The sequence below is a fragment of the Podarcis tiliguerta genome (assembly GCF_965153285.1).
Source record: "Podarcis tiliguerta genome assembly, chromosome: 11".
Taxonomy (NCBI): Eukaryota; Metazoa; Chordata; class Lepidosauria; order Squamata; family Lacertidae; genus Podarcis; species Podarcis tiliguerta.
In genome coordinates this window covers 17,262,996-17,335,084 of record NC_139544.1, presented here as the reverse complement: position 1 = coordinate 17,335,084, position 72,089 = coordinate 17,262,996, and the positions used below count along the sequence as shown (strand labels likewise).

Below are 72,089 nucleotides of genomic sequence, written 5' to 3'. Positions count from 1 at the left end.
TAGGGCATATTGTGTCTCCAGGTTGACGGTTTAGGATACATAGCAGAACATCTCAACATTTCCAAAGAAATTTCAATTCCAACTCTGAGTTTGGAAATGTCAGGGGGATTCCATACAGGAAGCAAGTTCCATTAGTGGGAACCTTTAGGGGTGGGGAAAAACATTTCAGAATCTCTGAAGATGAACAGATAAAGATCTGTCAGCATTGTTAGGACTATTCTATTGCCCACACTGCAGTCTTCCCCAATATGGTTTCCTCTGGACTACCATTCCCATCCACCCCAGCCAACATGGCCAATGGTCAAGGATTATGGGAGTTGTAGTCCAAAAGATCCAGTTGTAGCCAAAAACATTTGGAGTTCAACTTTAAGAAAGTATTGATTTATCCCTCCAGGAAGTTTCAAGGGACAATTCTGCGCAGCCGTGATGATGGGCTAAAATGAAATAATCAAGACTGTGCCAGCAATCTGTTCAGCATGGCCAGAAATAGCCACATTCTTCCTTTGGATAGATCAGCTCAGGAAAGAAAGCTAAGATACAACCTCTTATGAGAGCTCCATAAGATTGGTTTTCCTGTTTTACTTTATAAACTCTGCTGCTGCTTATCCTGCCTCCGTCTTGGTTGCCAACATCGCTGCTCAAATTAGTAACCAATTCCATGAAGCCCAGTTTTAGTTTTTATACAGGCAGCTAGAAGTCTGCGGTTGTTCCTTGGAAGGGACAATGGCATGAAACTTACAGGCTGTTCCTGCAACAAAGAACATATTTTGTAGCTGTGGGATTAGTTGGGGTCTAGAATTGCACGCTATTAAGACCCAAATGATGTGATCAGAATAAGTTATGCAAATCAAGCCATCTTGCTGAATTTATTTAACATGCGTAATTCGATGTGCTGGGTTTAAAAGGTTTTTGGCTGGAAGTGGGGCAGTGAATAGAAAGGAGAGGTGTCTGGAATAGTGGAAAGATAATTGGTGATAAGAAGCCAGAGGGAGGAACAAAATATAATGTGGACTAAACTAGGTACCTCTAGCCAGCCCATCCCCATCTGGATTGACTTTAGCATCCTATTTAGCCATATGTATTACCTGACCCAAACAGAGTTGAACAGGACACTGATATATAATAGTACAATCAGGGCATTTTTTCAGACAGAACTCAGTTCCGGCTCCTCTCAGGTGGGCGTCATTGCTATTATAAGAAAACAAGGGAGGCATTCATGGTAAGTTCCGGTGCCTCTTTTTTCTAGAAAAATAGCACTGAGCACTATATATTTTTTAAAAAAGGACGGGGGCTTTAGCTTCAAAAATAGCGCACAGGAGATAGGAGTGAGATAAGAGTGAAGAACCCCTTTTCACCCTCATCACATCTCCCTATGCTTCAAAACTTTAAGGTGTTTACTCCCAGCCTGGTTACATGTGGTCTACACCAATTAAAATGCAATAATGCAACACAAAAAATTAAACAGATTTCCTTTTTTTAAAAAAGCATGCTGTTTTTTATATATACTTTTCAAATTTATACATTTCATTAGTTTTACAATCCACTTGACTTCCTTCGCTCTCTTTCTGCGGTTCCTTAAATTTATTTCTTAGTATCTTCTGCATATCCAAGTTCATTTAACTTACTCATTTAATTATCCACTGTAAATATACTCTCTTATAAAACAGCAGGTTACTACACTAATACTGCTAATGTTTTTATCTGTTTGCAATTTATCTGTAATTTTCAATAAACCATTTCCATTCTTTTACAAAAAGTTTGTTATCTTGATTTCTTATTCTTCCAGTAACTTCAAAAATTTAAATGGATTTCCAGCTGACTGGTATGGAAAATGTTCGTTGTCTGCATAATCCCGGCGATGACAAATGCTTCTTCAGGAAGCATTTGATAGTTAATATGATGGAAGGCACCTGCTGAATCTCCATTGGAAGAGCATCCCATAGGAGAGGAGTCTTCCTACTATCTGCTGTATAGACAAACTAATGCACATGAGTTTAATAAACGGATACACAACGCCCAATTGGGGATTGACAAAGCCCTCTTCAGGTGTCATAATCCACTGTAAGGAAAGCATGTGCCAGGAGATGCAGCCTCTCCATCATTATTCCATCACCCTCAATTAGAGAAGATGTAGGGACAATCTATCCGGAAGACAATTGTATTTCAAGGAGTTTAGTGATCTGACATGGTCATTTCTTCCTGCCTCTGTTTACTTCCCCTCTATCTCTTGTTCTGCTCTTGGGTGGCTGAGATCAGCCTTTAATGTATAATATGGTGGAAGGAAGAAGCTGTTGGGTACCTTCCAGTGGCAGAAGGAGGGGTGTCTGGTGGGGGCGGCCTGCTCCAGGTGTCATCCATGGGGGGGGATGACAAAATCTTCCCTAGGTGGATTGCTGCCATGCCCCCTGGGCGCCAATCACCCCCAATGGGCATTGATTGCCGTGCTGATCTCCCCACTGGGCAGCTCGCCTTGCCCCCTAGGCGCCTCGCCCCCCTCGGGTGCAAGGCATGTGGGTGCCCAAGCGGCTATCTCTGCCGCTGGTACCTTCTGACCTTCTTTGACATAGAAGCATTGGGAAGAGGGTGACTAATGAATGACCTGCACACAGGCAATTGGGCAAGCCGTACAGGCTAGCTAGCAATAATCTATGAACCAGATGGTTTTGAGGCATATCTCAGAAGCTCACGTACAAACTCATGGCTGGAGGGTTGTGCAACCTGAGGCTACCTGTGGGTCACTTCGCCACTTCTTGAGGGCTTCCCAGTGGCAGATCGAAGTGCTTGCTTGGTAATGTATATAATGCTTGCTGTTTAAGAATGAAATATTTAATCTTCTCACTCACTTGTCTTTGTATTGCTTCTGAATCTCATTAAATGAACCACTTGCATTTGGCAAGACAGAAGGGCAACTGTCTGAAGCAAAGAGCTTATTGAACCTGGGGTGGGGAAGAGTTATTCACATATTTCAGGCCCCTGATTTTCCAGGGGTCCCAAACAGGCAGGGAGCCTCAACAGATACAAGATACAGAGTTGCCCTTCCATGTGTTGAGGACAATGGAGATGATGATGGAAGGAAGGGGGAAGAGCTGGTGTTCCTGTCTCTACTGACCCCATCACAGTGGATCATAATGCCTGAAGATGGCATAAGGAACTTTGAGGACCAGCCAAGGCCAGTAACATGCAACACACGCCTTTGCACGTCTACTCAGAAATAAGTCCCCCTGTGTTCAATGAAACATTGAATACAGACATTTTGACCTTGACAACAACTGCATAAATATTGTATCTAAAGCTACGATCAAGAAAGGTATTTCATACTCAATAAGAAACACTGTTTTTTCATACTGTTGCTGTGGGTTGTGAGTGCAGCTAAATACTGTTATTTTACTGAATGTAATGAATTAGAGTCATCCAAGTATATAGGTATGAATCTGTGTGGTCCTGTTCTGAAATAAATCCCCATTTGTTCACACAGTCCTCCTCCCAGACACAGCTTGTTTACTGACTGCCTTTTCCTAATATATTGCACACACTATATTTTCTTTGCTATGCATTCATTATTTGGACACCCTCTTGGTGTAAAACAAATGTATGTCTATATATATTGGGGGGGGGGGTGATTAGTTTAGTCCAAATTATGAGCCATCAATGATTGTTCCTAGAAAATGCAAGACCTAAAGACCTTTCAACTGTGAATGTAACTCCTTGTTCAGTCTGTATTCAGGTACAACTCCTCTTGAAGCCCCAATGGGCACTTAGCCTGAGTAAAGACTAAAAGCTATAGGACATGATCCATGGGCTATATAATAAGTGGAGGTGAACAAAATGAATTTAGATGAAATCAGAAGGGGGAAAAACCCAAACATAACACTCAAAAACCTAACTAAACAAATTGCAACGAGTTTAGGCAATCAGTGTGTGGTGCTGATTTAATATTGTTGGCAGTCCTTATGGCTTCAGCACCAGAAAAGGCTACGAGCAGCCCAGAACAGTCCTTCATACATAGGTAAATATTATGTTTTTACCTGTTGGATCTGCAGCAAAATGTTGCAGACTCCAGCTCCCACCAACCACATCCAGCACTACCAAAGATCAAGGATGATGGGTGTTACACCATGTTTGCTACCCCTGTCTTAAAGGATCTGGGAAGCAAGTCGTGCCCTCCTCCTGGTTGCTATAAGCAAGGGAGGGGGGAACACCTGCTTCAGCTGATGGGCGGGCCATATGTGTTTCTGCAGGGACCAACTACACCTGGATAAAACCACAGCGAGAAAGTTATGTTCACTGCAGGAAATGTATACTTGATAAGAAAGAAGAAGAAGAAGAAGAAGAAGAGGAAGAAGAGTTTGGATTTGATATCCCGCCTTTCACTCCCTTTAAGGAATCTCAAAACGGCTAACAATCTCCTTTCCCTTCCTCCCCCACAACAAACACTCTGAGAGGTGAGTGGGGCTGAGAGACTTCAAAGAAGTGTGACTGGCCCAAGGTCACCCAGCAGCTGCATGTGGAGGAGCGGAGACGCTAACCCGGTACCCCAGATTACGAGTCTATCGCTCTTAACCACTACGCCACACTGGCTCAGAGCAAGCTGACCTGCATCCCAACACTTCCAACACCTTTCCAGGTGAAAGATCCTAGTTCTAAGTTAACCGAGGAAGATGCTTGCTCTTATATCTCAGATGTCTCCTCTCACAAGGGAGGCATGGAAAAGAAATAGGAAGAGAAGTCAGCAACCTTAAGAGTGGGGACTACAACTCCCATCATCCCTGACCACTGGTCCTGTTAACCAGGGGTGATGGGAGTTGTAGTCCCAAAACATCTGGAGGGCCGAGTTTGCCTATGTCTGTACAAGTGGGACCTACAACGAAAGGTTGCAGTTTGAAATGTTCCTGTTCTATGCATTTCTATGCCCGCCAGCCAGCCAACTATGTCCTCTTGTAGGATCCTTGTAGGATACCTTCTCCCTGTTTTTTGTTTTTATTTATTTGCCCAACGAACACTTAGTATTCTATGCTCACTGGAGATGCTCAGTCCTCATTGGGCTGTTTCATCCCCACCTGTTTCATCCCCCCCAAAAATATTTTTTGTACTGTGGGCCTCTTCACCATGCTGAGAACTTTCTCTTGTTCATCACAGGAACTATTTGGACTACAGTCCTGTTAGCACTCACCACCTGATTTTGCTATTAGGAATGATAGTGACAATTGGGAATATTGTTCTCACAGCATGGAGAACTGAGCTCAAGGCATGTAAACAGTTCTGCCCAAGCTTGAGAATGTTGCATTACATTACTTGAAATATGGCAGAAACGGACTATTTAAGGTTCACAGTGATTGCCTGAGACATGCTTACTTAACCAGGCATTTCCAGAATCATGGTATTGGCTGCAGACACCTGCTCATCTTTGTGCATTGGATCTGGTGCCCAACTGATTTTTGTGGTGAATAAGGCTGAAATTCAATTTTAATGCAGACATACATTATTTGTGGTTCCCAAGCCAAAATACTGATATCGCCCCCAAATTTGCACTTCTTGGAATTTTGTGATTCAGGTCTCCAACCTAACAAATTGTCCCCAAATGTGTACATTTAGTGGAAATGTTCATAAGAATGCTTATGTTGATGTCAATAACATAAAATGCCTCGTATTAGGCAAACTGCAGGTATAGGGCAATTTAATAAATAACAACAACAAAAACTTATTTGCAAAGAAATGTATATTAGGCAAAATTACATCCATAAATCTGTATATTAAGAGGAATGCACACTATGAGACTGACAATTTTCATGAGCCTTTTAAATAAAACACAAACTGATGTGGAGAACTGAACTTACAACTGGAAGAATGAGAAACCGAGAGAAACCAAAATGGTCAGATCCCAACCTACGTATATATGTAGCAGAAAATAGAGTCTGTCTCAGGTAAATAGGGACAATTGAGTGTACAAGGATGGAATTGGTCCTTGAAGCCGATCTCAGAAGGGCTCTCTTTATTATGTGGTATAGAACTAATTTCCAGAAAATGGAACAAGTTGCGGACAAAGCGACATACACCTGGATATTCAGATGAAGCATGTATTTGAGGTTTTGGATGTCATTTAAAATTGCCAAGGGGGAATATCTGTCTTAGATAGAAGACATTTGTGGGCCCAGATGCAGTGAGCCCACCACTGGGGAGAGATACAATAAGCACAGGACACCCGCCTTGGGATTAAACAGGCCACAATCTTATTGATTACATGTGTCAGTAAGTTTTGGCATAGGCATTGAGTGTGTATCTTAAATCATCCCGTCTGACAGCTGGTTGATAATTTGGCAGGACTAATCCTGGCTTAAATATCTCCCTATGATGTGACCCCTGCAGGATCACCATCTGAGGGCATGCTATGGCCCATTGGCCCACAAATGGGCATGCAGATAGTGGCACCCCCACTTTGACCCCTTTAGCAGGGCGCCCTGTTTTTCTTGAGGGGGGCTGGGCCTTCCCTGCCTTGACTAAGGATCCACCAGCAAGTTGTGACAATTGCTGTGAGGTAGACAAAACCTCCAGACACGCTCAATTTGTCTGGTGGGAAAATTCCTGCCTGGCTCCGAATATGGCAACCGAATATTTCCAAAACAAGATTACATGCCTGCTCACCTTTGGGAAGGGTTGTAATACACTGTAGAGGTTGGGAGTTTGGGAGAATCAACCCGAACGGAGCTGAATGGGCCAGGCATCGCCTCCTTAAATGTCTGGGGACTGGAGCACATGGACATAGAGGGAGGGGAATTCTCTCCTCTGGTCCCCTCCCCAAGTCCTGGCTACTGGCCCACCCATACTTGGGGGAAACCAGGGTGAGCCCCAGCAATGTCCCCTGGGATAGCTCAGTTGGTAGAGCACGAGGCTGTTCATCTCAGGGTTGTGGGTTCAAGCCCCAGGCTGGGCAAAAGATTCCTGCATTGCAGGGGGTTGGACTAGATGACCCTTGTGGTCCCTTCCAACTCTACAATTCTTTGAGTCTTTGAGTCCCCCACCAGGTGCGAAAAAGGCCTCCCCAAACAGCCACTCCTGGATTAAGGGTGAGTGGTACTCGCTGTTGGCTTTATGCACATTTGACATCCTTTTTAGCCTCTTGCAAACTTCACACATTACCCAGAAAATTGTTCAGGCAAGTTTCTATCTTCTGCTTTTTTTGAACAAAGAAGATTATTTATTTACATAACACAGTTAAGTTCTTAACCATTTTATTTACTGTAGGACTTATTGAAAAGTATTCAGTATTATTTTAGAATGTAATGAGTTTTATATTTGACTGCTGAGATTTCTTTTTTTTTTAAAAAAGAAGAATTAAAATAATACCCTCTCCTCCAGATTACTCAGGTTTCAAAGGAAAGTTGTACCTGCTATACATTAAAATTGTCAGCTGCCAAAGCCCTACAGTGAATTTTTAATGTGTTTCTTCAAAACACTTAAAGGCACTTTTTATAATATATGAACCACTAAATATAAAAACAGGGAACGTAATCTTCAAGGCACACTGATTAATGCAAAATTGACTCAAATAAATGCAGTTTATGGCCCTATTCCAGTGAGCTCTCGGTGCTAAAGACTTCCATACAATAGTTTTCCATTTTCAAAATCCCATCAATTTTTACTTACAACGTTTTTGAAAACAGGTACAGCAACTTCCAATCAGCCACTCAGCAATAATTTAAGGTTCCATTTCCATTACGGTATAAACGTTTCAGTCATGGACAGAGGACAATACTTTTGAGGGTTGATCATTGAGCTGTCACCGTTGCCTGAAATGTCAGCTGCTTAACCGTACATGGCTGGATGTACATAGGAAATGTACTGGCTGTTTTATTCATTGCAAATAAGTTATTAGATTAATTTGATTTTAAAAAAATATTTTACTCTTTTGCAGGCCCATTCAAAGTCCTCTAAATATATTCCTATTTAAACATATCCCATTAATAGATTATGCAGGCGCACCAGTTCAAATAGAGATAATTCTGAAAGGGAGCCCCGAGTTCTAAGCCTAAGTTTAAAATGAATGAGATAATCAACACTTGCTTCTTCACAGTACTCTGATGACAGTATTTAAATTCACCTGATGCTCAGCCCTAACCCAGAGCCCCAGGTATGTTCTACACATAGAAGTCACATTGATAGACTTCAGGTAGGTAGCTGTGTTGGTCTGACGGAGTCGAAATAAATAAATAAAATTGTCCAGTAGCACCTTAGAGGCCAACTAATTATGTTCTGGGTACAAGCTTTCATGGGACACGGGTGGCGCTGTGGGTTAAACCACTGAGCCTAGGACTTGCCAATCAGAAGGTCGGCGGTTCGAATCCCCACAACGGGGTGAGCTCCCATTGCTTGGTCCCTGCTCTTGCCAACCTAGCAGTTCGAAAGCACGTCAAAAGTGCAAGTAGATAAATAGGTACCTCTCTGGAGGGAAGGTAAACGGTGTTTCCGTGTGCTGCTCTGGTTTGCCAGAAGCGGCTTAGTCATGCTGGTCACATGACCCGGAAGCTGTACACAGGCTCCCTCCCAATAAAAGCAAGATGAGCGCCACAACCCCAGAGTTGGTCACAACTGGACCTTATGGTTGGGGTCCCTTTACCTTTACAAGCTTTCATGTGCATTATACCCAGAAAGCTTATGCCCAGAACATACTTAGTTGGTCTCTAAGGTGCTACTGAACAATTTTTTTATTGATAGATTTCTCACTGACCTCTTTCTGATGTTCGTTCATCCAATTGTGTCCTGCAAGCTCCATTGCTATAGGACAGGGGTCAGCAAACTTTTTCAGCAGGGGGCCGGCCCACTGACCCTCAGACCTTGTGGGGCGCCGGACTATATTTTGGGAAGAAAAAAAACCACAAATTCCTACGCCCCACAAATAACCCAGAGATGCATTTTAAATAAAAGCACACATTCTACTCATGTAAAAACACGCTGATTCCCGGACTGTCTGTGGGCCGGATTCAGAAGGTGATTGGGCCGGATCCTGCCCCTGGGCCTTAGTTTGCCTACCCATGCTATAGGAGCTCATCAGCAGAGCTTGTGTGCACTGACAAGCTCTTCTGTCTCCTTTTGAACTTTCCCCCTTTGTGCACAACCGGGAAAATGACAGTCAAAATCTGATTCATACAGTATTTGCTGCAAAAACCAGCCAGCTCCAATCCTGCATTCTAGATTGCTCAGCATTAAAAGTAACAGATTTCATTTGGGTGGGTGTACTATGCAAACACTCTTCAAGATATGCATTTGTAGAGTCATACAACTCAGAGCTGATTTCATTTCAGTAACTGGGGTGGGGGCGATTTTGACCCAGTTAAACACAAGTTATGTTTTCTTTCCTATTCTTTTCCATCCTGCCAAACTTTGCATTCTTTGGCCTTCTTCAAGTTTCCTACTGCTTTGTGTGAGAATTCAGGAGTATCATGCTCTGGGAACAATTGTTATGTCAGCTGATGTTAACACAGCAAATACTTTGAATATTTTTTCCAACATATACATCAAGTCAAAACATTCCTTCTTATTACTTTGCAATGCAATTTCTGATTTTTGTCAAAATCCTAGCACGGAGAGCCTCTGTGTGGGGTCACCTCACACATCTGTCAAAACCACAAAGCTTAGAAGAGTTGGCAATCACCAAGATCCAAATGCTCACAGGAGCCATGGCACACAGAACGCCACAAAGAAACAAATCTGCACCAGCAATCATTGCAGCGTGAGGAAATTGTTAGTTCAGCCTACACTCGAGTAGGACCCTGGCAGAGACACATGCCTGACTGGCATGTTCCCTCCCTCCTGGTCTTTTGTTCGGGAGTTCAAAAGCTATCTTCTGCCCGATCATCACAGCGACCAATGCCAACTGACACTGGCACACTTAGGGATCTGCAGAGTTTGCGCATCATGCGTAACAGACCCCAGCAACTCAGCATTTTGGCTAATCTACTTTATTTACATATAAACACACACAGAGCACGGCAACATGGCTCCCTGTATCTCCAGCATCAGACAGCAAAGAGAAAAAGAACAAAGGACAATAATCCCACTTCACGGAACACAGTAACACAAACATCCTGTTTCCGTCACTTCCCACTCTGTGGAGTCAAAACATATACCATCATGTGACAGACAACAATCCCATGACTGCAATCATGGAGCAGGACTTCTAACAATAATACGGGGCTGATACAGCTGCAGCTACATCAAATGGGTAAGCATGCACAAAACTCATGCAGCCTGGAGCGCAGGGCAAACAGCGTCAGGAGTGCAGCAAAGTGGCGGTCACCCCGTGAGTAGTCCCCCGTCCTCTCCCCCAAGGACAGGGAGAGAGGGAGGAAGGGAAAAGGCCACCGGCAACTCAGTGCAGCCCCCCCCCCCCCCAGTACGCAGCCAGGAGCAGCGAGGAATGGAGCGGCTTATATTCTCCCCCCCCCTCCAATTTTTAAGGTGCGGCTTATATTCAGATGCAGCTTATATTCGGGCCAATAAGGTAAAGGTAAAGGTACCCCTGCCCGTACGGGCCAGTCTTGACAGACTCTAGGGTTGTGCGCCCATCTCACTCAAGAGGCCAGGGGCCAGCGCTGTCCGAAGACACTTCCGGGTCACGTGGCCAGCGTGACATCGCTGCTCTGGCGAGCCAGAGCCGCACACGGAAACGCCGTTTACCTTCCCCGCCAGTAAGCGGTCCCTATTTATCTACTTGCACCCAGGAGTGCTTTCGAACTCCTAGGTTGGCAGGCGCTGGGACCGAACAACGGGAGCGCACCCCGCCGCGGGGATTCGAACCGCCAACCTTTTGATCGGCAAGCCCTAGGCACTGAGGCTTTTACCCACAGCACCACCCGCGTCCCTGCATTCGGGCCAATACAGTATGATTAATTGATTGATTGATTGATTGAATGAATGGATGTGTTCCAAAAATAAGCTACTTTAACTGAAGATGGTTTACAATGTTTATAAATGGGGCAACCCAGTTAGATGGGCGGGGTACAATTTTTACGAATTACTATTATTATGAAACTACATTATCTTGTTTGCAAAAGCTTCTGCAGAAAAGTAACAGCAGAGTGGCTCCGTTGTGAATCCAGGTAGATCTACTGAAGGGAATGGCATTTAAAAAATAAAATAAAACCAACAATGGCAGTTAACTCAAGCCATTAGCATTCACTATGTCTGGCTACATGCAAGTCCTTTTGCTATAATTATAACACAAGAGGTCATTGCAATGGAATTAGCCGCCTTCAAACGATATAAGACAATTCTTCTCAAGGGAGTCAAACAAATTTGTAAAACAAATACTGTTGAAATTTCAGGCATTAATCTCTTTTTTACATGCTATGGGAACAAGAGAGCTCTGAAATGAAATTTTACCCTAAGGCCCCCAAAATGACATTAATATTTTTAAACAAGTTTTTTACATGTAGAGAGTTAACGTAGCGCTTCGCGTCTATAAACAGAGCATTTGTGGCTGTTCGCACTGGGGCCGTGCTCAGAACAACTCTCTTTTTCCAGTAGAGAGCAAACGCTCAGTGGAGGCTGTTGCATTCATATCTAGGGATTGGCTGCAGAAGCCCAGCACACAGACCTGGGGTGGATTCCGACATGGGGTTTATTGCAATAGTTTTAATGATTATAAGGCTAGTGCTTTTGCCCCAGTCTCTAACATTCCAAAACAGTACCTTGCTTTGTTATGGAATTATGGCTTTCCCCCTCAACTAGCCAGGTTCAAATGGGCCAATCAGGGTCCAGGGCTTGGAGAATTGCTTTGCTGACCAGCCAGCCATTGGCTACAGCCATGACCGGTAGGGTTGCTATACATCCGAAATTTTCCTGACATAGCTGGTATTCACCCCCCTTAAGGAGCATCCCGGCAAAAATCGTGGAAATGTCCGGGAAAATCTGGGTGTATGGCAGCCCAGGTCAGTAGTGTAGATTTGGGTGTTTTTCATTTAAAAATAGCACATAAACTCGCTTTTTTTGGTTGAAATTTCATAAAGCTCAAAATCTTTTCTGGGAAAAGTTCAACATTTGTGTTGGGATTTTCACTTCTTGAAATACGGCAACCCTAACAACCAGCTAGGCAGCAGCACATAGCAGCGGCCTTAGGATGGCCACCTCAGTAGATGAACATTTTGGGGAGGCCATAATCCTGGATCAACCTTGCAGCAGTTTCAGCAGGAGGCTGAAATGGATACACACCCAATGCCTGAGCCAAAGATCCACCTAAACCTGTAATCAATAAAGCTGTGGCTATTTTCCACCCAATTGGCTGCCTGCCTGTGTCTGTTCTGCCACAGGTTATCTCGTTGCTAGCAGGGAAGAGGATGGCTCTGCAACTGGGCCTGCAATGGCATTATATTCCAAACTTAAAAACTGAAAGTGTAATGCTGGTGGTCAACAAAATAGGTTTAAAGACTCTCTCAAGGCAAATCTAAAAAATGTAGTATAAACACTGACAACTGGGAAACACTGGTCTGCGAGCGCTCCAGTTGGAGAACAGCCTTTACCAAAGGTGTCATGAGCTTTGAAGACATTCAAACTCAGGATGAAAGGGAGACACGTGCTAAGAGGAAGGCATGCTTGGCAAACCCTCACCGTGATCAACTCCTGCCCAGAAACTTATGTCCCCACTGTGGAAGGACACCTGGATCCAGAATTGGCCTCCACAATCACTTATGGGCTCACTGTTAAAACAGTGTTCGTGGAAGACAATCTTACTCGGCTATGAGTGATCGCCAAAGAAGAAGAAGATGTTAGTGTGGTAATCTGGGTTGCTAAGGCACCCACCAATTCAGATGTAACCTGAGGACAGTACTTGGAGATACACCACCATATGATCAGGAGCTCTAAGCATAGTTTGTAGAAGTGGTGGCATCACACTCTGCTTGTGTGCTAGTAGTTTCCATGGAGATAGGGCTGCAAAGGGTTAGATGGCATGTGCTCGTATAACTCCGTATAAATCTTCTTTAGCTTCCGCTTCTACTCCTGTCACCCATGACACTTACTGTCAACAGCTGACTAAATAGTCTCATTAGATACAGTCTGCGAAAATATTTTGGTTTACCTTCTGACTTTCACTGATTAAACAAGAATGTCTCTAAAATAGAAGCTGACAAATTAATGAGAAATGCAAACACACCACCCCGTGTATAAATTGCTGAACAACAGCGTAATGGCTGCCTGTCTGAGAGATGAAGATGATCGACTGACAATGACCACACACTGAACTCCCTGGGCACTAGCGGCGATAACAGTGGCTGAAATGCCAGTTACCCTTTTCGGCTTCCCAATCTCCAATGTTTTTTATGGCGCAGAGTTTTCCCCCAGAGAATTGCTCTGTCCTTAAACTGACACACATTGGTATGCGCGGGTCAGGAGAAAGGTAGACCGGGACGAGGAATTTAAACTGTTTTTGGTACCCATTCTCCACCCCCTTTTACAAAACATAAATAAACGGAGCGTTCCTTTATTATTACATTCTTGGCCCTGTATGTTCTATAGACTTTTTAATTTTTATATGTAAGGCCTGATAACTGACCCATAAAGTGTGATAAAATTAAACAAACAAACACAAATGCAAGCTTCCCAGCGGATTGCTCGTTCGCCTACCAGGTGAAGGAGACCTATGCACGTTCTACTGATCTTTATCGATGCAGGGGTTTTTTGGGGGGAAATTAATAGCACTGTTTTCAAATCCAGGACCCATTTAATGATTTCTTGTACTAACGTTAACTCCAAAGCAATGACGATGGAAGGAGTAACATCCAACTGGATATGCTGAAAAGTGTGTTTCCTTGAACAATGTTTTATTGAACTGATAATAGTTGACATTAACATCCATTGTTACATTTCTTATCCTGTCTCTCTGCCCATCTATACAGGTGCCTGTTATATTATTTTTAAGGAAGTAAAGCTTAGTGGTAGTCGCTCTATAAATACGTAAGAAAAATCCATTTTTAAAGGAAGAATCATTCTCTCTGGGCTTCTTGGAATTTTAGTCTCATATATTGTACAAAAACTATGCCACTTTCACTGTTGCAAAATGCTAAGGAAAACTTTAGCCTGCTCAGTTCATCACACCTTTTTATTGTTTCATGGCAAGATTTTTGTCCCTTTAGTTTTCTTCCATGATATACCATCCATCTGATGAGTGACAGGTATCTGCTATATAAGACTCATTGTTTACAGCTGGAGTGGATGAGAATTACAGCCCCCCAATTAAAATCTTTAGGTCTTTCCCTTCCTCAATTTGCTAGTTTTGCATGTGCACATTCAGAGATGCACTCACAATCCTTTCTGATGTAGGAGATTCCTTTCAGGACTCTATCTGATGCCTTTCTAAAAGCCCCTTTGGATTTGCATTTGAAAACCTGAAAGCTTGCACAAGTTTTTGCTTGGATATCAGTTCCTGACACCAGTTACTACAGGTTACAGAGGCCTTGATTAAGGGTAAACTTAAAATAAAAATTACTTTTAAAAGGGACTTGCCCAGAAGACGCATTGTGAAATAAAAATTGGGTTAATGGAAAACCATGTTACTTTTAAGCAAAACACTTGCAGGTGGCCTTGAAAGGCCCTTGAGATTGCCCATGCTTCACAACAGTTGCATCTCTCCCCTGTGTACATTTGACAAGTAAATTGCAAGATTTAAATCTATAAAGGCAATTAACAAACAGCTGATGTGTCATATTTATACCTGGCCCACATTTAGGGGGTTAAGTTGCTTCAAATGTTAAGGGAATCACTGGCACTTACTTCCTCTCAATGTTGAGCTGCAAAAGGGCCCCAAAGCAGCATATTAATCTAATTTATTTTAGATGTTGCCTTCCTGCCTGGCGTTGCATATTATGAATATATTAGTCTGATGTCATCTTGACTTGACTTGCATGAATTGCTGGCGGTCCCTTTAGACTTTCCTGAAAGTGAGCTACATATTGTAAGGTGAGCAAATGGAAGAAAACCACCATAGGCAGAGAAAGCTTAATTTTCCATATCATCTGTTAATGGGTGGTATTTGACAAGGCCATATTCAGACTAACTTCATGGATGCTGTTAAGTTGTGGGTGAACATATCAGACAACACAGCGTTTGACACAGCGTTTGAAGAGCTTCAAACAGCTCTTGTTTATTCACAGGCCAGAACAGAACTGAACTGAAGGGTTCAGCCAGCCTGCTTATATAGAGCTCCACTAGAACGCAACAATAACCATTTTCTGTAACTATCCAATCACGGAACGTCACTTTCAATCCCTTATTTGCATATGTGGACCTGAACTATCTACAGTATCCCCCTGCTAGCCCAGGGTGAGAACTTCAGTACATAACAGATGCCAAATGGATTTATCTGGAGCACAACTTAATCAGTTACTACTCGTGACCCGGAAGTGTCTGTGGACAGCGCTGCCTCCCGGCCTATGGAGTGAGATGAGCGCACAACCCTAGAGTCTGGCAAGACTGGCCCGAACGGGCAGGGGTACCTTTACCTTACCTTACTCTTTAATTTTGTTGCCTAACAACCTGTAGATCCAAAAGCCAAAACAGGATATTTTCCCTGCAGAGAAAAAGACTCATGCCAAGCCGACCAGAGACAGGGCAAATCTGGAGGGTCGAGATGCAGTGCGCACACACCATTTGAATGGCACCATTTGAACTTAGGGGGAATTGCTCCCTCAAATATTTTATTGGGAGGGCTGAAGACCCCCCCCCCCCCGGTCCCTAGGAGTTGGCACCTATGGTGAGATGGGTAACATCCAGACATCAGTCAGGACAACCAGGGTTGCACTGCAAGTTTGGAAGGCTGATAGACAGGACTGTAATATAAACACAACCATGCTTTGATTTCGCTGATCAGATCATGATGATTTTTCTATTAAAAAAAATTAGGATCACAGAGATGGAAGGTGTAGAAGCCCCGTTACACTATCACAAAAAAATCACATGTTTTGTAGCAGAAGCAATCTATCATTGTATCCTTGAACTAACACAATGCTAAACTCCTGTTTCATTTTATCCACAAAGCCAATCAGCTGTCTTCTACCTTACAGAGAAAATTCAGTATATTTACCTGTGTCCTCTAGTTTTTAATTGATTCCCCCCCCTCTTAAAGGGTATTTTTCATCCTCCTGCTTTTTCTTTCACTCTGATTAACAATCATAGCATGATCTCATCAGGCTTAGACAGGTATTGATGGGTTACAGTATCATGAGGCTAATAAAGAGTGTTATCCAGTATTTCCAAGTGACACATAAAAACTCCCTTAAGAAAGATACAGGAGACGGAGGATAATATAAATGCCATTCCAGTAGCTTTGGCATTACTGGATACACACAGGCAAACATTAGGACATTCATTAATGCGTTTAAGGAAGGCTAACCGTTTTCGGTGGGGAGGATGAGAAGAGGAGGAAAAGTAGCAGACTCTTGGCAGAGTCTTCTGTGGTGCACTTATTTATTTTTTTACTTTGCAAATAAATGGCTACTGGTGCATTTAACAAGGAAATAAAGCAAAATGTAATAAAGTTCTTGCTCACACCTGTAAAGTTTATTTTGCCTCCTTATGCATATTTCAGAAACTGTGAAAGAGGGAATCTGAGAGGAACTCCACACTAATACACATTTAGTCTTCTTAATGTTAGGTCACTGAAATAATGATCTCCCAAGTTGAAGTGGTGTTATCTGCACAATATCATCATGGGCGATATCCAACCGTAGGTCTATGCCATGGGTAGGCAAAGTAAGGCCCAGGGACCAGATCCGGCCCAATCACCTTCTCAATCTGGCCGGTGGATGGTCCGGGAATTAGCGTGTTTTTACATGAGCAGAATGTGTCCTTTTATTTTAAATGCATCTCTGGGTTATTTGTGGGACATAGGAATTCATTCATTATCCCCCCCCCCAAAAGAAAATATAGTCCGGCCCCCCACAAGGTCTGAAGGAACAGTGGACCGACCCTTGCTGGAAAAGTTTGCTGACCCCTGGTCTATGCCGAGTATAACTTAGCTGAAGCAGTGTGTGTGTGTGTGTGTGTGTGTGTGTGTGATGCAATGTTCGTGATATCTGGCCACAAATCAGCACCATCTCACCTGGAATCACCACCAACAATGGCGGCTCTTCCTGTTTCACCTGAAGCAGCAAAAAGGGACGCCCTGCCCCAGGCCCATTCTGCTCTCTCATTATCGTTGTTGATATTGAGATATTGCAATCCACCCAGATAATTTTGTTATTGGGCGGCAACATATAAATCCTGTTAATAAATGAACAAATGGTTCAGGCTGCCATCATTCAAGGAAGAAAGCAATCAACTTGGAAAGGATCTACAGTGGTGCCCCACAAGACGAAATTAATTCGTTCTGCGAGTTTTTTCATTGTACGAGTTTTTTCGTCTTGCGAAGCACCAATGTGTATTGATGGTTTCCCATAGGAATGCATTGGCGATTTTTTTAAAAAAGGCGCAAGACGTTTCATCTTGTGAAGCAAGCCCATAGGGAAATCCATCTTGCGAAGCAACTCAGAAAACGGAAAACTCTTTCGTCTTGCGAGTTTTTCGTCTTCCGAGGCATTCGTCTTGTGAGGTACCACTGTACAGACCAGAGCTATGAAGAGGATAAAGATTCTAGCACACTAATAGTAAGAGAAAATGCTACAGGAACTGGGTTTACTTCACCTAGAAATTAATGAAGCATGGATGGCTTTCAAATATTGAAAAAAGTCAGAGATGAGAGGTACACAGCTTAGTCTACGCAACAAAAGAAAGCATGACAATTAATAGTTTTTCAGGAACCATGTTTATTTAGAATAGAATGCTGAAAAACATTTCCTAATTTAGTTCCTCAGTGCAAACACTGCCTAAAATTTTGGAACCTCTTTTTCTTGATTATTTTCAAGGGAAGATTAGATCAATATCCACAGAATGCAGGAAATGAATTAATTAATGTATATTTGGAGCTGGAGGTGGCATAGCTAATTGCAGTGGTTCTCTTCAGATTGATTCCCATTGTGGATAGCCACGTAAAAGACCCCTAGATGGTTAAGTCCAGTCAAAGGCAACTATGGGGTTGCAGTGCTCAGCTCGTTTTCAGGCCAAGGGAGCTTATGTTTGTCCACAGACACCTTTCCGGGTCATGTGGCCAGCAGGACTAAACCACTTCTGGAGCAACGGGACACCGTGACGGAAACCAGAGCACATGGAAACGCTGTTTACCTTCCAGCCACAGCAGAACCTTTTTATTTACGTGCACTGGCAGTTTTTTTGAACTGCTAGGTTGGCAGGAGCTGGGACAGAGCAACGGGTGCTCATTCCATTGCAGGGATTCAAACTGCCGACCTTCTGATCGGCAAGCCCAAGAGGCCCAGTGGTTTAGACCACAGTGCATGCAACAGCAAGCATGGTTGAAATTTGATCAACTGTATGGGAAGCCAGTTCACACAGAGAGCCACACAAGAGGTGCACCACACATGTAGTTACCAGGCTAATGGCCCACTGGTCACTGCTTCTGGGAACTGGGCCCTGTTCTGTTTATTTCAGGCAATGTGGCACTTCACCCAATTACACTGCTTTCTTATACATGCCTACTTAGAAGTACCATAGGGTTCAGGTAAGCGGGCACAAGATTCCATCCTATGCCATAACTAACTTCAGGTAGGCACATGCCCTCTAAATGCATAGACACCACAGCATGCTAATGGCACATATTGTGAGATATTACTAGCTGTGAAGAAGAGAGCTGAGGTAAAATTAATAACACAGTGGATGCCCTGTTCTTGTAAAACCTGCGAAAACTCCCAGCTATGGAGAATAAAAGCCACCTGGTCTTTGGGCCAACTGCTTTTGCATAACCCAACAAATCTAGGGATACCGTTGGAATATAAACGTTGTGCTTCACTCAGACACTTATCTTTTCAGATCATAAAATTTAAAGCCTCCTGAGAGTGCTTTTATGAGGGATCTAAGGTGTGATGAAGCTATCCAAACTCTGGGGCAAATAATACATTCGCTTAAGAATTGATCTCTCTCTGTGTGTGTGACACACACACACAGGAAGACATTCCAGCCCTTGTATACATTAGTAACAAAGCTGTCTGTGATGAGCTGTCCTCTCTGTAGCTAAACATTTCAATGCCTATCACAAATAACTTCTTAAGTGATTAACATGAGTTGGTGCATACTGTTTTTCCCTGGGACTGCCCTGGGTACCGTGTGGGAAGCCTCAACAGAATACTATTTGTGGTCCTGGTTGCACACAAGAAACATTATAAAGAATAAATAGATCAGCAAACAGCCTTTTTGACTGGTCGATTCTGATATTTATGTTAATCTGTGGATAGTGGTACATCCTGCCAGAGTCCTCAAGCTTTAGCTAAGGGATGTCACATACTTTGCAGTGATGGACACTGAGATTTTATGAAAGGGCCTTACAGCTTACACAACTGCTTTCTCTTCTGACAACATCCTTATAAGCATAAGTTTTCACAAATAACTTTGTAAACAAATTAGATGCACCCCTAATGAGGATTACAAGTTGTGCTCATGCTGCCATTTTCATTCTGATTTAACACAGGAATTGTTCTTAAACAGAAAGATTGGGTGAAGGGACAAACACCAACTAAATAAATTTGAAAATTGGTCTTCATGGGGCTTTAATCCATACACAGGGAGCATGATTCATAGACAGCTGTTTGCTTGCAGGTTTGATGATGGGCAGAAACAATGGCAGGAAACTCCTGTGTGCAGCAGAGAGGATGTAAAGGCTCTCTGGGGTGCTAAATCACCCCTGAAAATCACTTTTGGGGTACAGCAAAGAGTGCTTACTGCAAAATAACAAAATGGGTATTAGAAGCAACTCCAGAACTGGTCCTATTAAATATCTTCCAAGAGAACAACACACACTCACATTGCAAAGATCTCACAAGCCATTTACTCTCAGCAGCTAGGAGTATCATAACTAAATACTGGGGGGACCTGTCAGGAGTAAATTCGGACCACTGGTACCAAACTGTATGGCAAACAGCCTTACTAGAAAAGAGGATGCCTTCATCCCAGTATGGCTCTCCTTTATTACATATACATCCCAATGAGACAACAGCCTTCCTGTCCTCAACAGCATATGAATTGATATGGCTAATTTGATGCAAACCATTCCCCCCCCCCCCCAATAATACATGGAAACAAAACTTGCTGCAATTCACCGAATGCAACTAACCAAGCTCTGGGCTCTCCAACCTCTCGTACCGCCAATAAAAGCAAACAAACAAATAAAAGCTTCACACATACACCATGCAAAAGAATGAAAGGTGATTATTCACTCTTCTTTTTCCCTCCTCTCTCTCGCAACCTCACATTGCCTATGACAGCAGCGTCTCACACTGAACACAACTGACCTGTAGAAAGGACTCTTATGAATTGAAAACAAAGGCGTTATATGCGCCTTTGTTATCTATGAAAATCTCTCAATAACAACAACAAAGCTTTGGTACCTTACCAAAGTCTTGACTTTGAAACCTTGCCTAGGAAATGATTCAAACTACAGTATGCAGACGTTTAAGTGGGTTAGGACTATGTTATCTTGTCTTTGCTCATGTGAACCTGCCAAAGCCTTAGATGGTCATCATTGTTGTTGTTTTCCGACGGACAATGCCAGGGACCGGGCCTTTTTGCTAGTGGCACCACAGCTGTGTTCCAAGACGCTCTCTCATCATTTTCAAGTGGATGCAAAAAACATTTTTTATTATTCTAAGACGCATATCATGATCAATATCTGCTTTTTTATAAATACATTTGTGTGTGTGTTGTGTGCATTTATGTTTACAACATTTTATTTTCCTGAAAGCTGGTTTGAAAGTTGCTTGTAAAGCAGGATATAAATGCATTAAGCCCATAAATAAATTCAGGAGAGTCAGTTGCGGTCTGAAGGCTTTCCCTTGCAGATTTCGTATCACAGCTTTGTCCCTAATTTGCAATATTTTTTCCCCCAAAGCTGGCTAAATAAAATTATGCTTATAGAAGGCTTTCCTTGCTTTGAAAAGGAAAGAAAACAGACCACCCTCAACACTATCAAAGACTACAAATAAAACCTCTTCGTTCTAAATTCCTGGCTGGGCAATAAATTCTTTGTAGGCTGACCAAAACAGAAACCGTTCTACATCTGACCCAAACAGGCACCTTGCTCCTGTACGTAATGCAACCCCACCCCCCATGTGTTTCAGTGGTGTTACATAGCAGGGAGTTTAAATAGAAGGACCATTAGGCTGTGTTGTGAGCAAAATGGATCAAAATAGTTCTCGTATCTCTGCAACCTCCTTAAATGTTGTTCCTTAGAAGAAAAACCCGAACAGTAATGAGATTAGCATTCTCTGAAGCTTGCCAGACACTATTGTTAACTCCACTGATAGCAGTGTGTCTGCTCTCCCTGGCTCCGCCAGCACACGCCACTATCGATACTGTTATTTCCCATTCCTAGCTGAAAATGTGATTCTTGGAGCAAGTCCTAAACCAGGAAGCCTTTAAAGCTAGGGCTAAAATGAAACGAACATTCTCGGTGAGACTGAATTGAAGGTCAGGTGCTCAGATCCGATATAGAGGACCAGATTTCCATATCGAAATATAAATACCAGTTGCACCAGGAGGAACTGAATTCTACCTTCTTATTTTGATCTTATCTGCGCTTGAATTTTGGCTCTAAATCATCTACATCACTCGGTGCAAGACAAACCCTGACCTCAGTGGACTCTGGGTATCGGAAGTCATAATGCAGTTAGAATGAGCATATATTCTACCATACATTTCAAACCCATACCATCTAATGAGCAGTGCCCTGACTTTATACAGCTAATTTCCCATTTGGTTGGTCTTCACTTTTAGTACACCTGTAGGGGCAAAATATAACAAGTTTGGGGTAATTACAGCAAAGAAAAGGGTTTACTACACCGGGAAATGATAGTAAGTCTAATTTCATTTCAGCTTTTAAAATTTAATCTATGTTATTAATCAGGCAAGACACTTAATTTATGTTAGGAATTAAATAAGACTACAAGAGATACTATAAATATAATTTTAAGTTCGGTAAATATGTGGAATATTATTTGCATATGGATTTTGTTTATACAGTTGATCTTTTTGTATACTCAGTAAGATGTATAGTATACATGTCATATATGTTATATGAGATCTTCAATAAAGCAAAAAAAGTAAGACTATTAGAAGCACAATAAAATGCCAAACATTAAAAACTTCCCTAAAAAAACAGAAAAAAAAAGAAAAGGGTCTTACTAATGTTCCTACAGAACCGAGATGCAAGAAAAAAGAGTAATTAGGGGTGCGGCCTGATGAATAAAATAGTTGAACTTGGGTTGGTTGAACATAACTGCATTACACAACATTGAACAAGCCCATCTTCCAGTCAGACTTTTCATTTCAGCAATTCATCTGCAAAGTGGGAATACAACAGAACTACTTGGCAAGAATTTTGAGAGACAATCACAAAGGCTGGTTTATTTAATTTAAGGTTTCTGTCCAACACTAATAGAGGCCCAAGGCAGTTGACAAATCAATAATAAAAAGCAGTAAAATAAAATTACCCCCAAAATATAACACTAAAAACTAAACAGGAATTGTTAACGGTGCTCCACAGGAAGGAGAGTCAGGGCAGTGTAGCAGTTATGGGGTTGAATGAGACCTCATAGGGTTGTTGTCAAGATAAAAATGGGGGCACTACCTCAAGCTTCCAGGAGAAAAGCTAGGATATAAATTAATATAGGGGGTAAATTAATATATAGGGGATAAATCAATAAATATATAAAATGATAAATAATAGTGGTACATTTAACTTAAAAAAGAAAAAGTCTCCACCCAAGACTGCCAATTAAAACATTATTTTCAAAAAAGCAAAACAAAAAACACAAAACCCCCCTCAACTTTGGAAAGCAGAAATTATCATACTATAGCCTATATTGCTGCCTCTTAGAAAAATGTTGTAATAGTAGGTCCTTATAATATAACTGCAGTATTTTGAAGAGAAACAGGAAGGAGGTTTTACAGACAGGTTATTGCTCCATTATTTCACTGTTTGATTCAAGGGCTACAGCTACGCAATGCTCTTTTACTTTTCCTCATGACCAAATTTTGCTGGAAGACCATCGTTCTCAGTTGTGTCTCAATCATTACTTGCCCCATTGCCTCATAACAGCAGTCCTTTTTTTTTTTTTTTAAACTGAGCTATAGCCCAGATAAATGACTGTATAAAGTTTTAAATAAACATACATTTATGTTATGTTGTTTCGTCAGAATGATTTATAGTCATTTTCGTCTTCCAGTTCTGAGCTCTGGACATAAAAGACATTGGGCTCTCTGCTGTTTATCCAAGCTAAATCCTCTGTTTGTTCTACATAAGCATTTTTGATTCTATAATATATTGCAGGCTTTAGTTTCAGGTTTATTCCCTCCGGGAATGGTGGAATTAGATACATTAACTGACAAAGATAAGGTACGAACATTGTAGCTTATGAGCCATTAAATAGATAGGATAACAAAAATGAAACTAAAAGAAGCCAGCTTTTTAAAACGGATGAATGGATGGACGGATGGACGGATAGATAGATAGATAGATGATAGATAGATAGATGATAGATAAATAAATATGGGGTATTAAATCCACTGCAGTCTGCCCTCCCAATACCCTTCACAAATTTTTGAAAAGGGGGAGAATTTTAATTCACAAATGCTTCAGATATTCCCCAGGAAACTTGTTAAATTGGGCAAGCCATTTTATTGAAAATTTAAGTTGATCTGTTGTATAGTGAAACACTGTTAACTTGATGAAAAAAGGAAGGGCTATAGGTTTTACTAGCAAAGAGGAATCTTCAGAAAGAGATGGAGAAAGTCTGCCTGAAATATAGAACGACCACCATAGCCAACAATACCGAGTTAGATGGACCAATGGTAAGTCAGGTTTCCTATGTGCCTAAAACACCACAATTTGAATGGACAGCCCATACCCCTCTCTTTTGTCCATCTTCCACATTACACAGTTCAGTTCAACACTGAAATAAATCTCATTGGGATTCACCATCAGATTCCCCCCCCCCCATTGCTTTACAATGGACTGGTTCATCCGAAGATGCTCTAAGAATGATATAATGGCCAACAATATTTCACCAGCAGCAGCTACAGTGGTACCTCGGGTTACAGACGCTTCAGGTTACAGACTCTGCTAACCCAGAAATAGTACCTTGGGTTAAGAACTTTGCTTCAGACTGAGAACAGAAATCGCACAGCGACGGCACAGCGGCTGCGGGAGGCCCCATTAGCTAAAGTGATACCTCCGGAACAAATTAAGTACTTAACCGAGTGGTACCTCGTTCCGGAGGTCCATACTTAACCTGAAACTGTTCTTAACCTGAAGCACCACTTTAGCTAATGGGGCCTCCTGCTGCCGCCACACCGCCGGAGCCCGATTTCTGTTCTAATCCTGAAGCAAAGTTCTTAACCTGAAGCACTATTTCTAGGTTAGCGGAGTGTGTAACCTGAAGCCTATGTAACCCGAGGTACCACTGTACTTTTTTAGCAGAGAGCTATATATAATAATGAAGGCCCTGGTACCTCAGAGCCCCTCAGAGAAAACAAACCAAACACATTCAGCATCCTACAAACAAACAAGTCATCCTTCGGTTATTTGGAGGCAGCAAATATAATTTTTTTCATTTCACAAAAATCAATTACATAGTAGGAAAAGTTCAGGTTTCCGTGACCAGCACAGGGTACCGACTTACATTCTTTGCAGCATAACTGTAGGGGACCCCCCTGCCATGCTTCTTTCTCTGTGGTCCAGCAGATCTTTTCTGTGTTTATGCTAACTTCCAGGCACATTTAAGATAATTCTGACTGGAAGAGGCTGCAAATTATCTTGTTAAACTATCTTGGGTGGGGAAAAGAGGAAGGCAAAGGAGCACAAGTCAGCCTTCATACAATGGTGAGTAAACTATTATAAAGTAAAGTTAGATTCCCACGCCCAACTCCTCTTAATTTTCTGTATTTTCTTCTTCTTCTAGCAGGAAGCATAGATTGGGCCGGGGGGGGGGGGAGGCAGGAGTCCTTGCACCGGCTGCCACAAACAGAACCAAGTAGCTCAGGCATGGCCAAACTTGGCCCTCCAGTAGTTTTGGGACTACAACTCCCATCATCCATAGCTAACAGGACCAGTGGTCAGGGATGATGGGAATTGTAGTCCCAAAACAGCTGGAGGGCCAAGTTTGGCCTTGCCTGATGTAGTTGATTAACGGCGCCTATCCAGATTTGGTGACAAAGGAAGAGACACAACAGTACCACACAGCCAAGTTTTTACTGGTTGATGTTTTATCGTGTTTTAAATATTTTGTTGGGAACTGCCGAGAGTGGCTGGGGCAACCCAGTCAGATCGGTAGCATATAAATAAAACTATATGACATAACAGCAACTTCCCCCTCTACACACACACACCCAGCACATAATATACAAGTTATAGGCATGTTCATAGCCATAAACTATGTACAATCAGGATTCAATTCTGGACAATGGAAATATTTGAATCATGAGAATTCAGACCACAGTCCAGGGCTGCATGGATTTTGCACTTAGGCGAGAAAACATGTTTATATCCCCCCCTCCCCACTTTATAGCCCCGAGGGACTCGCAAAGGGGCTTACAAAAATTAATAATCACACAATGAAAGTGATAATCCAGGTCATTTTGCGACACAGAATTTCACAAACACAAAAACGGTCAGGCAACTGTTAGAATTTTCTCAAATGTAAGGATAAAACAGAAATGCTAGGAAAATATAAACAGAAAAGGTTTTGTTATTCTATGAATACTGATGATCTTACACGCTGTCTAGTAGAAATAATTCCGAAAAGCCACTCAAATGGCCATTCTCATAGCTTTCTTTCAAAATCAAGCCATTTTTCTCATTAGGCTGAAGCTGAACAAGTCCATCTTTCACATTTCAAGGCAGAAATGTCTCCTTGATTTCAACGGGGCTCACTCTCTAGGCAAGTGCGCATAGGATTGCAGGACTTCTATGGTACTTAAAAACAGTATATAAGGAATTTGTGGTCCTCCAGATGTTGCTGCACTGCAATTCCTATCATCTCTGATGACTGTCTGGCTGGAGCTGATGGGAGGTAGGAATCTAGCAACATTTTTGAGAGCCACAGGTTCCCCATCCCCAAGTTAAGACACGGTTTCCCCCAATTTGTTATGAGTGAATTATAACAGTATTACTTCCAAAGGACGTGTGAACCATCTCCCAAAGGACATGTGAGCCATCTCTTGTATCAGTTAGGAAAAGTAGAAGTGCAATTTGAATAACAATTACCTAAAGTTAAAGGTAAAGGGACCCCTGACCATTAAGTCCAGTCACAGATGAGTCTGGGGTTGCGGCGCTCATCTCACTTTATTGGCCGAGGGAGCCAGCGTACAGCTTCCGGGTCATGTGGCCAGCATGACTAAGCCGCTTCTGGCGAACCAGAGCAGCACACGGAAACGCTGTTTACCTTCCCACCGGAGCAGTATCTATTTATCTACTTGCACTTTGACATGCTTTTGAACTGCTAGGTTGGCAGGAGCAGGGATTGAGCAACGGGAGCTCAGCAAGTCCTAGGCTCTGTGGTTTAAACCACAGCACCACCCACGTCCCTAACAATTACCTACCATAGTTCAAAAGCACAAAAGAGCAAACTGTAAGACACAAAGGAATTCAAAATTATGGCGCTTTTAAAAATGCTGTCTTATTGTTGTTCATCCATATTTTTAACTTATTTTAGAGCAGTCTTGAATGGCATTATAAACTTACAAAGAAAACTAAGTTTGAGAGATTTTTCTGCACTTTGATTATTCATTAAGATCATTTTTTTAAAAAAAACCAAACCACCAGAGTCAAAGCAATCCCTATATATATTTAAAATAAAAGTACTGCTGGGCTCAAATGCTTTAAACTCTTGTACGTCATCACCTTGGTGGGGCATGGGTTCAAAACATTGCGTACTATTAGAAATATGGACACATTAATATAGGTATTTCAAATGAAAAAGAAAATATTTATATATAAATTAGTGGGTACAACTTTTCTAAACGTGTTATTTATGGGTGCTTTTTTAGTCCTTTATCATGATGAATGACATATTTCTTCCAAAAAGACGAATAGCAAACATCACTATATTATTAGCTGGAATTCAATTACTCTATCTTAAAGCCTCTGTAGAGTTACTATACATTTATACATCATAAAGACAGTAAATTATTTTTCTATACATTAGGCTTTCAGAGCAGATTTCTTTTTTTGTTCTGGATGCCAAACTCCTGACCGCCTCTCCACCACAGAGAGTTCGTATCTGGAGAGCCAACATCTGTAAAAACATTTCTAATGAAAACACTAATACAACCCGCCAGAGAAGCAAATGAAATGAGATCTAAGTTTATGGCTGCCGTCATTCTCCAGTATTCTCTCTTTAACAATAGCAAGTTTGGGGACTTCTCATTCAAGAGCAGAGACAGGTCATGATCACAGAGGAATAGTGGTAGCTAAATAAAATAAAGGACAGTGTGATCATGCATACAAACAGGTCACTGTAAGTTTAACCTCATTAGATGCGGATCTGATCCTTGATTATCATATCATCATACAACAGCTTATGGTTCTTTGATGCCAGCAGAGTAAGAATAATTTTGAAACAAGTATTATGAAAACAGCACACCTAAATACAACGCCAACATTGCTTAGAACATTGTTAGATACTATTATAACAACAACCAGTTTTCATTAAAGAAAATCACGATTTAATTAAGTTTTGGTACATAATTTCAAGTAGTACCAATGGTTTCTATGGTGCCGTGATTGTCTGAAAGGGAAATCTCTCTAACCAACCACAGGTCTGGAAACAAACCTTATTGCCACCGACTTTTAGACATGGAAACTATTGCAGTACTATTAAAACTCTCATTTGTTCGTTCTTGGTTCCCCCACTACCAAAAGCAGGGTTTTTTTTAAAAAAAATCTCCCCATCTTTCTACATCTCTCTACCAATCTATCTCTGCTTTCCTGGCCTTAGGGAGAGATGAATGCCTAAACTGTGTATCAGATATTCAGAGCAAAAGTCCCAGAGCTCCTGTGATGGCCACTCAACTCTCTCATGTGATGAAGTCAGTAGGACTTGGGCAGGAGAAAAATGGAAGACCGAAAGCATGAGCCAATGTGAGGCCCTAGTCTGACCGCAATTTCTCCCTACCGGCAATTCTGGCAGCAGGATCGGGAGCAACGTACTAAGAGAAGCTGACCTAAAGGTTCACAATCAAACAATGGAAAATGAGAAACAAAGGAAAGGAAACATTAATGTAAAACAGCCTGCCTCTCTCTTAAGGGATCTCACAAATTTCACATCCACCCAAATTATCCTTCTCATTTTCCTCTGAAACTACCCCTTCATCTCAGCATTCCCAACCCATAGTTTTTTCCTATCTTAGCAAAATAATAAGCATATAATAAACCCCAGGATAATGGTAGAAATTGTTTTAAGAAGAAGTACAGTACAGATGTTACTAAAACAAATAAAAATTAAACCCAAGGCAGAAACTACTCAGATCTCTCCCCAGAGCCATCACAAATATATATGCTGTAAGATAGTCTTGTTTACCAGAGCAACATTTTTTCCTGCAACTATTCCCAGTTCCAATGTCTTGAAATACAATTTATTTGCTAAAATAGATATTGTTGCTCCTGTTTATACAACAAGGATTTTTCTTGGCCTGCTTCGCATCTTCATGCACGTATGAGTTTGGTCGCTTGCAATGGAGATAAAAATCGAAATGTGCATATGTGTGTATTTGTGTGTTTGTGTCTCATGACAAAATCGTTTCCTCCATTTCAATGCTGTTCGGTTGCCCAGAATGTAACAGGTATCGCCAACATATTTTCAACAATGTAGAAGTCATAACAATAATATCTACTTTTGGGATAACACAAACACAAAGGAAGAAAACAACCATAATTACGAATGCTAGCAGTCACTACTGCTACTGTGCCGTGTCAAAACTCTCCACCATTAGCAAAAGCATGCCAGCAATTGCCAAACATTTTCACCCAAAATACATAGCGATTCCCCCTTCCCTGGATAAGACCAGTTCACATCCCCTAAGAGGATCAGTTTTTAAAATTATTATTTAAATACTTTCTATTAAAGATTTTCTTTATGCCTCACCTGTTGCAGGGAGGAGGCAGAGAAGACAGGCTGGTCCCAGCTTCCGTTCCTTCTCTGTAGGAGATTCAAGGTAGAGAGGTCAAAGTTTGGAACTGGGTGGTAGATGTGTTTGGAAGATACACAGGTGGATATATTTAGAAGTAGGAGAATGGACACAGCTGTGGATGATTATTTGTAGTTTAGGAGCTTTGCATTTTGTCTTAAAAGCACAGAAGAGAAGTTGGTCATAACTGACTTTTGTAAACAAAGGGGATTATATATATATATTTAAAAAATATACACTACATATCTTACCTTTGAATATGAATTTAATTAAAACACCTTCAGACTTTTAAAAAAACTGCCATTATTTAATGTTAAGGCCCCCTCTAGTGTTTGAAAGGCAACAGCAAACCGAGTTTACGACCAGCTATTTTGGCTTGGCAGAATTTAACACTCTTGTAAAAGAATATTCCAGATTTATCTGGCATTTCCTCTGGTCACATGTTAGTGAAGCACTAAAGCAGCCATAATTAATATTTGCAAGTTATTTTTTTGCTTTAGCAGACATTAATTATTCCCAGTGCTAGAATGTCATTATTTAATTTTTTAAAAGGCACACATAAGACTTGCTGTAATAAAAATCTGTGTTACTTTTTTAATTATTTTTTTTGGGGGGGGATCAGTTTGGACCAACTTCTCTTCTGTGCCTTTAAGACAAAATGCAATGCTCCTGAACTACAACTCAGAATCCACAGCTGTGTCCATTCTCCGACTTCTAAATATCTTCACCTGTGCATCTTCCAAAATTGCCTCTGTTTTATGGATGTTGCTGCAGCCAGAAGATGTAGCTTGGCTGCAGGTGTAAAAGGCACACTGTGGCTCTCAGCAGCTGGGGCTGGCTTGCCTGATGGTGAGAGCCATAGCTGTCAACTTTTCCCTTTTCTTGCGAGGAATCCTCTTTGGAATAAGGGAATTTCCCTTTAAAAAAGGGAAAAGTTGACAGCTATGGTGAGAGCCTCAGAAGATACGAGTAGCTGGCAGGAGGGAGGCGGTAGCTGTAAATAGTGAGGGGACTGAAGTCTCTCCGGTTTGCTTTCCTGCCACAAACAACAGTCTCTTGGTTCCTAGTATGCATTTTAATAAACATACAATTAATATTGTATAATGTTTAGGCAAGTTTTTCATTACAGTGGTACCTCGGGTTACAGACACTTCAGGTTACAGACGCTTCAGGGTTACAGACTCTGCTAACCCGGAAATAGTACCTCAGGTTAAGAAGTTTACCTCAGGAAACTTCTGAAGTTTACCTCAGAAATTGCACAGCGGCGGCAGCAGGAGGCCCCATTAGCTAAAGTGGTGCTTCAGGTTAAGAGCAGTTTCAGGTTAAGAACAAACCTCCAGAACGAATTAAGTTCTTAACCTGAGGTACCACTGTACTGATGTTTTAATGTATTTCCACATTACTTTATTTAATGTATTTCCACATTCCACTCTACTGATGTTTTAATGTATTTTTAATCTTTTGTTGGAAGCCTCCCAGAGTGGCTGGGGAAACCCAGCCAGATGGGTGGGGTATATATTTTATTATTATTATTATTATTATTATTATTATTATTATTATTATTATTTTCAAATCAACAAACTTCCCGCCCACTCATCTTGGTCTTTTGAAAGATTAAGATAGTAAGGAAATTTACTTCACATTAATTACTTTGCACTTGTTGCACAGCTACAAACCTTATACAGTCCTGCATTAGAGACAAGTCAATATATAGTCTCTAATACAAACAACTGAGAAGTGGAGAGAATTTTCCCAATAGAAGAATTGTGTTGCTGGTTTTTGTTTGTTTGTTGTCAGATATGGGCACTTCAACAAGCAAAATCTGAACAGCTTATTACATGCACTAATCTTGAATCAATGTCAAAGCTGCTTTCCACGAGTCATTTCTCATATGCTGAATTGGAGCAATTAAATATGTTTCCCAGAATATACTTTTTTGAGCTTAACTCGATTTATTGTCATCACAACATAAAAAAAATTAATAACAAATTATTAACCCTTAATAATTGCTCTATTTTGATGTATCATTTATTTTCAGATTTAGAGCTGACAGAAAGCTATCTACTTCTTGAAGAAATATAAATGTTTATGTATATACTCGAGTATAAATCGACTTTTTCAGCACATTTTTAATGCTGAAAAAGCCCCCCATAGCTTTTACTCGAGTGAGGCAGGCAGGCAGCGCCGGTGGAGGAAAGAGCAGCCCGAAAGCAGCCCTTTCGGGCTGCTTATTCTTCCTTCGCCGCTGCCGCCACCACTAGGTTTGTTGTGTGGTGAACCGGCTTATACTCAAGTCAATAAGTTTTCCCAGTTTTTTGTGCTAAGATTAGGTGCCTTGGCTTATATTCGGGTCGGCTTATACTCGAGTATATACGGTACATCACTTTTAAGCTGCTTTTTTAAAAAAAGGGGGGAGTATCTTAAATGATTCATCAATATATTTACGGATTGATGCATACACTGTTCTTTCTCGAATCAAGTAGAATCTCCATATAGATAGATGTCCAATTCTTCAATAGCTTGGTTGGTTAAGAGCGTGGTGCTGATAACGCCAAGGTTGCAAGTTCGATTCCCATACGGAACAATTGCATATATTCCTGCATTGTAGGAGGCTGGACTAGATGACCCCAGGGTCCCTTCCAACTCTACAATTCTATGATTCTATGTGTGGATAATAACCTAATCGCAGGGTGTTTCTTTCCTACTGGAGGTACATGGATGAGAAAACCCATACATGCAGCAGCAGTAGCAGCTTTCCAATCACAAATCGCCCACACAACCCTTTGTGCAATTAAAAATGTACAAATTTTCCTGCATCGATATAATATTGATGTAGAGAAATATTACATTATCAAAGGGCTAACATGTCTGTTAACTGTGTCTACTGTTATTTAACAGTAGACTTTGCTTTGACAGATGTGCATTGGAACAGACACAGATGCTTAAGATCTTGGGCACAGACCTACCAAACATCTCTGCGGTGCTCTTCCACCCATTAACTTCAGAGCTGTACAAAGTAAGCTGGTGAGATACGCACCAGTGCATGACGGACCACACTCCTGTGTCATTAATAAGCATCATGCATTTCAACTGAAAATATGTACTCAGAAAGTTTCATCATACATGGTTAAATATTTGACCAAATGAACGGCAATTTTAGTGGTTTATTTAAAATGATCTATACTTTGTTGAACATAGTCTCCAAGGTGACACAGCACAATGAAAGCTAGATTTAAAAAATGATAATTGCAGGCCCTTTTTCCTTGTGCAATTTTATTGAAATTGTGCTTTGATATAATTTTATTAAAAAGCAAGCAGGCAAGATACCTATCAAACACATAATCAAAAATGCTATACAGAAATGTAGAACTGGAGTTAAAAATGATTCTATAAATAAAACAAGTTAGACAACTGGGGCAGGGAGAGAGACGTAGAATGTTCAATCGCCTATAAAAAAGTGAAATATTTAAATATATACAAACACATATAAATGGTCAAAAATTCAACTGATACTCTTCTCTCAAAGACCTCAGATAGTAGAATAGGGTCGCGGTTAAGTCTTGGAAGACAAAGCAGAGCATACACACAAGTCCTTCGGGATCAGGGTCTCTGCAGAGACCCGAGCCATGCTTTACTTTACTGAAAAACAAAAATCAGTTCTGCAAGTTTGGGTACTTGCTTCTGCTTCTTTTGGTGAGCACCTCGCTGATCTGGCGATCGAGCTCATTCACAATGTGGTCTTCGTGGCTATACACTCCTGTCCTCAGCAAGGTATCCCTCTCCTCTATCAGGCGTGCAAGGTAGTCATCTAAACTCTCATCTACTTGCCGCATGTGAGAATTTTGCATCTGCAACCCCAAAACCTCTTGGGGATCTGGCGACTGCTTTTTGTCTTCTTCTTCCTGTTTTAATCTAAGGAGGAAAATCAAAGTGAATTCAGCAGATGCGTTTTGCATCCTGATCACCTGTATTTTGAGAACCAAATGGCCCACTAAAATTAATGGAAATGAAAAGCAAACTGAACAGAAAAGAAACAAATCTGATTATCCAACGAGAAGAGCCATCGTGCTTACTTTGTTGCATAAGCCTACTGCTGGAAGACAAGAATATTTTTTGACCCAGTGCCTATGTTTTTGAGTGATTTTTAACAAGAATTAAACTGTTTGAAAACACGTAGAAGACACAAGGTCAAAAGGTACAGGAAGTACTGAGCCATTTAAAATATAAAGTGTTATGCTCGCTAGGGAGCTGACAGCAGGCACCATTAATGTGTCTTTTTATGCAGCAAACAGGTTTGCTTAGAACAAGAGGTAAAAAAGAAAAGCTTGCTGTAATAGCTACAGTCAAGATAAAAAACTGGGTCTGGTGGCCTTTGGCATAGATTTCCTATAATACAAGACTGTTATATTTTATAAATGGGCAAATATTACCTAAGGGACAGAAAGCTGTGTTCCTTTACTGGACTGACAGCCAATTAAATTTGACTTAGCTGAACCTTCACCTATTCAGCAGCAGAAGTAAAAATCCAACAAATGGTACAATACCTGTTCAGTTCATTTCTGATATCCTCTAGCTCTTGCCGTTGCGCCTTCCCCAATTCGTTGTTTTCTGCTGCCAGATACCGAAGTCTCATGTGCTCAAGCTCCTGCTGCTGTTTTTTAAGGCGGGCCATGGCACTCTCTTGCTCACGCTAAGGAAAAGCCAAGCCATCTACATTTAATCTCCCACAGATGTACACATTTATTTTATTTTTTTACAGTTTACCTAGTTTGTGTGGATTGAGATCTCTTTGTCTTTCTCTCAAACGCAGGGAAAATATTGCTGCGGGGTAACTTTCCTATAGAGGTAGTTTACAGGCATTAGACAAAGATCAAATTGAGTAAATGCACTGCAACTCGATATATGACATTTCCAGTTTGGAAGCAGCATAGAAATAATATGCATCAAGGAAGCATCAGCAAATCTTGCTCAATAAGTAGGAAAAGGCAGTAGGTCATTACGAATGACTGAAGCACCAGAGCAGTTTTACTGAAGGGTCAACTAAGTTGTATCCACTAAGACTGACAACGGTGAGGAATAAAATAAATACCAAATTTAAGCAATAATATGCGAACCTCCACACTAGATTAGCTGTGCATGATGCAGCTCTGCTGATAGCCCACAAATGAAACTTTAAAGCAATCACATTAAACTAGGACAGATATACATAAGATAATAGTCAGTGCTTTGTTTTAAAAAAGGAGACAGAAAATATTGAAAGCAAGCTGGATCATCTTGACTGTAAACAGAGGCTTATATCATATTTTCAAATGGTCTCTCGTTGCTATCAAAACTGGAAAGTGATTACAAGTGCCTTCTGGACTTTCCAACAATGACACAGTCTGATATAGTTGGAGAGAAATTTAAGATTACGGTAACACACATTAATAGCGGGGGTGGGGGATATCCAGTAGACTACGCTGTACTCATAAGACCCCATCACTGCCTCTCCATAGAAGGAGCACACTCAACACAGTTTCAGTTGTACTAAGTGTGTATATTAAACACCATTAAGTTAGAAAAAAGCTTTGACTTATATCCTGTCCCCTACCAACCTAAGTCCTAAATGAGAAAGGGGGAAAAATCTTTTAGTCTGTGCATGCATCTCCCCATCCGTATGCAAAGAGAGAGACATTTGGATGTCTCATGTTGAGGTCACAGAAAACAACATGGCTACTCAACCTCTCCAATCCGTGATCTGATGACACAAGGGTGCATAAGGAGGGGGGAATATGCCAGCCCTAGAGGAACTAATGGGAGGAAGACTGGGGAAAAAACCCAATGAAACAAGAGCACTGGTATTATTGAGAGAGAAGCCCCCTTTCACCTTCTGTCCTAGCCAACTCAAGTCCAGCAAGGCTTAGATATGGCATTTACTTTGTCACAGATTCTCGCCTTCTCATCAAAGTAGAACCGCTCTGTAAATCTATTATTTTGTCCTATCGAAAGCCAATTTGATAAGATTACTGACTCAAGCTTTGATGAGTAGTTGAAGGGCCCTATGTGCTATTATGGTGCCGAGTTGAGGCAAAGATGGCAAACCTAAAGGAGATGTTTCGATTAAATGTAGTTAGTAGCTTGATATAGGCTAGTTTTCTGTAAATCAATTAGAGAAGGTGTCTTTTTTGAGAAAAACATGGATCACTAGACTCCAGTTCCTATGTTTTCTTTAAAGATACCTTGTTGTCGGGAGACAATGGAGGAGTGAGCCTTTGCAAGTGAAGTCAAACCGCTGGAAGGTTAACAAAATCCAGCTTGAATGAGGATCATATTGGGTAGCTGAATATATGAGACTACTCCATTTTATAATTCCAATTTTACTATTGTTACAGGGCTAAACACAATATTATTGTTTGAGTTAGTGAACTGCATTTTATGATGTTTAATAATTTTAAACTTGTATTGGTTTTATATTGGGAATTAGTATGTTAGAAACCACATTTATTTGACACTAAAAGGTGGTTAAAAATCTTAATTCTCCACAACCAAGACAACTAGTAACTTGTTTTCTGAACCAGTTTCTATGCACATGTCAAACACTAATGAGAAAAATAGAGCATTTACTATGCTGTATAAAGCCTAAGGTAATTTTCACAGAACCCATGTAGAAATCATGACAGGTGTCCAAGCCACGACACAAGGTACATATAAACATTCTTGTGAGAGCACCAAGTAATTTTTTGTTTCAAATATTTTACATGCTTCATAGTTTGAGAATGATTCTCATACTACAGTCCTATGTCTAACGCACAAGATTTATGATGATTTGAAACACATGATTTATGATGATTAGCTCAGAGGCTTGTAAAAAAAATGAACTGTTTGCCAGTCAAATTTGAGATAGAAAAGATTCTTTATCCATGTTTGGTATTGAAATGGGATCTGCTTCATTCAAACTTCTTTCAGATACCTCAGCCTCATACAATGGACTTCCATGGAATGTAGCACCAGTGTTTTGCTGTAATGGCTATGTAAGATTACTGAAAAGCATGCCATCTGAAATTAATCTTTAAACATTCTTGTCTGCTTCATGCAAGTTGTACAGTTCTCCTTGCCCTCAAGTATCTTTGATCTTTTTTAATGATTTCATTGCTCGGTTTCATGCTTTATATTGCCGTAAACTGCTGCAATGTATCTTTATGACACAGTGGTATATAAATATTTGTATAATTTGAATAAATAACATTAAATAAAACTGTTTGGGATCTATGTACCCTAAGGACTGCCTTCTTCTACATGTCCAAGTTATAGGATAATTCACAGAGGCCCTTCATCTAATCCCTGAATCTTCTGCGATGCAGACACTGGATTTCAGGGGAAGAGCCTCCTCTGTTGTGGCACCCTGGTTGTGGAGCACTTTCCCCAGGCCTTTCAGTATAAACTATTAGATGTCCTTTTATGTTGTGAATTTCCTGTCTTTTTTAAAAGAAAAATTTAAAAGAAAAAGAAAAAGCCCTAATTTTATTATTCTAGGTTTTCAAGGTAGCCTATAATAATAATAATAATAATTTATTATTTGTACCCCGCCCATCTGGCTGGGCCTCTCCAGCCACTCTGGGCGGCTTCCATAGAAACAAAAAATACAGTAAAATATCACAGATTAAAAACTTCCCTGAACAGGGCTGCCTTAAGATGTCTTCTAAATGTCAGGTAGTTATTTATCGCTTTGACATCTGATGGGAGGGCGTTCCACAGGGCGGGCGCCACTACCGAGAAGGCCCTCTGCCTGGTTCCCTGTAGCTTTGCTTCTCGCAATGAGGGAACCGCCAGAAGGCCCTCGGCGCTGGACCTCAGCGTCCGGGCAGAACGATGGGGGTGGAGACGCTCCTTCAGGTATACTGAGCCGAGGCCATTTAGGGCTTTAAAGGTCAACACCAGCACTTTGAATTGTGCTCGGAAACGTACTGGGAGCCAATGTAGGTCTTTCAAGACCAGTGTTATGTGGTCTTGGCGGCCGCCCCCAGTCACCAGTCTAGCTGCCGCATTCTGGATTAGTTGTAGTTTCCGAGTCACGTTCAAAGGTAGCCCCACGTAGAGCACATTGCAGTAGTCCAAGCGGGAGATAACTAGAGCATGCACCACTCTGGCGAGACAGTCCACGGGCAGGTAGGGTCTCAGCCAGCGTACCAGATGGAGTTGGTAGACAGCTGCCCTGCATATAGAATTGACCTGCGCCTCCATGGACAGCTGTGAGTCCTACAAAAGGGAACCATAAAACCAATATATAACACAGCAAACTGTATGTCTAGCTAGCTAGCATGAATGTCTATAAGGAACCACTGTTTCCAGGGTACTAGCAAAGCAGTAAACAGGGGCATCCTGACATCACCTGCAATGTATTATTGAATTAATCCTCAGATCACTTAAGCTTCAAGCAGCTTGGATTTCACAAGTCTAGACAACTACAATAATCAAGTCATCCTTCAGCAACCTCATACTATATTTAGAGCTACAGAAATACAAAAAGTGGGTTGTAATAGTTTACTTCCATACAGTCCCAGCACAGAGTGTGTGTGTCTAATGACCCCTTGAGAGCAATTTCAATGATCCCATTAGTAAGTAATTACCTTGATTATGTTAACCACATATTGATAGAAAATATTTATCTACTGCTCTAGGTTCTCTGGAGTCTGTTATATCTGAATAGCAAGGGTAGATTGCTGTTCACAAACCAAACACCTATATAGTCTAAGTATACTTATCTACATTCTTTGGAGAGGCACATAAAATCCTTCACTGAGAATCATTTTCCTTACTAATATCCACTAATATCCACCTCATGAAGAGCTGAAATTTATGATCTTTTCTTCTATTTTCAGATGCAAAAGCTAAAAACTACTCTCATCATTTTATAGCAGTTCTGAAGAGTGGGAAGAACTGTTGGCATGCGAAGAAGTTGAGTTCTGTGTCTGCATTTCCCAGGAGGAAGGCACAACCAAGATACTGGAGTTGTTGATCACAACTCTCTCATGTCCAGCGCAGAAGAAAATCTCAGAGGGCAAGGAATTATTTCCCAATAGCAGCCACTGACAAAAAATACTTAACATAGAAAGGGAACTTTGTAATCCTTAATGTCAAATTACAAGGAGACTCCGTATGAACATGGTGAGAGCTGTTCAACAGTGGAATGGACTACCTTCGAAGCTGATGGAGTCTCCTTCATTGGATGTTTTTAAGCAGAGTTTGAATGGCCATCTATCAGGTTGTTGTTTTTTAACTGTGATTTCTTCAGGGCATGGCATTGGACCAGACAGGGGTCCCTTCTAACTCTACAAATCCATGATTCTATGCTACTCCCAATAAACAAATCAATACTGTCTAAACTCTTGGCTTCTAAGTTCTACAACAGCAACAAAAGTAAAAAAAAATAGTAAATCACCAATATTAAAAAATTAGTAAATCACTAATTTTTTTTAAATCAATCTACAAAATAACCCTTGCATTCTGCCAGGTGCTATAGCTAAGAGGCTCCTCAATCAAAGGAGAACAATCTTTATTTTGTCATAGCAGCTTATAAATCCAGAGGGAAGATGTAGACATACACACACTAGACTAAACAATGGCTAAATAGCGGCTACAATTCACTCTCCCACTTGTACATACCAAGCAAGTCTGTGGGAAAAAACGTACGACTGAAGCGAAGGAACTCAACTCCAGTTTTCTGAAAATAACCCAGAGCTGACAACTCAGTAGGAGGGTCTGGATGGTTTCAAGACACAGTTTTTAACCGAGGATCGGACTTCTAACTGTTTTTTAAAGCAAAGATTTACATCCTCTCCTTGGCTAAATTACTTGTAAATTAATCACATTAATTACCTTGAGAGGATAAGCAGGAGGCTGGACAAGATAGAGCCAGTGTCAGCCAATAAAGTCTGTGTTTGTTTAAAACAAATGCACTAGTTTTGCTGCGAACAAATCCACACAGAGTACAAAAATGGTAAGACTTAAACTCTCTAATAACCACTTATCTCAAATGCACATACTTTTGAGTTTTTACAGAAACATTCGAAATCCAGACAGATCCCTTTGTAATCACCAAAAGCTGAATTGCAACATTCTTTCTAGTTACAACTGCATTGCAACATTGCTACAGTTCTCCAATTTTGGACTTCTCAGATTTACAAGCATTGGTAATCTTACTGTCAAAAATTCAAGCTAAAATATAAATCGGTATATCAAAATATGTATTTGCTCTCTTTCGACTTCTGAAATTCCCTCATAAAGTTTTGACTTTAGGCAGACTTTGGCAAAGCCAGTCTTATCACTAGGCAAACTACACAGCTGCCTATGGAGGCAAAATTTTTAGGGTGCTTGGAGGTTGCAGGAAAACAAGGCGGGGGTCTTTCAGAGGACATGTCTTAGAGGTGCCATGGTGGGGGGGGGGGTCTCCTGCCTGGATGTCCCCCACCCTCACTTAATTTGAGGTAGCCCTCAGCTCCTGGAGGAAGCGGGGCAAACAGAAAACACACTTCCTCTGAGAATGTGCAGAGTGAAGAGGGGGATAGGACTCAAGAGTTTGCCTAGGGCACAAAATAGCAGTGGACTTTGGTGCTCATCTAAGGATGTACATTACAGTTTCATTAGTCTGTTGCAGCAAAGAAAGCAATGAGTCTTGTGGCACCTTAGCAACTAACAAAGTGATTATTTGGCTTAACTTTTTGCAAGTATGTCCACCTCACATAGGGATGCGGGTGGCGCTGTGGGTTAAACCACAGAGCCTAGGACTTGCCGATCAGAAGGTCGGTGGTTCGAATCCCCGCGACGGGGTGAGCTCCTGTTGCTCGGTCCCTGCTCCTGCCAACCTAGCAGTTTGAAAGCACGTCAAGTGCAAGTAGATAAATAGGTACCACTCTGGCAGGAAGGTAAACGGCGTTTCTGTGCGCTGCTCTGGTTCGCCAGAAGCGGCTTAGTCATGCTGGCCACATGACCCGGAAGCTGTACGCCAGCTCCCTCGGCCAGTAAAGCGAGATGAGTGCCACGACCCCAGAGTCGGCCACAACTGGACCTAATGGTCAGGGGTTCCTTTACCTTTACACTTGCCCAATGGCACAGGGAATGAGCCAGGCAAGAGGCCAAGAAAAGGCAGAATGCTTGTCTGCAGCCCAAGGAGCTGGCCCTTTAAGAGCCACAGCCTTTTGGCTAAGGTATTAGAAGTTGGGCCACGGGGGACTGGAAGAAGGGATGCAACCACTAGCCTGCCTTCCTATTTTATCCCTGTTGTAGGTAACTTTCACATGTGGGTCAGAATATCCTGCATTCCAGTGCCCTATGGCCAGCTTCCATCCATTCCCCGGCTATGGGTTTAATGCAGAATAGAGCAGCTGCATTCCTTCTATGCAACTGTCAGGGATTAAGTATTAAGGGAGGACATGCTAAGAAAGCGCCATGTCTCTGATCAGAGGGAGGAGAATGGGAAGAACAAACAGATCTTCTTGCCATGAGACTCCTCTCTCCATGTGTAACAGTTCTCTTACTGGCTGTGCTTTCTTTCCTCCAAACCTAGGACCATGGGAAGCATGGGTTATATTCAACGTAGCACCAAGGTGAATGTTCTGTTAGCATAAGGATTTATCTTTGTGCATTGCAACATCCTCTCCCTGTCCTCCCCTGTATTCCCCTAAATCTGTTCTGTGGGTTCTTCTAACACTCTGGAGAAGATCTGGGAACAGCGAGATTAGGAGCATAGGGAAATCCCCTTGTGTTAGCACAAAAAATATTGGGGCAATATTTTTGCCCCCAGATATTTTGAGATCCTCATCATCTTCATTCGTACAGCTCTTACGTAGCACAGTGTACGAGTCTTTCCCATCACCACAAAAAAAGAACAGAAAAGCCTTTCTCCATCGCATATTTAGTTGACCACCATTTTTATTAATCACTAGGTGATTCCAGAAATAACACACTGTTACTATATTGTGTTTTAATAACTAACTTCAGAGTATACGGATTGTATTTGTGCATTTCTATATTTGCTATTTTGCATTGAAAGAGGACTGTTACCTGCTCTGAGTAAAAGGAACAGAGAGGGCTAATATTTAAACTAAGATCGCATGGAATAAAGGGGCATTATGCTAAATACTTGAATGCTTTACATGATTCTATAATTCACAGCTTGACTATACTTTCTATTTTTGATTAATGGAAATCTGTTTAAACACTTCTCTGGCAATGGCCACAAAGCATTTGATCGCCTTTCCAAAGGCTTGCCAGCTGGGTTTTGTCATTAACATTTATTAACAATCCAAGATACGGCTTTTTGCGTCTAATTCTCACAACATAAATGTTGTGTATAGTTCTCCAGAGAGCTCTGGTGTGACAAGTTTCTGGCACAAATTACAACCCCATAGCTATTCACCAGAACCAATGTGAAATTAACATGGTATTAATCCAACTTAAACAAAAAATAACACAAATCATCAGAACTTAAGCAGACTTAACATTCCTCAAGGCCTCTAAATTTATAATTTTATAGTCAAAACACAATGGAGGATTCTTTCGACCAGTTCATTTAAAAGGGTTTCAGTTTAGCTTTAGCACAGATGCACAAAGGAAGGTTAAATGTTTGACGTGTTCTAAACAAGCTTTAACAGTCTTATTTCAAAGGGGAAAAGCACTGAGAAGTATAATCTAAGTTTTCATTCAGGCATTTGTTAACTTTTGGAAATGGCCTCATCACGTTTTTCGGGAAACCTTTTTTATTTTATTTTCAAGAAACAGGGGTGGGGAAGCTCCAGTCCATGGGTCAGTCTTTGCCTGCTAGGCTTTCTCATTTGGCATATGAGGACGGTTTGGGCAAATGACACCTGCCCACTCTACTCCAGATGTCATATGAATAAGGGCGGTGCTAGGTCAAAAGGACAGGGCTTCACTAAAGCCCCCTTGCGTGGCTTCCAAAGTGCCTGACAACCAGCTGTTTGAAGCATTGATAAAGCAGAAATCCAGTGCTAAGCAGGATTACCCATTCCCCAAGAAGGGGGACACGGCTTGGTCCAGGTGCATGCGAAACCTACCTGCAAGATCACTCTCACATACTCAAACCCAGCACTAAGCAAGATTTCTCTCACCTCACATCAGCAAAAGGAGGGCAATCCTGCTTGGTCCGGGTGTGTGGGAGAGCAACCAAACCTGCTCAGTTTGACTGAACTTCCAAAGCACATAGCAAGCAGCAAGGTGCTAATTTAAACGACAACAACACTTCATTTCATCGGTTGACTTTCTTGTTGCCTGCTATGTGCTTTGAAATCCCAACTTTGGGACTTCAAAGCAGCCTCCCAAATCATTTCTGAAGTCAGGTGACTGACAGGTAGACAGCTCCCGCCCAGCTGTCAAATTCGGCCCATGAACCAAAAAGGTTGCCCACTCCTGCTTATAGCCAACCCTAGAACATCAAAAACAGTAACACAGCCTCTGACCGTGATCCAGAGAACCGGGTCCATATCTGAAGGCAGGCTGCGGGTGCTTCAAATAATGCAGGGATTTGTAGGGAAATCATCAATTAAGATGCATCATCAATGAAGGCCAATTCTGGCCCACTGGACTTTGGTTTAGGAGACTGTGAACTGGCCCAACTCATTACCTCTTAATCTCAAATTAAAATATACAGTGTGGAAATACTGATGTCATTGAGCAATGTTGTTGAGCAATGAACGTGGCAATGTTTGTGATGTACTTCGTACTCAAGAGAAACTACTTTCTCCAGGCAAAATGCACATCTAGGCCACAATTTTCAAAGTGTGTAAATATCACAGTATCCTCTCTGGTTTTTGTGGGCTGCAAAAGATGCCAGCAGCTGAGACAGCTATTGTTTTTCTCTCAAACGATGAAAGATCTTTACAAGCATCCTTGATAAACACTAATATCTCCAGTTAGTTCTCCTAAGTAGGCACACTGCAGCAAGGCAGATTTGGCTTCACTACTGTACAGTGGTACCTTGGGTTACATACGCTTCAGGTTACAGACTCCGCTAACCCAGAAATAGTACCTCGGGTTAAGTACTTTGCTTCAAGATGAGAACAGAAATTGTGTTCCGGGGGTGCGGCGGCAGCAGGAGGCCCCATTAGCTAAAGTGGTGCTTCAGGTTAAGCACAGTTTCAGGTTAAGGACGTACCTCTGGAATGAATTAAGTGCTTAACCAGAGGTAAGCAACTTCCTCTTGTTGTTCTCATGAAAGTTTCAAGGGTCAGAGACATTGGAGGGCCACATTCTGGCCCTGGGCTTTAGGTTCCCCATCACTGATTTATCTTATATGTTACACACCTGTTTAAGCCTTGCTAGTTCCTTCAGCGCTCGCGCCCATTGCTGCTTGTAGTGTAGTTTTGCCTTGGTCGCCGATTCCAACTTCCTTTCAAGGTCCCCCTAATAAAGAGCAGAGCTCTATCAACAAACACTATAACCGTAGGAATAATCTTTATGCAATTGAATATACAAAACTTGTATTACAAAAATAGTTTAGTATAGCATGTAACTTCTAAAGCAGTAACACAATTTGATGTAAATACTGTGGCGCACAAGAATATCCTCGTTTAAGCATTAGCCTTATTTTTATTGTCCAACAAAGCAAAACTGGATTAGTCTGCAGTCTGAGACAGTTCATCTAAACAGTTCATGTAAACCATTTTTAAACATCTTCAAAGGACTCAAAGATAGCATTCATTTTTATATAAAAATCACTCGCTGTTCATAGTTCAGCTTAATTGATGATGCAAGACTTGGCATGCCTGATCCTTGAAATTCTAGCTAATGTGTGCCTCTTAGTTTGGTTAGATTGCACCTTTTAAGTCTTCAGTTTGAAAGATCATGTCTCTGCATTAAATAACTCACGCTCCCTCAAAAGCAGCAGAAAATGTTTCCCCCCTTAACTGGTCTTCTTACGCATTGCCAGGCCAGGACTTGTAAACTGCTTCTACTTCAGCTAGGAAAAATAAAACTATTCTGTTGGGGGCTTCTGAATCCTGTAGGATCTGGAAGTATGCCTTGATGAGTAATATTCAGGCCAACTCCATTTCCCTGGTTAGAACTGGATGTCTGAAGCTGCAAGCTCTGTACAGAGGCTCGAGAAAAAGTAGAACCTTCTTCTAGATCAGTGATTCCCAAACCTGGGTCTCCAGCTGTTTTTGGACTATAATTCCCATCATCCCTGACCACTAATCTTGTGAGCTAGAGATGATGGGAGTTGTAGTCCAAAAACAGCTGTTCTAGATGCAGGAGTGAGGAACTGTGGCTCATCAGAAGTTACTGGACTACAACTCCCATGGTCTCTGACCTTTGGCTACAATGGCACAGTTTCACTAACCCTGTTAGTGAGTGGACATATGTATGGACACCCTAATGGTTAACGGCTAGTGAACAAAGAGTCCTCATTTCTTTGGTTGTTGTTCTATCACATCGTAACACAGGTTTTTTTAAAAATCCCGTAGGTTTTTTTTTTCATCCCATAGGTCCCTCGTACCTACGGGACTGCCTCTCCCAGTATGCCCCACGGAGGATCTTATGGTCCATAAACAGCAACACCCTAGTGGCCCTAAAGAAGTTAGATTAGCTTCGACCAGAGCCAGGGCCTTTTCAACACTGGCTCTGGCCTGGTGGAACGCTCTGTCTCATGAGACCAGGGCCCTGCAGGATCTGATTTCTTTCCGCCTGCGGAAAGACAGAGTTGTTCCGCCTGGCCTGTGGCTTGGAGCCAATTTGATTCCCTCCCCCTTTTTCTTTTTCCTTCTCCTCCTGTGATGAGGCTGCATTTTAATATTTTAATGTTTCAATATTTTAATGTTGTATTTTAATCTTGTTTTTAAGTTGTATTCATTCAATTTGTTTTTATTATTGCTTGTTAGCTGCCCTTAGCCCGGCCTTGACTGGGGAGGGCGGGGTATAAATTAAAAGTATTATTATTATTATTATTATTATTTAAAAAGGCAGCATCTTATACATGCATTGAATATATATGACTGTCCAAACTGATGTTTGTGGGAACCAGAGCTGGGGCAATAAAATGAAGTCTGAAGCTATTGCCTGGGAATTTGAGAGAATAGCTTAAAATTCGCATTCTTTTGCAAGACTGGCTGGGGCAACCCAGCTAGATGGGTGTATAAATAATAAAATTATTATTAAGAGTCCTTTCCTAGCCCCTGCCAATCCCACACCCCAAAAGAGATAAAGAACTGGTTATCAGGAAAATCCCCCAATCTTTTCTTCATAAACTGGATATATGTTACCGAGTCAAAGGCATAGATAGATTAGAATTTTGAAAACCACATACATTTGCAGTTCTGTCAAACATGCAACATTTATAAATAACAAGCTCAAGCTATCAAAAGTAAGAAGAGTCTAAATGAAGCTACTGATACAACAAGATGGGTCTCTAGAGTTCATGTCCATCTAATGACATGAACAATTTGCAAACACTTAACTTGGCTTACCGTTATTATTTTCTACGCAACAGTGGTAGTACCTCGATAACTAATGCTCTAAGAATATTTATTACAATTTATCTTGGATCAAAAACTCATTTTAGGTGCACTCTGCTTGAGTTATCAGTAACAATGGAATCTGGAAAATACTGCCACAGATGAACTGTAAAGGAATGTGAAACTCCTATCCTTGGCAAGCTCTTAAAAGCAACAGCATCTTCCAGAAGGATTCTTTTGTTTTGTTTATATTTATGATGCAAATGTTGTGGCTGGGTTAAATTTGGAGTTTATTCCATGTTTTTTTTCCCTTGTTCATGATGTCTACATTTAATCTGTTGTAAAATGCTGCTATTCTTTCTGTGCCTTCAGATAAATTTGTAGACATACCTTTTCTAAAGTTAGAATACTTATTTCGGATTGCAGCCGGATTTCTGGCTTGCTGCTTTGCTGTTCCTTGTATTGCTGAAACTCTTTCTCCAGAGCTTTATACTTGTTTTCCCAGTCATAAAGCTGGAAGAAGAAGAAGAAGAAGAAGAAGAAGAAACAGAAGTTGGATGAGTTTATACCTAGATGATAACACAACAAAGAGCTGAAAGGAACATTTTGCCCAATAGATTACTGGTCTTCAACTGGGTCTCCAAAGAGCATCACAAAAGGAGCACTACTACCATACAAACAGATTGTCAAAGATTAAGAAATGGTTCCCCAAATATTCAGTGGCGTAGCGTGGGGGGTGCAGGGGGGGCCAGCCGCACCGGGCGCAACACCTGGGGGGGGGGGCGCGCTCGCACTCGCAGCTCTCTGCCCCTACCTGGCTCACTCACTCTCTCTCACTGCAGTGCTGGCTGTGCGAATCCGATCCGAGCCGCCGGGTCGCCGCCCACTGTGGAGGGGAGAGTGCCAGGCGTGCGGTGCGGTGCGGTGCGGAGAGAGAGCGAGGGACTATCTGGGGGAGGGACAGTGCAGCGGGGGGGGGGCGCAAATTACTTGCCTTGCCCCGGGTGCTGACAACCCACGCTACGCCACTGAAATATTACATTGCTTTATAGTTTTTACACACACACAGAGAGAGAGAGAGGGAGAGAGAGAGATATGCACACCAAATATTAAAAAGGAAAAAAACTTCTTTGTGATGGCAGCCACCATTCCTCCTTGGGAAATCTGCTAGATTTCTCTTAATGATTTAGAAGGGCACTTGAGATTTTTTTGTTTCATTCCAACAGGCCTTTCTGAGAAACTGATTTTATGCAGTTTCCTCCTGTTTCTTGCACAGTACTACCAATAATGCAGTGAATGAACATTATTCTTATTCTTAACTGATTTTTAGAAAATTATTAACCACTTAGACAAGTCAAAAAAGTCAACACATAAATGAGAAAAAAAATAAGTATTTTGTTCAGGCAAATTATTTATAAAGCTAAGGTTGTGATAAGTAAATTCTTCCTTAGCAACATAGCAAGAGAGATGGAGAAAATAAAAGATATGGAGGATATCCAAGACACTTGGATTTCTTGAAGGAAACTCAATAAACAGTGGATCAAACTCAAAAACGCCCTTCTAAAAAATGGGAGGGCCTTTGGTCCTGAGAAGATTCGCACAAATTTGTCAATGAACATTTTAGAAGCATCAAGAATACACTGCGCACATAGTTTGCTCCTTAGCATTAAAGAGAGAGGGCTGCCCTCAGGAAGCACCACCAACCTAATCTCATTAATTAGCTGTGATTAACCTTCTCAAAACACATTTATTCAAAAGTTACAATACAGTTACAATACAATACCCTTTCGATCAATATATCCCTTCCACGGACACCTCTGCGAGGCTAGTGGCATTAAAATATCTGGTCTCCCTTTTTCGCTTTTATAGGATATTTTAAAGCTTTAATTAACTTGGCCGTAAGATCACCCAAAAAATCTATGTCCATCTCTACCATTAAATAAAGTTGTATCCAGTGCTTCACCCCTAAACATTTCCTGAATCTTTGTACTTTTGTCCATTTACTGTATTTATTTCCCCCGATTTGAACTATAAAACGGTGATTTTCTTGAGTCACAATAAGAGTACCCCTAAGCATTTTTTTAGGGGGGAAAGCACTGGTTGTATCTAACTTGGAAAAGTTGAGTTCCACTCACTTGTTGTTGCAAGCGGATCTTGTCCTCTTCCAACTGTCTGAACCTAGATTTTTCCAGCTCCACCTGATGCATGCATTCCTCTTTGACTCGCCGCATTGCATCTTGAAGCTCCTGACGGTTTCGTTCATGCTCTGCTTGCAGCTCTTTCTTTGCTCTTTGGAGCTTAAAATTTAAAGCACACACACACACACACACAGAGAGAGAGATTTCAGCACCAGTGGTTGTCCAGATGTAAACCTGCGCTGCCTCATTTAGAAAGCACGCTCGACTGACATTACTCTCACGAGTAACTCATGCATTTCTTTGACCAACTTTTAAGATTAATAATAATAATTATAATATAACAATACTTTATAAACTTAGCCTAGCTGTGTGGAGTGTGTTCCACAACATCCATGGAGTTACGACGGCAAAAAAAATGGCTCCTAGCCAGTGCTGGATTTACGTATAAGCTAAACAAGCTATAACTTAGGGCTCCACTTTCTTGGGGGCCCAAAAATGTTTTAAAGGAAAAAAACAACTGGATGTACATTTCCAAAATATAAGATAAAAAACAAATAAAATGGCATTGGATACCTATTAGGTCCATAAATTACCATATAGCATATATTCAACACAAAAAACAGTGACAAATTGTTGCTGACAAAGGACAGCTGGACATAGAAAGGGCCCCATTACCTTCAGTAGCTTAGGGCCTTATCAGATCTAAATCTGGCCCTGCTCCTAGCTATGTAGCAGCGATTTCTCTGCCAAATCTGATGGTTTTGCAGCTTTAAGTACAGGAATACTTGATGGCTACAAGATGCACCTTGCTTATTTTTTAGGTATTCTAAGATGAACTGGAACAGTTCTTTCGAGTTTTTTCAAAATAATAATAATAATAATAGTAATAGTAATAGTAATAGTAATAATAATAATAATAATAATAATAATAATAATAATAATAATTTATTTATTTATACCCCGCCCATCTGGCAGCTTCCAACAAAATATTAAAATACAGTAATGCATCAAACATTAAAAGCTTTCCTGAACAGGACTGCCTTCAGATGTCTTCTAAAAGTCTGTTAGTTGTTGTTCTCTTTGACATCTGGTGGGAGGGTGTTCCACAGGGCGGGTGCCACCACCAAGAAGGCCCTCTGCCTGGTTCCCTGCAACTTGGCTTCTTGCAGTGAGGAAACCGCCAGAAGGCCTTCGGCACTGGTCTTCAGTGTCCGGGCTGAACGATGGGGGTGGAGATGCTCCTTCAGATATACTGGGCCAAGGCCGTTAAGGGCTTTAAAGGTCAGCACCAACACTTTGAATTGCGCTCATAAACAAATGGTTTCTGTATGTGCACAGTGCAAGATATAACATTGCGTTGCATATGTTTACCTCAGTTTCAGCACCAACAAGTTGCTTTTCACGCTTCTCTAAGTCAGTCAACGTTTTTTGAAGTTTTTCTTCCAAAACAGTATATTCTGCAACCTAGAATGTATACAGTTAAAATAATAATAATAATAATAATAATAATAATAATAATAATAATTCTTTCTAAACTGAACATGGTATTTGTTCTTGGATGACACTATATCCTTGCAAAAGAAACCAGATTTAAAATGAGCTTGAAATCCCACAAAACAAGTGACAACTTGACTTTTAGGCACACGGTGTATTTCAAAATATTATGCACCAGAGCCTGCACTGCTAATAGACTTCAACAAGACTTAGGCCACAATCCTATACACATTTACCTGAGAGTAAAACTCAGTGGGGAGTATTACAGTGCAGGATTGCTCTGCAAGAGTAGCAGTATTATATATCTTTATTTTAACTCAAACGAAAGGAAATATATTGCAGCTTAATTCGTAAACAATTCCAGGGTATCTCTAAGGTGTGTTACCTAAAGTATTTCTGTGTAGGTTTTATGGGCCGTGTGTCTAGGTCTTCTTCTGGCAGCTAATGAAAAACATCACCCTTTACCACTGCCAGCTATCATGACAGTTCATTATGCTGTGAAGCATTTCAAAGGGGAAAAGGGTCTTACTTTTTTCTTCACCAATGCTTCCCTCTCTCTGTCCCTTTTTCTCCACTCCTCTGCAACAGCCTGCATATGAGCTAGCTCCTTCTTCTTCAGCTGTGAAAAACAAAGGCAATTTCAAAATGTCTTCCTTCGAAAAGCATAAAATTTGCATAACTCAGTCAGAACTATTGTGGAAGTCTTTCCTCAAGAAACTCAACACTTCACGCAAATTAAGGACATCGGGGGGAATTCCAGATCAAATACACAGACAGCTCCCATTATCAGTCCTGAAAATTGATTAGGTAAAGGTAAAGGGACCCCTGACCATTAGGTCCAGTCATGGCCGACTCTGGGGTTGTGGTGCTCATCCCGCTTTATTGGACGAGGGAGCCGGCATAAGGCTTCCAGGTCATGTGGCCAGCATGACTAAGCCGCTTCTGGCAAACCAGAGCAGTGCACGGAAACGCTGTTTACCTTCCCGCTGGAGCGGTACCTATTTATCTATTTGCACTTTGACGTGCTTTCGAACTGCTAGGTTGGCAGGAGCAGGGACCGAACAACAGGAGTTCACCCCATCGCGGGGATTCAAATCGCCGACTTCTGATCGGCAAGTCCTATGCTCTGTGGTTTAACCCACAGCGCCACCCGCGTCCCTAAAAATTGATTACAGGTCTGTTAATTTTTAAATGGTAGCTGGTAAGAGACAATAGTTATGCATAGCCATGTAAAGCTGAACTATATCTAAAGCTACCATAACCAGAAATAAAATGGAGAACTTTACACCACATTTGCAAATTTATTTAAGCAGTCATAAAATACTACCATAACTCATAGGCTAATAACAGCAGAACCGTGTGTTACAAAACATAATGGAAGTAGAAAGCCTTAAAAGGGATTGGAAAAAGAGAGGTAAGCTTCCACTTGAATTCAACTGAAGCAGGAGAGATTGCGGGGGGGGGGGGGGAGCCACTGAAATGGAATGAATTTTTTTAAGTCACTAGGGTAGAATAGAATCATAGAATTGGAAAGGACCCATCTAGTCCAACCCCCTATAATGCAGGAATATTCTGCCCAATATGGGGCTCAAACCCACAACCCTGAGATTAAGGGTCTCATGCTCAAACAACTGAACTACCCCGGGCACTTTCCAGGCTATGCTCACAGAAAGTGAACATGCCAGTACATTGCAAGACCCCAGTGAATAAAATCACTCCTCCTCTTGGTTCAATATTGCAAATATTTTGAATTCTCTCTCTCCCCCACTCTTTCAAGGTGCTCTGTAATATCTAAAGGTGGTACAGTCTCATGACTGATATATTATAATGACTGAAGGATGTGGCAGCAGGCCAAAAGTGTTCCTGTATCGGCAAGGACGAACCTTTGCGCTCAAGACTGTAAATAGGTAAGATTCCTCTTGAATATAAATAATCTTTCCAAAACGCAGATCAGTTTTATCCTGCTGTCAACGTTCTGGGCACATCTTGAAGATATACCAAACTGACTTTTTGCCCAGACACAATGTAAGACTGGGGTGATTACCCTGTGAGACACACCTAAAAATGTATTTGAACATTATGAAGCCATCTATGCTGAATCTGCCAAGTGTACAATGCTGTTGTACAATCAGCTAAAGGGCCGATTCCAATTTAAAAACCTCTTTCCCACGCTTGTAACCACCTGAACTGCAACCTAGGTTTAAGATCTGTCACATTCGCCTTTTGTTAAGAGTGGACCTGTAGTTCCATTTAAAAAAAATATGTATAAAGAAACCTGGTTTTCAAAAAGATCTTCTTGTAGTTCCTTCCACATTTCCAATTCAAGTGCTGCTTTGTACTCTAGAGTTTCTCTTGTTTCCGGCTGGATTTCAGGAACATTACGTGGCTGAGATGACGGAACCAGTGGTGGCTCATTGGCACCTAAACCCTAAACATGGAAATGCAATTAGATAACCTTGAATGGAGTTGTGTCATTCCATACAAGAAAGGGTGCATTTCTGTTTACCTGAGAAGAATCGGACACCACAACTTCATGCATTTTCACAAGCCCATAATCTTCTAGAGTCACCGTGTATGAAAGCTCAGCTATCCTGTTGCTTGTCCTATAAACAAGAACAATAACATTTCATTTCTTCTCTCATTCGAGATTAATCTTGCTCTCTACTGTCCTTTGTTTACAATGGAACAAGCATGAGAAAAGTGGACTTATTTCTACAGCAGTCTTTCCTCTCTTTCCTCCCAAAAAGGGTCTCAGGAGCTAAACAAGTTTTATATAAAGAAGTCAAACAATCCTGATCAAAACATGTTCATTGTAAAGACTTTTGGCTATACACAATAAATTGTTTGATTGACTGACAGACCCAGACACGACGCCAATTCTTTTAGGAATATGGAACACAGAGAGTTGAAAAAGGAATAGCTGCTCTATTAGAGAAGTACAGAGCATTTATTCCTATTCATGAATAAAGAGGCTGAAGACTGAAATTATGATTCTTAGATACTGGTTACCAGCTAGTCTCTGGTCTGCCTGAATTTTCTCTCTTTGTTCCTCCTAATCACTTGTGTTGTGGTGCTGGCTATCAGGTTAGACTCAACGCTTATTTTGCTGCATATCTGCAAACAGTTTTGTTTCAAAGCTCAGAATTAAATATTTGCTGCTACAAGTGTGTTACTTTAATATGCACACTCACAACCTGGCAAGTGTGGACCTAAAGGAAACACATTAAGGTCAAAATAAATGTTCCAGACTCTTTTCATATGATTGTCTTGTTACTAAAAGGTCAAAAAGTATCACTAAAAAACAAAAACATGAAACCCATGTTGTGTACAGCAATAATTTTACATTTTACATTTGTTTCTCAAGCTTCCTTTTGGATTTGATATCCCGCCTTTCACTCCCTTTAAGGAGTCTCAAAGCGGCTAACATTCTCCTTTCCCTTCCTCCCCCACAACAAACACTCTGTGAGGTGAGTGGGGCTGAGAGACTTCAGAGAAGTGTGACTAGCCCAAGGTCACCCAGCAGCTGCATGTGGAGGAGCGGAGATGCGAACCCGGTTCCCCAGATTATGAGACTACCGCTCTTAACCACTACACCACGCTGGCACCCCTTTTATCCTTTTATCCTTTTTTAGTAAAGTTTAAATAGTTTTCTATGCAAGTACACTGAAAAGTTGGGTAAACTTATCAAGTTACAGGAAATAAACATCTGACATTTGAAACAAATCAGTACAAAGGAGTACAGTCACTTTCACATCAGTGAGTTGAGTTTGACATCAACTGCTAAAGTCAATTAGGTTTGGAGGGCTGCCATCTAGTGGCTACTAAGTTTGGGTACACTCATGCTTTTCAGAAAGAATCTTCTACATAATATACCGGAAAGTATGATTGTGCAAACATATATTTTGAAATTAAATATATATTCACCATTAGAAAGTTACATAAATTTAAAATTCCAAGCTCCACATTGTAATCAAATCTTGACCAAGTCAGCAGACAATGCATGCATGACTGCTAAAGAAAGGAACATTTGGAATCTTTTGTGTACACTTCTACAAGTACAAATTGGTATCACTTTTCAAGTTCAACTGAGTGTATTCTTTCAGAAGCTCTGCAGCATCACAAGAGGATGGAAGTGATGTGGTCTCCCACACTATTGTTCCACTGATCCCTTTTGTCCCCCAAAATTAAGAGTTATGCAAGCTCTTCAAAAATAAGTATTAAGAGTTTTACTAAATGCAAAAAAATAATAATTCCAAAAGGCCTATAGGAGTGTTAAACAGAACCAGCTATAACAGAGGAACCTCATTTTTCAAAGCTCATTGTACCCTTGTGCTGCTGTAACAGGGATTGTTTCACTGAAGGTCTGGCGCCAGCACTGTTCCCCACTGGCACCTAGAAAGCGGGTTTTTTCCATGGCCAAAATATTCGAAAGCTGGAGTCTTGCAACTCCCAGCAGTAAGTCTTTGGCTGTTTTATCTTTATGCCACAGCTCCACCAGCAATGGTATCCTGAAATACAGAGAGAAAAAATACACATAGCATACAGGAGTTTGTATTTTGTTCTCATAGATGGGTTTTTCCTCAGCTGCCGTAGGCTGGGATGGATAGAAGAGATGCATTTATTTTACATCTTTTGTGATGTTGGCGTAGATGCACTGACAGACATCAATGCTACCCTGTGGCAAAATAGTACAACCACTTGAAGGAGTTCAAGGATCCTCAATTTTGCAAGAACATTTCACACCCATCAAAGTAATTTTCCATCCTAGAAATCACAATTGAGTGATATACTTTGACTTCCTGCATTTCTGAAAATAGGTCCCAATCCAAGGGAAGAACTATGGTGAAGTTGTTGTCTCAAGGTTTCTCCATTCCTACTGGTTAGCCATTAACAACAGTAAAATCCCATCCGAACCTGTGTCACGTCACATTAGGAGTTAAAATTCAACAACTTCCACAAGCAAGTAGTATTTCTTCTGAATACGACCAGTTTGAATGAGTTGCTCTGAAGTACATTCAGTTTTGAATAGGTTTGCAGGTTTTGAACTGAGTCAATGAATGATATAGGGCAGATTCCAGTCCCTACCAGTTGCACACAGAGAGCAAAGTGCAATCATACGAAGGGTTAGGTGACCAAATGTGCTTTGCGGGACCTAATCCATCACTTAGAAAACAACACACACAGAGAGAACCATATCCCCCTTTGTCAGCTGCCACCCGCTACTGTGCTGGGCAAGTACCTGGTTCTTCAAAGCATGCACCCAGATCTCTGGTATTCGGCATTTTGAGTCCCTACCTGCCCTTGCATACAGGCTATACCCCCAGTTGCTAGGACTACTAGAAACCAACCTACTCTCCGCTGTCCATTACCCCTATAGATGTGGAAGCAAATGAGACCTAAACCACACACTGCAAGCGTCACGGCTTTGCATTCTGCCCTTTGTGAAGATGAAAGGATCATACCCACACTGCTGGAAAAAAGGAAACTGATAAGCAAAGCAGGGACAAATATTTAAATGGAACTTATTAGCAGATGCCATACCACCTCGCTGACACAAAACGTGCCACCTGAACCACCGTATTTTTCGCTCTATAAGACGCATTTCCCCCCCTCCAAAAATTAAGGGGAAATGTGTGTGTGTCTTATGGAGCGAATGCAGGCTCCATAGCTTCAGCGAAAGCAATGCGAGGCCTCCGAAGCGCAGAGGGAGTGCTCTCACCGTGCTCCGAAAGCTTTGCATTGCTTTCACTGAAGCCTGGAGAGTGAGAGGGGTAGGTGCACACCGATCCCTCTTGCTCTCCTGGCTTCACTTCGCTGGAGAGGCGCTGCGCAGCTTTCCCTCTCTGCGCAGCGCCCCTTCAGCGAAGCGGGAGGAGAAATGGAAGGGGCTCCGTTTCTCCTGCTGCTTCGCTGAAGGGGCGCTGCGCAGAGAGGGGGAGAATTTTTTTTCTCCCCCTCTAAAACTAGGTGTGTCTTATTGTGAGGTGCGTCCTATAGAGCGAAAAATACGGTAAATAACCAATCCTGAGGACAAATGTATAGGGTTGTATTTAATGTAGTGCTAAGGGAAAATGCTCCCCAAACCCTCCAGAGCAGATCTAGATAAAGTGGGAGGATAGCGAGAAGATACAAAGTTATGTTGGGCTAATGCTAACTTGCAATTTCAAAATGTACGTATGGTTAACTAGTTGTGAAGGAAAGAGAAATGTGCCAATGCACAGATTGTTAAAATGGCACCCTTGTTACACACCTGAAGAAGGTATCCTGCAGCTGATGGGGCATCGTTGCAAAATCAAATGCACAATATGACTGGGGAAGAAACACTTCCATGTTCTTCCTTACTTCCACGGGAGGGTTTGTCATAATGGGTGCAGCGCTTCCAAAAAACGGATATGAGTACCTATGGAGGTAAAAAGGTAAAGGTAAAGGATCCCTGGACGGTTAAGTCCAGTCAAAGGCTACTATGGGGTTGCGGTGCTCATCTTGACTTCAGGCCGAGGGAGCCAGCGTTTGTCCACAGACAGCTTTCCGGGTCATGTGGCTGGCATGACTAAACCACTTCTGGTGCAACAGGACACTGTGATGGAAGCCAGAGTGCACAGAAACGCTGTTTACCTTCCTGCGGCATTGGTACCTATTTACCTACTTGCACTGGCATGCTTTCGAACTGCTAGGTTGGCAGAAGCTGGGACAGAGCAACGGGAGCTCACCCCATCGTGGGGATTCGAACCACGACCTTCTGATTGGGAAACCCAAGATGCTCAGTGGTTTAGACCACAGTGCCACCCGCGTCCCATTGATAAATCAATCAATAAATAAAATTAATATTATAACAAATTCAGTGCTAATAGCTTATGACTTCAAGACCTTTAGGTAAATGAACTTCAAGCTAACTAATGACTTAAGGGCATGTCTTAACATGCCATGGTATTCAACTGAGTTTATTCAGAGTATACCTATTGAAATTAATGAAGAGGACTTAAGTTAGGTCCATAATGCAACACCATTGTTTCTATCAAACAATACGCTCCTATCGCCTCTCACTATTGGCCACGCTGGTTGAAGATGGTGGGCATTGGAGTCCAACAACATCTTGAAGGGACTCTGGATTCCCATTGCTCTGGAGAGGCAAGACTGACTTGCATCCTTTGTTTTATTTTCTAAAGTAAGGGAGCAGAGTGTTACAGTGATCCTGCGCCCAGTAACAAGATGCAGTTGGGTATTGTTAAGAATATTTCTAGGGGTGTGTGTTTTAATACGTTGCTGCAGATTTTCCCTGGTGCTCCCCAGGATTACATTTTTGGTCACCACTAGGGAGCTGAAACATAGAATTCTTCCTGGACTTCATATACCAATTTTCATTCAATGGACACTTCACATTCCATAAAACAGAAGGCCAAGTGGGCCAGTTACACAACAAAAATTACTCAGCCCAAAAGTGATACGCTTGTGCCCAATTTCCATGAAGTTACTCCTTTCAGTATTTCCCCAGCTTTTTTAAAAAATGTAGAAACTTTCTAATTTAGCATGTACACTGGGGTCTTCCATCCAGAAACATAGATAAAAATCCACAAGTTGCAACAAGAGCATTGTGAGTTTATAAATAAATGTGTCTATTAAAGAAAAGGGAATATTCAGGCAAGACATGTTTATCCATGAATGGAAGTTGCAAGACCTGCACATAGTTGGAGATTGCCCTCTTACAGTGTACAGCATCTGTGTCCTATCCTCAGAATTATAGGGATAAAACTCTCCTAAGAAAGATGCAATTACCCATAGTTTTAGATCAAGTTCATGATAAGAAAGTTTGTTATTTACAGGACACATAGAAGTGATCGTGGTGACACTGTGTAACTAGACTTTCAGATCCTCTCATGGACCGGTAACTGGTTAAGGGGCAGAAAATAAATTGAAAGTTCTCCCAATGAAGAGATGTGAAACAATAATCTAACACATGCTTTACCTTAACATACAATTGACGGGAAAGCCAGTATCCAGATTATGGAGAGTTCTTAAGTCTATTGAGAAACAGAAGTGATGGGATGCTGCTGGAACAGCAATTTTTTGACCTGTGGTAGATTCAGAGGTACCAGCCTGCTGAGTCTGAGAAGCGGGTGCTCGGGCATTCGAGGCTGAAGAGAAAACAGACAGCACATTTTCTTGTAAGATAGATGCTGACACATTCCAAACTTGAGAGCCCCTGCTGTACAAGTTCTAATACTTGAAAGTAAGAAGCTTTTGAATTTTTTTTCTGGACAAAATTTAGTTTTCTTTCTTTCTTTCTTTCTTTCTTTCTTTCTTTCTTGGGTTTTATAAACAAGAATAATGTTATACAAATAAGTATACCAAGTTTTCTCATGTCATTTGTGTAGCACAAAAATAGCACAATAACTGTGGGAAAATATCTACAACATATGTTTCATTATTAGTGGTCAATGTATGAGTTCTTGGCTTATGAATTGGTTTAAACAATTAGGAAGAAGAAGAAAAGAAAAAGAAAAAAGGGGGAGAGGGGGAGTGGGAAGTTGGGTGGTTATACTTCTATTATTCTACTTAGTGTGTGAGAGGAATTGGGTCAGTGTTACTTGTATGGGTTCTCTTACTGTCCACTTGTTTTTTTCCTTGGTGGTGAGAGAGGTTGGGGGTGGCTTAGGGTGTGGTTGGTTGTCTTTGGTTGGCTGTAGTGAGAATTGTTTTTGTGTGTGAGCAGGGTGTGAGTGTGTATTTTTGAATCAGGTTAGCCAGATTGATTCATATGCTGTTGGTAGATTCTTGTCATCTTGTTGGGCTGTGTATGTCATAAAGGGGAGCCATACCGGGGTGAAGGCCTCTTCTTCTATTTGTCCCCGTGTCAGTTTCAGTTTATTGGTTGGTTTTTCTAATAAGGCTGTTTCCCATACTAAGTCCCCCCCCCCCTTTTCTAAACCTAAATGTTGAACTAGCTGTACAGCATCATAGCCTGTGGCCAATCACAGCTGATGACAATTTGAAGGTAAGCCACGTGGTGCAGGCTGGTCCATGTGGCACACAAAAAATAGCATACCAAAAATAGGTGTTCATATTTCATGCAGCCTCCACACATTGGCCCTATCATGCAAAGTGGCCACCGGCTGGAGGCTATGCTCCTGCATTCTGTTCACAAGGGAAGGGAGCAGTGCTTAAAGGTAAAAGGACCCCTGACCATTAGGTCCAATCGTGACTGACTCTGGGGTTGCGGCACTCATCTCGCTTTATTGGCCGAGGGAGCCGGTATACAGCTTCCGGGTCATGTGGCCAGCATGACTAAGCTGCTTCTGGAGAACCAGAGCAGCGCACAGAAACGCCGCTTACCGTTCCATCGGAGCGGTACCTATTTATCTACTTGCACTTTGACGTGCTTTCGAACTGCTAGGATGGCAGGAGCAGGGATCGAGCAATGGGAGCTCACCCCATCGTGGGGATTCGAACCACCGACCATCTGATCGGCAAGTCCTAGGCTCTATGATTTAGACCACAGCACCACCCGTCCCGGAGCAGTGCTTAGACCCAAGCAATTTACTTGAATACAAATATCTGCCCAGTTCTTCAACTGCAGAGCTAAACCACACATCACAAATTTAAAACCTTACATCGCCCGCAGTTCACTGGTTGACCGCAGATAACTCTCTCCCTCTTACTGGAGTCTTCAGAATATTTTAAGTTGCATTACTGCATTGTGAATGATCATCCATTTCCTCGCATCAGTTTACCAAGCAATCATAAAGAAAACAGTATTTTGTGGTAGATATGACAGCTGTAAATTTATAAACATTTGCTTGGATGTGCTGCCTACCTTTTTTCTGTGCCTTTGGCTTCTTGTCATACTGAAGACTTTCCACTTCACTGTCTGTCGCGTCATCTTTTATGGGAGGAGAATGGCTAACCCGGGGTAATGCATTTTGAGGACCAGGCTCAGGACTCCTTTTTTGACCATGCATTGGAGATGAAGCTCTTTTCACATTTTCAGACTCAACCTTTGAAGATAACTGAGGCTGAACGAAACAATAGTGCCTAGTTTAAATACGTGATCCTCGGATGAGGGGCAGTATAGAAATTTAATAATAATAACAATAACTTCATTTCATACATGCGTACCAGCAATAATATTTTCTATTTTTATTTGCATTTTTAAAAGCATATAAAAAGGAGAACAATTGAGCTGTACCTGAGAAACTCTGCTATCTTTTTGAAGAGATACTGATACCCCAACAGTGGGAGCCATATCCAAAGGGACGGGTGGCAGCTTTTGCCGGGCTCTGTTAGGTGGAACAAGAATATATGCTCCTTCAATTGCTACTGGATGTTGAAGGATTTCCATGCTTCCTTTCTTCAACAGCCCAGTTAAAAGTATTTCAGTGCTTCCAAGAGACTGGTCCCCACAGCAAAGATGGATCTATGTTTCAAAAGGGTATCATGAAAGCGACTATAATGAGCATTCAGTACAAAAACGATTACTTACACCCAACCAATGACATCTAAATGGAAACATTATGTCCTTAAAATAAATAATGTGTTTGTAATGGATGTTGGAATAAAATAAGCCAAAGAGCCTTCTTTAGAAGGTTATCCAGACTGCCTAATCTTCCCAGACTGTCTTATCCTCCGAAACCCTGTATTCTTCAGGTCAAAAGATAGCAAGAGGCTCCAAGCGGTCATGTTTCAGTACACGATAAGGCACAACTCACAAGCTCTAAGGGGGAAGGAAGAAGGAAAGGCCAAGATGGAGCATTTTCATAGCTTGAGGGTGCTCCCTAATCCATCTTTCTCACTAGAGGCACAACTAACATCTGGGGCTAGAAATTCCTTCTCCCAGCTTTGGCTGGTACATCTGTTGTGACCAGGATAACCTGACCACAGTGGTCCATGCAATGGTAATTGTAAGAGTTGATTACTGTAGCATGCTTTATATGGGCTGCCCTTATATCTATCTGGTCCAGAAGCTGCAACTAGGACAGAATTCGGCAGGTTACTGGTAACAATGTTAATTTGCTGAGAGAGCTGCATTGGTTGTCGATTTCCTACTAGGGCAGGCTCAAGGTTCTTGTGTTAATTCACAGAGCCATAAACAATTTGGGCACAATGTACTTTAAGGAGTAGCATGATTCTTTATGCTGTACCTCAATTATCAAGATCCCCTGGTGGGGTACTTTTGGTGTCTCTCTGCCATGCCCCTGAGGTTTGGTTGTCCTTTACCAGGGAGCATGTTTTTAGTGTGGAAGCTCTGAAGAACTCCTTGTCCATAGAAAAGAAAGTCTAGCAAGCTTTCTTTCAGACATACTCTAAAAACTGAGCAGTTCATATTTTTTTACCAAGCAGTTTATACTGATACTACTGTAGTATTAGCTTTTTATTCTGCCCACTGCCTTGTTCTTCTATTTTTATGAAGGTGCAGCTCATAAGTAATAAAATTAACAACATATCAAAATAGTTCTTAAATTTGATCTGCCATAACACACTAAATTCTTATGGTATCCTCATGGTCTCTTAGCAATTTGGACTGAAGAGGAGTCACACACTTCAAAACAAGATGCAACAGCTAAATCTTTGTTTACCAGAGAGCAGAAATGGATGCTTACCTTCAACTTTGAGTGAGCAAAAAAATAAGCTCTTAGAACTTCAACGCTGCTGCGTATTCTAACAGATGCTCTTTCTGGCTCAAAGTTTGGATTGATCAAATCAGTGAATGGTTCGTTGGTAACATCATTGCCCAGGAGTGAATAGTAGAAGAAGAACTCAGGCTGTCGTTCTGGAAGTTTCATTGTGGTAGGTATTAGCTGTTACAAAAAAAGAGTAGAAAAATGCAAACAATAGGTCCTCAACACTGCTCATACGATGTTGTGAATGTTCATGTCTATTATCAAAATAGACGTGCTGTATTCCAACGTCTATTCAAGTTTTAAATATTTAACATGGATAACATCAAAAGCTAAGGAATTCCAAGGCTGGAAAGTTGTCCTTGCTCACTCTCCCAAGCTCCTGCCATCATGAGGGCAACACTGTAACTTTGAGGTTGGTTTAAATTTTTAACAGCAATAAAGGGAACAATCATTCTTATACAGAATCGGGGGGTTATGAAGAACCACCAAGTCATGCTGCAATGAGACATGATTTTTCACATGTTAGCCATCCAGAGTCTGAAAGCTCCACCACAGGCGAAACCAGATAGTGGTGCCATGGATTGGCATTATTACCTGTTCTAACTGTGTAGCAAATGCAACAGTGACAGACAGAACAAAGTAGTCTCTGCAATATTCTGCTGGTCCAATTTGATGGTATCCTTCCTCTTCGTTAAGCACTGCTGCAAGATTTTTGGGATCCAACCCAAGTTGCTGAAGAGGTACTTTAAAAAGAAAACAAATGCCTTCAGTTGTATTCTGAACATAATAAAATCTATTGGGAGCTGAAAATATACAGAGATGAAATTCAGAGAGGACAGTGTCTTTAAAAAAATCCTATTAGCCCTGGGCTAGTAAGGGGCTGAATAAACCCCATCTCAATCTAGTCACCAGTTACAACAGGGATGAGGGATGTGCAGCCCTTCAGATGTTGCTGGATTTCAACTCCCATCATTCCAGACCTGATGAGAGCTGGAGTCCAACATCTTGAGGACCACAATTTCTACATCCCTGACCTACACAGATTTCATCTCAAAGCAGATGAAAAGGCAGATGAAAGGACAGAAAACAGCTATGTAAACCCTAACTCTCCACTTTTTAATACTTTATTTGTCTGCCCTGCTGGCATTGATTGTCTATGTTTAAGGATAAGGATTCACCTTCCTGCTTTTTTTTGTAAGAAGAAAATAGTATCATATCAGTTTCATGAAGACCAGAGAATAACCATCTGTACAACCTGAAGTTATACCACACATACCCAACACCTGTGCTTTATTTGTCTTATGCTTTTTACACAAACTTGCCCAGAAGTGTTGGGCACATCTAGTAAAAGAATAAGTTAACAAAACAGAGACAGAAACAAGGAAATTCACTGTTTACAATATTCCACTGAGGTTATACTTTACTAATCTTGACAACAAAATTTAAACAAGCTTTAGGACAGAGAATCGTATGAAAAATAAGGGGGAAAGATGAAAACTTAATACAGAGTAAAGATGAAAGCTTAACGTAGAACAGTGTTTCCCAACCTTGGGCCTCCAGCTGTTTTTGAACTACAATTCCCATCATCCCTGACCACTGGTCTTGCTGAGGATTATGGGAGTTGTAGTCCAAAAACAGCTGGAGGCCCAAGGTTGGGAAATGCTGACGTAGAATAAAGATGAAAGGTGAAAACATAATATAGACCAAAGCTTTAAAAGAGGATAACTGAATACATTGCTTTTCTGTCTTTAATTAATTACTATTTTATATCTAGAAAAGCAGAAAAAATATAATCAAATATATAGAGAGAAAATTAAATAACAAAATATAATATGTAAAATTCATGAGTGGTTAAGATATAAAAATAATTCTTTGTGTAATAAAGTAGGAATGGAGAACCTGTAGCCCCCTTGATGTTGCTGGGACTCCAGCTCCCATCAGCTCCAGCCAGCATGGCCAATCATCAGGGATGATGGGAAGTGTAGTCCTACAGCATCTCGATATTGACAGATTGTCCACCTTTGCCATAAAAGAATGGAGCAGAAACCTTGTAAACCACTCAGATACAGGACAGGCCATTAAGATGTTTAACGTGAATACTCAAATGTTCTTAGCCCTGAAACTTTGTCAAAATGAGCAAAGATGAAATCACTTCAACAGTCAGAAATCAACTATCAAATCTCTCAGACTTCAGGTTGTAAGATCAAGTTTTTCCGCCCAACGGAACTCCAAAACCCACCATCTGGAGCCAGGTGCAAAGTAGCACCATGAGGGTAGGGATAAATTTAGAATTAAGTAAGAGAATACTGCTGAGCAGATGCTCAGCCCTAGGATTTGCGATCAGAACAAAAGAGGGAACAAAACAGAATACAGAGGATTTGTACAGTGAATTTGCCAATACTAACCAAGGATATTTTAGGATCTCCATCAACTTGACGTAACTGCAGAATTCCCACAATTTTCAGAACATAATAGCATTTGGTGAAGTGTTCATTATTCTACTAACCTGTTACATCTCTGGGAGGTGCGTCCTTCGCTTTAAAGCCATCTGTGGATGCCTTAGTATCAGTTTCTAGCATTAGACTGAGTTGCAGCTCAGATTTAAATTTGGTGTATCTATTGCTCAGTAATGGATACCACTTTGGCGGCTGCAGAGATTTGATTAAAACAAAAAGTTGGGTGAAATTATACATACACGGTATTGTCGTCAGATAAAATCTCTCTCCATGTTGGCTACGTTTTACAAGATCTTACATTTAAAGTTAAGCCTAAGACAAAGAATAGTTGTGATCATACAACACTGTTACAGCAGAAGTGAAATTATATCATGTGTTCACACTTCAATTTTCAATTTATTAAAAAAAAGGGGGGGGGGGGAAGAGGACAAGACTTTGGCCTAATCCAGAGATCTGAAAACAGAAGTAATACCCTCTTTCCCTAGTAAACAGATGATTGCCAGAGATAATCTGTTTAGAGGCAGAGGGCATGACTGCACTAGCTTTCGGCTACCCTAATATGGGGGTGAAGGACTCCAAAAGCACATAATATGTTCACCACCTACAGCTGAACTTTCTATATCCAGAATAATTCTGCACTTGACTCTGCTGCCATCTGTTCATAGAAATCTTAATTCCCTCCATGAAAAAAAAATTGTTTAGAAAAGCTAGTCATTCTGCCCCTCCCACCAAAAAAAAAAAGTACAAAGCAACTATTTAGAGTATATATCATAGGTTATTATTTGCATTTAGCCTGCTATGGTGGACAAAGGCATATCCATTAAATCCCTTTAGTAAATAAGAGCAAGAAATTTATCTGCTACAAACCATGGCAGATAATCATCTTAATGGGCAGGTCATTGACCTGAGCTTTGTTATCAGGTTATATAAATAAATATGCAGCTGCTTAAATTTTTCTTGAATAGCCAGTCATTTTAATGACTGTTCTGTGCTGTTTCTAATTTGTTTAAAATGTTGTTATAGTTTCACACACTGTCCTGGTATTTTAAGATAGGGCTATATTTAAATACAGTGGAACCTCGGTTGTCGAACCTAATCCGTTCCGGAAGACCGTTCCACTTCCGAAACATTCAACAACCGAGGCTCAATGGGTGGCCGGAGAAATCAATTGAAAAAAACAGAGAAACATGCCTTGGAAGCCATTCGACTTCCAAGGCGCGTTCGAAAATGGAAGCATTCACTTCTGGGTTGTCGGCATTCGAAAGCCGAAACATTCGACTTCCAAAGCATTCGACAACCAAGGTTCCACTGTACTTCCATAATACCGGCCTGCCCACAGAGACAGGAGAGGAAAAGCCTGGTTAACAAAAAGGAAGAGGAATGAGTGGAAAACTCAGAGTGGGCACAATAGCTCTCTGCTGCCTAGCCCCTCCATGTAACCAGCAGCGGTGCATAGTTTTGGGAAACCAGGTGAACAACACCGACCCGCCAGCTGATATTTGGTACAGCTCAGACACAGGTTTACCACCCCAATGAGCAAATATGTCTAGAATCTGCCATTCAATAAGAGAATGAAAATCAATACCATTTAATCTGGCATATCTGATAAAGGAGCGCATATTCATTTATTGTAACGTGTTTACGCCGAGTTCTATACAATACCTGTTTCTTCTCTTGAGCAACTCTCAAATCTAGTATAATGTAACCTACAGGCTCTTTGGCGGAAGAGAGAGAATCCACAGAAAAGCATTGTAACTTGATAGGTGTACGCTGTAATCTGCAAGGAAATAAATATGCAATAGCATTAAGGCATTGGAAGCAGTTACATAAGCTTTTGGCTCCCCAATGGTACACGCAACATTTTTACTGATAAAACCACCTAGATATTATCAGAAACAGTAGTAAATATTTTAATATATATTATATTGCAAGTATTTCTTTTCAATAATAAGGAAACTTTCACAGTTATCAAGCGCATATAAAATTTTCCAACCTCTCAAATAGGCTCCAGGTATATGGCAACAGTTAAATATAAGAAAGCTGGTTACTTTTCTTGGAGGTGAAAACACAAGAGCTTAAGACTGCTCTTTTTAGTAACTATCTGAGCTTTCTAGCCAAATGCTTTACAGAAAAGGAGATGGAATACACTCATAGGTTTTCCAGTACAGTTCAGGCTAAGTTACTGTAGTCATTCTTTACAAGATTCTAAATACATGCAACAAGCACACACTCAAGCAATTCAGAAATCTTTTGAGAAAATAACCTGTGTTGGTGAAGAGCTTTCCTGTCAAGTTCCCAAGCTAACTCCGTGGCAAATTCAGGTTGATCAATATGTTCTACAGGGTCTGTAGCTAGAGTTTCACCATCAAACTTTGCTTCTACCACAAGCATATGCTTTGGACGTTTTGGAAAGTAACGACCTGGAAAAGGAAAAAAGCATATTTATTAGATAGCTCCTTCATAAACAGCTGATAGTATACTATTTAGGGCATGATGTAGCTGCTTACTGGGCACACTGCATGATGTAGCAAACTACTGGGCACACTGCAGAATCTGATATATAAACCAAAGGCTGTTCCTTGGTTACCTGTACAAACACATTTTTCAAAGAGCTGCCTCAATTCTGCATTGGTACACAAGAGCACAAAAAGAAACAGGAAGTACATCACAACTAAAACTGCTTGTGTGCACAGTCTGCAGTGCACAAGAACTACACAGAGCAAGAACTACACCAAGAAAGTGACTGGGTCATAACTGGCAGTCACTTGTGTGATGGCTTGGTGAGTCATGGGAAGAGATTTTGATTTTCTGACAGCCAGCATGCTGACCCTCCAGCTTTCCACCTGGAGGGAAACATTAAAAGGTAAGGAACGAAGGCTTAGGATAATTCATAGTGTTTAGTTCAGTTCTGGTACACAAAACCAATTCCTCGGCTCAGAATTCTGTGTATGCCAGTTACTGAATCTCCTGTCTGTCGTAGAAAATGAGGCAGTCTTGCAAACTTTAAGTCTATGAACTTCTTTAAGTTACACTGTGCTATACACAAACCACAGCTGCAATTCTGTTCACATCTGGAGCTCAATGGGACCATTAGTAAATATGTGTGGAGTGTTTGTATTCATCTGTGTGGATCTATCTACTGATGGAGAAGAAATAAAAGGCAAGTAGATAATTTTTTTCTACCATATGTCTAAATATGGACTAATTTCATATTGCCTTAAGTTTTCACTATATCTGTACTTAACATTTTCACCAGTAACGTTTTAATAATTGTTGTTCATCACTATGCTACAAGCCACAATAAACTAGATAGTTGAAGGAGAATGCAACGTACATGTTAAGATCAGGTTAAAATTACTATGAACAAATCAACCAATAAAAGATTGCTGAAATCAGCATTTTAATCTTTTTGAAAGTTAGATGGTGTATAAGCAGAAAATAAAATATACATACATTGAAAAGTACTTGGAAGAACCACAATATGCAGGAGTTCGTTGATTTTTTTTAAAAAAACCTAAGCACTCCTAATTCTAACGCATCAGAAACATTGTAACAAGAAGTACCAGCTACATATTGCTTCTTTGAGAATATGTACATAAGATCCCCAGGTGTCCTGAGTCCAAACCCTGCTCATCTCATGTCTATCTTTAGAATGACAAGGTACTGGTTTCCAATGTTACAACTATGTTTTCCTGTGCAATACCATACTATTCTGAGAAGACAGGCAATGTCTACTGTAATAACTCAGTACTAAATTTCTGAAGCAGTAACACAGAATTATGATTCTGACTACATATGCTGTTTTCGTGCCATCTATTAATCCTACTCCCCTTATACCTGATCATTCCGTTCAAAAATTTCTCCCTTCTTTTTGCCAGCTTTTATGTTGTAAACACCATAACTCTGCCACCGAAATGAGAAACTGAAGCCTGCAAAGAATTTACAACCTTGGATCTGAAAGCCTTAGTTGTTAGCTCAAGGACATGATGGTAAAGTGGGACGGTTAGCAATAGTTGTAGAAACACTCAGACATGCTCTCTCCCATTTCCATTGCTTAATGAGTTGAAGATGCAACTCTGGTACTCTATATTTTCAAAAGAAGAAGCAGGAGCTCTTTCACCTGGTGTCAAGAGCATGCAAAACCCTTTCCGCTTACAGAGATGCCTTATCAGACACTTCCAAATATAAAATCACCCCGCTGCCTCCACATTCATTATTTACACAACCAACCACCACATGGTAAGAGATATTTTGGGCAGTCTTAGGCTACAACCCTATACATACTGACCTACCTAGGAGCTGGTTAGAGCATGGTGCTCACCATGCCAAGATTGCAGGCTCCATCCCTGTATGGGGCAGCTGCATATTCCTGCATTGCAGGGGCTTGGACCTAATGATCCTCAGGATCCTCTAACAATGCTACGTCTTGCTGAATTCAAGAGGGACTTACTTCTGATCAGAGAATCACACTGTTGGGGGGTCAACTCTCCCAAAATTGAAGTCCGCTCTACAAGCATGGGTGTACCCAGGGAGCTGGGGGGGGGGTAGCTGCACCCCCAACTCAAGCAAATAAATAAAAATACTTAACTGACCAATTGCATCACAGATAATTCGGTTCTGCCCCCTCCTACCGCTGTGTGTGTGTGTGTGTGTGTGCTATTTGGTGGTTGTTTTAGTTTGATTCCAAATATTGTGCTTTTATATTTTGATTTTGTTCTGTGAACGGCCCTGAGACCTCCGGGTATATAGGGCGGTAGCAACTACTCTATTCCAAACTTAAAAATGGAAAGCGTAATGCTGGTGGTCAACAAAAGAGGTTTAAAGGCTCTCTCAAGGCAAATCTAAAAAAATGTAGGATAAACACCGACAACTTGGAAACACTGGCCTGCGAGTGCTCCAACTGAAGAACAGCCTTTACCAAAGATGTTATGGGTTTGAAGATGCTCAAACTCTGGACGAAAGGGAGAAACATGCTAAGAGGAAGGCACGCTTGGCAAACCCTCACCATGATTAACTCCTGTCTAGAAACCTATGTCTCCACTGTGGAAGGACATGTGGATCCAGAACTGGGCTCCACAGCCACTTACAGACTCACTGTTAAGACCGTGTTCATGGAAGACAATCTTACTTGACTACGAGTGATTGCCAAAGAAGAAGAAAACATAAATTCAATAAATAATAAATAATAAATAATAATAAAGCCTGTCCCTTCCCCCTTAAACAAATACAGTGGACGCTCAGGTTGCGAACATGAACTGTGTGGGATGCATGTTCACAACCTGCAGCGTTCGCAACCCACAGTGTTGCGTCTGCGCACATGCGGGTTGCAATTTGGCACACCTGCGCGACCGCCGAATCCTGGAAGTAACCTGTTCCGGTACTTCCGGGTTTTGGTGGGTCCGTAACCTGAAAAAATGCAACCTGAAGCATCTATAACCCGAGGTATGACTGTACTGGCTATGCCGATGCCCACAAGTAAGAAGGTAAAGGACCCCTGACCATTAGGTCCAGTCGTGGCTGACTGGGGTTGCGGTGCTCAAGGGAGCCGGCGTACAGCTTCCGGGTCATGTGGCCAGCATGACTAAGCCACTTCTGGTGAACCAGAGCAGCGCACAGAAACGCCGTTTACCTTCCCGCCGGAGCGGTACCTATTTATCTACTTGCACTTTGATGTGCTTTTGAACTGCTAGGTTGGCAGGAGCTGGGACCAAGCAACGGGAGCTCACCCCGTCGCGGGGATTCGAACCGCCGAGCTTCTGATCGGCAAGTCCTAGGCTTTGTGCTTTAACCCACAGCGCCACAAGGAGGGTAAAGCAGCCACCTTACATGGGGGCTCACACCTTGAACCACGTGCCCCAGGTTCAATCCGAAATCTCCTAGCAGAAGTGGGAGAGACCCCTTGCCTTAAAAACCCCCGGGAGCCGCTGCCGGTCAGTGTAGGCGACATTGCCCTCAATGGGTGGGCGATCCAACTCCCTTTAAGGCAGCTCCCTAAATTATGGGTGGGGTGGAGGCTTCCATAGATGAATGGGTCTCTGATTTTTTTTTACTTTCCTTTTAACACCCTCCTCCTCTTCCCTGCGCCTTACCTTCCAGGATAGAAACCACAATCAGGAGCTGGTCGGCCCTTGTTGTGCCCATTCTCCTCCAGGCGGGCTCTCTGCTCTGGCAGGCAGGGCGCAAGGCTCTCGCGAAGCTGCCCTCTCCGCTCCCGGTCCCCACATCCAAGCCAGTGACGAGGCCGGGCCCCAACGCCCTCCCCCTCCTCTCTGGTCCCGCCGGCAAGCTCCCCTTTGGCGCCTCGGGCGCGCTTTCAAACCAGCCGCCGCCGCCGCTGCTTAGCAACCGGGAGGCGGAAAGGCAAGGACCCGAGGCACAGAGAGACGGGGCGGGGAGGAGACAGAGCGGCGCTTCCGGGATGCCGCTTCAACTTCCGGACGCTGCTGCCTCGTTGTTTCCGTCGTGGGGTGGGGAGGGAGGAACGGGCGGCGAAGCGCGCGCGCGCTGCAGCGCCACCTATGGGAGAGGCGGTGGGAAACGGGAAGAGGTTTTCGAGGGCAGCGTGGGGAAACGGAGGCGAGGAGCGCAGGCTGCGCGTTTGTGGCGGGCGATGCCGAAGGAGGGATGGATTGCAGCTCAGTTTACGTGCTATCTGCTGATCTCACTCCCCGGGCCCCGTGTTCATACCCTCCAACATTTTATTTTATTTTAGTTTAGTTTCTGAATTTATATACCGCCCTACACCCGGGGGTCTCAGGGCGGTTCACAGAATAAAATCAAGCTATAGAACCACAAAATATATGATAAAAAATAAAAACAACCACCCAATAGCACCCCCGTCCACAAAAAAATCCACATTTCTCCTATGAAAATAGGGACATCCTGTTCCATCATTAGCATCATTTTATTATTTATACCTCACCCATCTGACAAATGCTCCATCTGATACAGAAAAATAGGGGTGGTTGGTTTTTGCTGTCCAACTCCCCAAGGGACCGAGCCCTCGAAGTCCATGATCTGTCAAAGATGAATGAACGGAGGCAGGAGCCAGTGAAAGCAAGGCAGAACTTTGTTTTCTCTGTTGCAACAGAATTCCGTCCACTCCTTGCAAGGAGGCAAGAGAGACCTAGAACTTAGAAGTAACGTCTCTTTTAAGGGTTTGCCTTTTTGCTTGGAGAAGAAGAATTAGTTCCATACAGTTTATATTTCGCTATCTGAATGGCAATTTCCAGGATACATGGAACAATCCGTTTCTTTGGAACCTGAAAAAGAAAACAGAGAATTTTATTACGGCATATTCCTCATAAATATGTTCCGTTTGAATCCGTTTACATTTATATGAACACTAATGTTATTCAAGTTATATTTAATTAATAATGGTGGAGGGAGAGTGGGGGTGGGGGGTGGAAGTAAGCACAAGTGTTGAAAAGCCATTGAGGGGACATTTTAACTTCCCAGGATACAGTGGTACCTTGGGATGCGAACGGCATCCGTTCCGGAGCCCCGTTCGCATCCTGAATGAAATGCAAAACGCGGGTCGTGTTTCGCCGCTACCGCGCATGCACGTGACGTCATTTTGAGCATCTGCGCATGCGCGAGCTCCGTTACTTCCGGGTTGCCGCGGAGCGCAACTTGAACGTGCTCAACCCGAAGCGCATTCAGCTCGAGGTATGACTGTACTGGGAATGCAGAAACACAGGAACTTCAAAGTGAGACTGCAACCATTGACTTACAACTACTATTAGAGCTTCACATGTGGCATTTTAAAATATCATGCTACAGATATTAATTGGCTTGCCAATGCCAGGATTTTTGTGTTATCAACATACATGGTTTTACGCTTTGTTTTTTTGGGGGAATCACTACTGTTAGTAGTGTGATTGCCACTCAATGCTTTTGCTGCAAGAAACTAATATGGCTGTCCCTCTAGAAAAATTATACCGTTTGGCTCTTTAGAATGGGTACATGTTAACAAGCAACCCCCACTCCAACCTTTATGTCACTACTGCTCTAAGATAGTTACCACTTTCATCTCCTCTGTCTCACAGTGGGTGGATCTACACACAGGGGAAAAAAACGTTATAAATAAGTCAGAAATTAAACCATTATAACAAAATTTTAAAAAACGCTATGGGAAATCACTTATAATTTTTTTGCTCTCTGGCACCATCTGGTGTTGCATGTTTATAACGCATTCAAAATGCTGTTTCTTGAGTAATGTTGCTGAGTCCAGTGTAACAATCATAATAATCATAATAATTTATTATTTATACCCCGCCCAACTGGCTGGGTTTCCCCAGCCCCTTTGGGCGGCTTCCAACAAAGACCAAAAATACACTAAGATGTCACACATTAAAAACTTCCCTGAACAGGGCTGCCTTCAGATGTCTTCTGAATGTCAGGTAGTTGTTTATCTCTTTGAGATCTGATGGGAGGGCGTTCCACAGGGCGGGCACCACTACTGAGAAGGCCCTCTGCCTGGTTCCCTGTAGCTTTGCTTCTCGCAATTAGGGAACCGCCAGAAGGCCCTCGGCACTGGACCTCAGCGTCTGGGCAGAATGATGGGGGTGGAGACGCTCCTTCAGGTATACTGGGCCAAGGCCATTTAGGGCTTTAAAGGTCAACACCAGCACTTTGAACTGTGTTCGGAACGTACTGGGAGCCAATGTAGGT

General features: G+C 41.6%; 1 protein-coding gene across 1 annotated transcript; it reads right to left on the bottom strand.

Annotated features, from left to right (window-relative positions):
* Window positions 1–32,527: 32,527 nt before the first annotated feature.
* On the bottom strand, window positions 32,528–69,851 carry CEP120 (centrosomal protein 120). Its single transcript, XM_083403807.1, has 20 exons — window positions 69,506–69,851; window positions 65,680–65,836; window positions 65,079–65,193; window positions 63,467–63,608; window positions 61,555–61,703; window positions 60,940–61,137; window positions 59,529–59,756; window positions 59,157–59,355; window positions 57,309–57,477; window positions 55,596–55,745; window positions 53,671–53,853; window positions 51,852–51,948; window positions 51,621–51,773; window positions 49,875–49,964; window positions 49,223–49,315; window positions 47,849–48,010; window positions 46,104–46,226; window positions 43,567–43,665; window positions 33,816–33,961; window positions 32,528–33,183 (listed from the first exon to the last, which is right to left on the bottom strand). The coding sequence occupies exons 1-20, from the start codon at window positions 69,555–69,557 to the stop codon at window positions 32,925–32,927; spliced, it is 2,964 nt and encodes a 987-aa protein (XP_083259933.1). The 5' UTR covers window positions 69,558–69,851; the 3' UTR covers window positions 32,528–32,924.
* Window positions 69,852–72,089: the final 2,238 nt, after the last annotated feature.

What these genes read in the sequence shown, in the direction of transcription:
- CEP120 (XM_083403807.1), bottom strand. Translation starts at nt 69,557, where the DNA reads ATGGGCACAACAAGGGCCGACCAGCTCCTGATTGTGGTTTCTATCCTG. An exon ending in AAGATAGCAGAGTTTCTCAG is followed by an intron (nt 59,356 to 59,528) that starts GTACAGCTCAAT and finishes TGTTTCGTTCAG; the next exon opens with CCTCAGTTATCTTCAAAGGT. An exon ending in AACTAGCAAGGCTTAAACAG is followed by an intron (nt 33,962 to 43,566) that starts GTGTGTAACATA and finishes GCTTTTCCTTAG; the next exon opens with CGTGAGCAAGAGAGTGCCAT.